Below are 72,089 nucleotides of genomic sequence, written 5' to 3'. Positions count from 1 at the left end.
TCCAGGCCTTGCTTCGAGAAATGCTGCATTCTGCTTTTGCGTGCGCTGGCAGAGGAGCAATTCCCACTCCCAGAGAAGGATTTGCGGGTACCAATCCAACAGCGCCTGCAAGAAGAGGCCGGTTTGAAGATGTGTTGGTGACTTCGGATATGAGGTCATTCTTTCAGCCGACCCATCGACAGGTGTCATCCGGATCCAGCATCAGGGAACGCCTAGACCGTCAGGTGTCCGACTACATTGGGTTAACGGCCGATGTGGACGCTCTGAGGAGTGATGAACCCCTAGACTACTGGGTGGGCAGGCTTGACCTCTGGCCAGAGCTTGCCCAATTTGCAATCGAACTGTTGGCTTGCCCCTCATCCAGTGTCCTGTCCGAAAGGACGTTCAGCGCAGCAGGGGGGATTGTGACCGATAAGCGTACTCGCCTAGCTCACCACAGTGTTAACTACCTCACATTTCTAAAAATGAATGAGGCATGGATCTCGGAGGAATTCAACACATGTGACCAGTAGACCATGTATATGTCTATAAACTATTTTTTTAATCAAGCACACAGACCTTCTTAATTCATTTGGCTCACTTCCTTGACCCAAAAAAGCACACCGTACTATATGCCCCTACCCTCCTCTTTGAAGAGGTTGAGCGGTGTCATATTTCTACTGGGGCTGCTTATGATATCCCTGTGCTGTGCTGACTTCCTCCTGGGGGTTCTTATTATGAAGGGATCACACTATCCCTGTGCTGTGCTGACTTCCTCCTGGGGGTTCTTATTATGAGGGGATCACACCATCCCTGTGCTGTGCTGACTTCCTCCTGGGGCTGCTTACGGTGCTGCTGTCAGTGCTGTATGTCACGGTGCTGCTGTCAGCGCTGTATGTCACGGTGCTGCTGTCAGCGCTGTATGTCACGGTGCTGCTGTCAGCGCTGTATGTCACGGTGCTGCTGTCAGTGCTGTATGTCACGGTGCTGCTGTCAGCGCTGTATGTCACGGTGCTGCTGTCAGCGCTGTATGTCACGGTGCTGCTGTCAGCGCTGTATGTCACGGTGCTGCTGTCAGCGCTGTATGTCACGGTGCTGCTGTCAGCGCTGTATGTCACGGTGCTGCTGTCAGCGCTGTATGTCACGGTGCTGCTGTCAGCGCTGTATGTCACGGTGCTGCTGTCAGCGCTGTATGTCACGGTGCTGCTGTCAGCGCTGTATGTCACGGTGCTGCTGTCAGCGCTGTATGTCACGGTGCTGCTGTCAGTGCTCTGTATTACGGTGCTGCTGTCAGATGCCTCTATCACGGTGCATGTGTCATTCCGGTATGTCACGCTGCTGGTGATCATCTCCTGCACCCTCTTCTTTGCCTACCCTGGTCCCTGACCTTCCCTCTCCTCCATTGCCTTCATTAGCTCCATAGTCCTGAATTGTTAGAACAATTTCCCAAATAAAATAAAAATGCTTGTAGTTATCGATCCCAAATTCACCTCATACATGTATTATGTCATTGTCCAGATGGTGGGACTACGTTTTACCCCCTAATAATTACCACGTGGCCGCAAATTCGACATGAAGGTTTGCAAAGTTCGCCTCCCATTGAAGTCAATGGGGCCCGCGGCGAACGTTCGGTTTCGCGAACGTTTGGGTCCGTTCGCATTTCGCGTTCGCGAAACGTCCCGTCGGAAGTTCGTCCATCACTACTAGTGATGTCACGTGGGTGCCCACAAGAGAGGAAGGGAGTTCAGAGGGAGATATGGACCAGCAGATAGGGGAGAAGCAGGCAGAACTTAGATTGCACAGGAGGGACAAAGCAGACTGCTAATGTATCAGGAGCGAGGCATCAACCATGTACGGTCACATCTGGCACTCCCAGGATGCCGGCACATGGCTCCGCAGTGTGGGCTTTTTTTAACGTGTCCGCTGCTGACAATAGTGTTGCCATCTTCAGCCTTTGCAGTCAACGCATAAGTCGCGGTAAGCCCAACACTCACCTAGGGACGACCTCCTTAAGAAGACACATGAGCTGCCATCACCGAGCCCAGTGGGAGCAACGGAACACACAAAGCCACACTCTATGCTCTCACCGTCCAGCCTCGTCTTCTACTTCTGCTTCTCCTCTCTCCTCACAATTGTCCTCTACTCCACCTTCCATCATGCCATCCTCACGTTTTTCTGGAAAAAGGCAGGCTTCCGTGGGCCAAATGTTCGAGCGTAAAAAAATGATGACGCCAGATAACCCTCTTGCCCAACGGTTGACGGCTGGCTTGTCAGAACTGATAGCCCGCCAACTACTGCCATATAAACTGGTGGACTCTGAGGCCTTTTGAAAATTTGTGGCCATTGGAACACCACAATGGAAGGTCCCAGGAAGGAAGTATTTCTCACAGAAAGGCATCCCAGAGCTATATGTCCATGTTCAGCGGCAAGTGAATGTATCTCTGGCACACAGTGTCGGTGCCAAGATACATCTGACCACAGACACATGGTCTAGCAAACACGGGCAGGGAAGGTATATCACTTTTACTGCCCACTGGGTGAACCTTCTGACGGCCGTCAAGCATGTAACCCGTGGCACCCGTGTAGATTTGGTTTTACCGCCACGGATTGCATGCAGGCCTGGCCCTTCTTCTCCTCCTCCTCCTACTCCATCCTCCTCCCTCTCCTCCTCGGCTGACTCCTCCTATTTTCGCTGCTAGCGTCTCTTCCGCCCAAGCTCCCCAGAACCTATTCGACATGCCAGGTGAGACGTTGCCATGCTGTGCTGCGTCTGTTGTGCCTGGAAGCCAAGAGCCACACTGGCCCTGCACTCCTTTCAGCTTTGCGTTCACAGGCAGATCAGTGGCTAACACCGCTCAATTTGACAGTTGGTAAAGTGGTGTGTGACAATGGTGCCAATCTGCTTAGCGCACTGAAACAGGGCAAAATTACGCACATGCCATGCATGGCACACGTCTTAAACTTGGTCGTGCAACGATTCGTTGGCCAATACCCTGGGGTCCAGGACATCTTGCGGCAGGCAAGGAAAATCTCAGCCCATTTCAGAAGATCTTACACGGCCATGGCTCACCTTGCTGAAATTCAGCGGCGACACAATCTGCCGGTCAGAGGTCTTATTTGCGATTGCCCGAAACTCTCCAGCAGAAACGTGCAGTTAACAACTACCTGTACGAATTCTGCGGCAGAACAGGTTCTGGGGAGCTTGGTTTTTTTCACCACGTCAGTGGCTGCTCATGCGCGGTGCATGCAGACTTCTGCGGCCATTTGAGGAGATCACCAAACTGGTCAGTCACCTTATGCCTTCTTTATGGAGCATGCATTGTGTCGTGTCATTGATCAAGCCATGGAGGAGCAGGAAGATGAGGAAGTCGCGATGCTGGATGAATTCCCAGGGGGGGCTACTCTATCTGAGACAAGTCAACAACAGGAATCTGAAGAGGAGTCAGAGGAGGATGGTGCCGGGGCGGATGAGGTGGAGCTCTCTATCTCGGTGCTGGTGTCAGTGCTCTCTATCTCGGTGTTGGTGTCAGTGCTCTCTATCGCGGTGCTGGTGTGGTGTCAGTGCTCTATATCGGTGCTGGTGTCAGTGCTCTCTATCACGGTGCTGGTGTGGTGTCAGTGCCCTCTATCTCGGTGCTGGTGTCAGTGCTCTCTATCACTGTGCTGGTGTCAGTGCTCAGTTTCTATCGCGGTGCTGGTTTCAGCAGGCAGTGCCAGCACCATGGCTGAGGATCAGCACTGGACTGGCACCTCCGGACCACCGCAGTGGAGCCCTGCATAGGTGGGGGTAAGGGCCGGGCAGAGGGAGGGGCTCAAGCACAGGTTGGCACACTGGGACACTGGCACAGGACTGTGCTGCCCTGACTGCGGCACTGATCATCTCCTGCACCCCCTTCATAGCCTGCCCTGACCTTGCCTCTCCTCCATGGCCTTCATGCGCTCCTGAATTGTCAAAATTTCACAGATTAAAAAAAAATGCTTGTCGTTGTCAATCCCAGATTCACTTAATACTTTTGTTATGTCAGTGTCCATGTTGTGGGACTATGTGTGCACAGCTAGTAAGTATTTTGTGGCTGAAAATATGACCTGGAGGTTTTTAAGGTTCGCCTGCCATTAAAGTCAATGGGGTCCGCCACAAACTTTGCGGTTGGCGAACTTTTGGCCGCGTTCGCGGTTCTCGTTTGCGAAACATCCCGTCTGAAGTTTGTCCATCACTAATTATGGTAAGTATAAGTTGATACATCAAGGGAAAACGAAGAGGGGGGGGATAAGATATCAGGGATATTTTATGCCGCGTACACACGATCAAACAATCGGGTGGAAAAGTCTGGCAAACTCAAGTCCGCCGGACAATCCCCCCGTGTGTAGCCTCCGGCATACTTTTTTGACCCGAAAGTACGGCGGACTTAGAAAGTTTTGCACTCCAATCTTCCCGCCGGACTCGCATTTCGGCGGACAATCCGGCCGTGCGTATGCCAGTCCGCCGTACTTTTGAAATGAATGGACTTTTCCCGCCCGGAGAGAAGTCCGCTCATTTCGAGCGGATCTCCAGGTAGGCGGGGGCCCGTGAGGGAGACGTCGCTGGCCCCGCCACCTGGTATGGACTTAAAGGGGAACCCCTACGCCGAAAAAATCGGCGTGGAGGTTCCCCCCAGGTCCATATCAGACCCTTGTCCGAGCACGCTACCCGGCCGACCAGGAAAGGGGGGGACGAGCGAGCGGCATCCCCTCCTGAGCCGTACCAGGCCGCATGCCCTCAACATGGGGGGTGCCTTGGGAAAGGGGGGGCCGCGTGGCCCCCCCACCCCAAAGCACCTTGTCCCCATGTTGATGAGGACAAGGGCCTCTTCCCGACAACCCTGGCCGTTGGTTGTCGGGGTCTGCGGGCGGGGGGCTTATCGGAATCCGGGAGCCCCCTTTAATACCCCCACCCTATGTGAATGAGTATGTACCCCTACCCATTCACCTGTGAAAAAAAGTACAAAAAAAAACACAACACAGGGTAAAAATTGTTTATTGCACAGCTCCGGGGGTCTTCCATCTTCAGGGGTCTTCTCGCCGGACTCCTCCGCTATCTTCTGCTAGCTCTTTTGCTAGCGGAGGAGCCCGGCTTATTAAAGGGGGCTCCCAGATTCCGATAAGCCCCCCGCCCGCAGACCCCGACAACCAACGGCCAGGGTTGTCGGGAAGAGGCCCTTGTCCTCATCAACATGGGGACAAGGTGCTTTGGGGTGCGGGGGGGCGCGCGGCCCCCTTTCCCCAAGGCACCCCCCATGTAGAGGGCATGCGGCCTGGTACGGCTCAGGAGGGGGTGCCGCTCACTCGTCCCCCCCTTTCCTGGCCGGCCGATTAGCGTGCTCGGACAGGGGTCTGATGTGGACCTAGGGGGAATGCCCACGCTGATTTTTTCGGCGTTGGGGTTCCCCTTTAAGTCTATACCAGGTGGCGGGGCCAGCGACGTCTCCTTCGCGGGCCCCGCCTACCTGGAGACCCACTCGAAATGAGCGGACTTTCCTCCACGTGTGTGGGCGAGTCCGTTCATTTCAAAAGTAGGGCGGATAGTACGGTGGACTTAGTACGCCGTATTAGTCCGCTGAAAAAGTGCCGTGTGTGGGCAAGTAGCCCGTTCGGAAAGTCAGACGGACAGTCTGGCGGGAAGTCCGCCAGACTAAGTCCGTCGGATAGTCGGCTACGTGTGTACGCGGCATTAGAAGTATTGTGCCTCCATAGTATTGCTATGTGAATAAGGGCAATAAAGGGCAATAAAAAAGGTTTTATGCAATCCTTGTGTAGAGTTCGCATCTATTGATTACCTTGGTGATCTGTGGGAAATAATATAGACAAGAAGCCCATACTTTGTAACACTTACCATTATCATCCTGGTTTGGTGACTATCCATCTGTCTGTTTCTATTATATTCTCTACTTCGGCTTTCTATTCTAGTAGAGTAGGGCATAATTCTTGTTTCAGCAGGTGAGAAATGAGACTTTTGTCATGAAATTGGAGCTGCAGTGAGTCTTGGGTAATGGGTAATGGCAGTATTTTCACTATCCAGGGTGTATCTGGGTACCTGTTTTTGTGCAGCCATGCCAGCAGTTGCCAGCCAGCACTTTTATTATTTAATCTTTTCATGATAGAGGGTGACAAATCTTAACATCTGAACCCAGTTTTGCAACTTTGGTATGTGTTAGTAAAACTGTACTGTGACAGACCCAACCAGGACAGGGGCTTTTGGAGGAGATTGCAGGGTAGCTTCTTGCCTACTGACTATGGGCCCTGGCTTTTGAGGGGGATTTATTCTTGGGAGGTGTGTGCCTCTTGCTTCTAATTCAGGCCCATGTCTCCCTGAAAAAACACATAAACTCTGGGAATCTAAGACCTGAATCTAGATTTAGGGCCTTTGTGCCCAAATGTCAGAAACCATGAATCAGACTGAGACAGAAGTACAGTTAAATCACACTTGTTTAATAATAATAAAAAAAGGTAAACAGAGTAAACGTAGTCAAAACATAGCTAAAGTTCAGGAACCGGAACGGATAGTCAGACAAGTCAAAATGTCAGGGAGCCTTAGATGAGCGGATCTGAAACCAGAAGGAATGTCAGCCAAGCAAGTCTTTAACAGGAACACAAGAGAGCATCTCTAGAGATGTGACCAAGGTGAAAGCAGAGATCATCTGGACTGGATGGTTTAAGTAGGCAGGACTGTTGAGCAGGATAACATCAACATGTGAGTCACTGTGGAGAGATAAGAGCTGGCAATTAGCCGACAGCTGAGCGGCTAGCTTTGAGAAGGAAGGGATGAGCCCAGCCCTGACACCAAACCAGCAATGACTGCTTTAGACTGTGAGACTCAGAGCAGATGTTAATATAATCAGCTCAAAACAACCTGTTTCCGGGGTCTTTGTCCCATTGTGTGTCTCCTAGGTGTGGATTGCCATTGTTAATTGAGTCACCTATTGTTTGTGTCTGTCTGCTCATCTCTTGAAGATGTGATTTATTGTGCCCACTTTATCTGATTACCAAACCATTGTGGGATGTTTATGCGTTTATGTTTACGATAATGTGCAATGTACTTTGTGTATCCAGGGTTGTGGGCTTGTTGCCGGATCACCTGGGCACTCCCTGACTAATCAGTGCTAGCTGTTAATTAACGTACTGTGTATGTTTATGTTGGCTGTTCCTTAGATGTGCTAATTGTCTAAGATAATGTAATCAGTCTCTGGGTGATCTTGTGTGCTATATATTCTGTGTGATTTTACAGTAAAGTCAGTTCCAGTTTGCACCTAGGCTAGTGTTGTCTAGTTCCTGGGTGCTCATTGGTAATACCTGGTTCCTGGTTCCAGAATGGAGGAAGCTGTATCTTGATGGAGGCACTCAAGCTGGGTGCTGGACGTTCTGTCACATTTACATATCATTGCAACTACTTAGTGTATCCAGATAAATTATACCTTGTATTTTCAGGACAATTTGGGCTTGTGTTTGGTGTTAATGGATATCCCCTGATTGTTTTTTTATATTATCAAAGAAAAAGTTTCCCAAAATCGTAAAAAATATATATATTTCTTGTTATAACCATGTCCTACCACCAAACGTAAAAGAAATTCTACTTTACCTGACTATCACAGCAATACCACAAATGCGTATGTTATTTGTTGTATGTACCCATAGTAGGGCTCAGAAGCATTTTTTTTATCCTACCTAAAACACCTGGATACTGATACTAACTGACACAGATAATAAATGAAAAAATATGTTTTAAATCTTACCAAAAACACCCTGACTATTGACCCTGGCTTTTGTCTCTTACCTTGACCTTTGACACTAATCTCTGACACTGACCTAGATCAAATTATGATCTAGCTATTTCATCTTTGTTTTTTGTTTTTTTTTGTACATATTGTATTTTGTTTGAAGCATTCTACTCTAGCAAGAAGAAAAACATAAATGGTATCTTTTTCTCTATGCAAGAGGATAAACAACACAGGGGTGAGCTATATAGTGACTGATCAATGTGATAACCAATCACAACGAGCATGTGATCAGGAACTGGTCCTCCTGGTTCCCCAATATTAGTATGAGACAGAGAGCTGTGGGTGAAAGCTTGGTCTCTGTGCTGGGAGCGTTCTGTGCAGCACTCTCCCAGAACAAACACAATAGCGCATATATGCGGCCCCACAGAAGAAGTTTCAATTTTATTATTACAGTATTTTTTTAAATCGATTTAAATGTTTATATGTTTTTAATGGGAGACCTCTACAGTATGCCTATGTGACTGTTTATAAATGTATTAAAAATCACTTAGTAAAGTGAAGTCAGAAACAAGGGCTAATAACTTCTAGGCCCTGACTTGCCAAAATTTAAAAAAAGTTGGTGGCGCCTGGGGTATTCTTCTCTTAAACTGAGGATCATAGGAAGAGAAAGCTGAATACAAGAGAGATCATCAGTGTGCTTTCAGTATTCAGTCACAGGGCAGAGGTTGGGAGGCACCTGTAAGTAAAAGTAAAATTGCAGTAGAGAATATCAGATTCCCTGCCAGGGAGCCAGGGCTCAAGTCTTGCGGGAACGCATGGGAACGGAGTTCCTGTACTTTTTCCACAGCAGGAACTCAGTTCCCATTAGCAGCCGCATCCTGCAAGACTTTGAAGTATGCGAGCTTTGTGGCAGGTGCTACACCAGCAGCCGCCGACACAGCTCGCAATAGTAAGTACCTCACACCAGTGGTGAACTGACCATTCAGGCATTCCAAGTAGGGGGCCCCATGACAGCTTCCGCTTCGATCTACCTGTCAATCACAGCTAGCTGACGGGTAGATCAGGTCCCTGCTGCTAAGAGATTGTATTTAGTCAGACCTCTTGTGATGCGCTCCTCCCCGCCGGTCCCTCCTGATTTTCTGTCTCCTCATCCCCCCCCCCCCCAGTCTCCTGCATACTTGCTCTGTGTGTCCTGCTGAATCCCCCCCTCCTCTATCTTCAGTGCCATATGATGAGAGAACCCAGAGGAGGAGCACAGCTATTCTGCTCACAGGACATGCAGGGAGAGAGGTGAGCTGAGGGAGAAACATCAGTTTGGGGTGGTAAGCTGAGCACAACACCTGGCAAAGTTTAATGCCAGGAGGGAAGTTTATGTGGAAATATGTGAAGGGTTGGAATAGCAGCGAGTGTGTGTTGGAGCCCTGCAGAGTTTGCAGCCCCCCAAGCTAACATACATCTCCTAAGCAGGAACACATCACTATCTCCCCAAGCATTCTGTCCAGATAATGTGCAGGTAATTTATGACCTTTCCTTTTAACCCTGTGTCATCCAAACTCTGTTCAATGAAAAGTGTAAACTCACCACATAAACACTCTATATACAAAATAACATTCCCCAATAAAGATCGGAACATGATGTTCACATTTGCATGGAAGCACAATTGAATGAATGCTGATTATTCAGAGAATTACCGTATTTATGTTTTTTGAGGATTGTTTTTTGTTATGTACTAATAGTTAAGCTTCATACACACAATAAAAATACCACTTTTAAAGTGTTTGTGCATATGAGCGTATCATTTTTTTATTTATTTTTTGGTGGGGGAGTGGATCTTGGGTGGGAGTTCCCACACTTTTTTCCCCAGGACTTGACCCCTGCAGGGAGCACTGTGCTACTGTGGGTGAGTTGTGTACACCTCAGGACTGGATTGACAGAAATACAAAACCTTTAGGCAGGTAAAACAGGTCTCGTATATGTATTTCATCTGTGTATGTATCTGCGTTTGCCTAGAGTTCAGCTTTCATACAGGAAGTACTTATTGCACACATGTCACCCAGCAATATGTTTTCCAAAAAACTGCACAGCATGTTTCTTGCTTTCAGACTGTTGCTAATCATTCATTCCACAATGTGTGTATGTGATTTAAGCTTCAGCTATTGAGCTCTGCAAAAGGCAGGATTTTATTTTTAGCACAGCAGATATGATTAGTCTGTTAATTGTGTAATAAATGCAACATGTATATGCAAAAAGTTATATTTAGGTAAAAAAATTAAATATTTTTAAAATATTATAATTGTTTGAAGTAATGTATATATTCATTATTTGTTTATTTGTTTTTGATTTTTAAAGCTAAACTCCAGAAGAATTTGTATTTTTGTCCATCTAGTTCTGATATTTACACATATCTTCCACACAAGACAACCCTGTCAGAGCAGGAAACCTGATTTTCTCTGCAGCAGCTAAGTAACACTAAAATGTAAAATCCCTCCCCCAGTCTGTGACTGGACAGTGAAAAGAGAAGCAGACTGATGAGCTAATTTCTTTGTCCTTCTCCTATCAGCATGATCCTTGCATAGCAGCACAATTAATTGGCTTAAGCCCCATACACACTATCAGATTTTCTGCTGGTTTTTGTCTTCAGATTTACCAAAACCATGTAGTTCAATGGCCTGTCTGATTGCATACACATGGTACTCCTAAGGTTTGACCTCATATTATATGGTTTTGGTAAATCTGAAGGAAAAAATCTGCAGAAAATTGGATAGTGTGTATGGGGCTTAAGTGTGCTGCTTCTGCCATTTCAAGTCTTAGCTCTGCTGTGTAGGGAATTTAGGATACCAAGCCAAGTTCAGATACAGTAATTAAACTGCTGGCATTAAAAAAAAAAACATTTGATAATATATTAATGAATACAGGGTTGCCCTAATTTGCACCTTTTACATCTGCCTGGGGTTTAGTTTTTATGTTAAGTTGTTTTTTTTTTATTATTAATATTTTATTGGCTTTTTCAATATATTAGAAAAATATACAGGTCATACAAGACAGTAGACCAAACAAGTAAACACAAAATCCCCAGCACCTGGAGTTCAGTTTTAAATAAGGATTTTAATGCCACGGGAAATTTGTTAGTATTTTTTTTTACATACTGTATTTTTGTTAGGTTTCTGCTCCATTGCATGCTATGACTTCTTGAAATATTTTTATAGATTCAAATTTTTATTGGCCATGAATAACATCTTACAGTCAATCCAAATTTCAGAGCTCACAAGATGAAAGGCATTTTTCTAATTTATTTTTTTATTCATATACATTGTGTTCCATATTCTAAACTACCTATTCATTGCCTAAAGAAAAGAAGTATTGAAATTCTGAAAAAAAAAACTGTATAATTATACATATATTATATCCTTCTTAAAACAGGCAGAAAGTTTATTTAGTGCAAGATGTTATTCATCTTTTCCTCCATTTTCTTTTCTAGTCTTTGAAGTTCCAATATTACAAGATTTACTCATATAAAAATTTGGATATCAAACAGCTTTGCATAGCGGGTGTTATACTGTGTGACACCAAATGCTAAACCTACTTTACTGGTACTTAAAACATATCTCTGAAATATAGAGTTCACATTCTTTTGTTAAGGTACAGTAGATGCAGGGCTTATTTTCTCTGAAAATAGGTGTAGGTGTTCCCCTCTTCCAAGTCACCCCTTGCCTCCAATCACTGTCCCTTTGTTCCACTCCTTAATTTGTATGGAATTTATTAATGATAACAAGAAAAACAGTAAAATAGATCCCCTGCAGCCAACAACAATAGCCCCCCAAAACAACAACAGCCCCCCCGAGCAACATCAAATACCCCCAGCAACAAAATACCCGCAGCAACAAAATACCCCCCAAGTAACAACAGATCTACCCCAGGAATAATAACCCCCTACCTACAACAATAGATCTCCCAGCGGCCAGTATTTATAGGCCCTCCTGCAGCCAGCAATAATAGACCCCTCCCTCAACAGTAAATTCCTCTCAACAACAATTTACCCCCCCCCCCCCACTTCTTAGTAATATAAACAATATATCCCAGCCCAATAGTACCCCCAGCAACAATAGATCCCCATGCAGTTAGTATTAATAGACAGTCCAGCAACAATAGACCCCTCCCTCAACAGTAGATCTCTCCCAGAAGCAATTGGATCCCCCAGGCACAATAGACCCATCCCTCAACAATAGATCCCCCCACCCAGCAACATTAGATGCCCCAGCAGCCAGCATCAATGGACCCCTCAGCACACCCCAGCACCCCTTGCCATTAAATACTGTACATGCAGTGCTTTCCTGCAAAAAAAAAAAAGAAGCCCTGAGTAGATGTGAAACCCAATTACCAAAAACTCATACATGTTTTACCAAATTCAAAAGTCAGTGTTTGTAAATGTAGAACTTTGACCAAAAATAATGACAAAATAGTGACAGGTGATCCTACTAGCCCCCCTCTCCTGATTGTTTTCCTGCATTGTCACCTGCCCAGTGACCACATGCTCTCCTTAAAGGGATTACAAGCACATTGAACAGGTATTTCTCATTATTGTCACCATCAGGAAACTTGCCCAGGGAAATGACGTATGGTAGTTGCCGGTGACAGGAATGATTATAAAATGAGTGCAGGAGATTAGTAGAGCTGATATACATCAAAAGACGGGAAATATGATGCTGTTGTTTCCTTCACCTAAAATAGGAACCGTGTCCAATACAGAAGGATGATCAGGATGGCAGTGCTGGATTTGAAAATTATATTGGAGTTGGTCCACAAACACCGTGCTGTGGGCCCCCGGGGGCCTGCAGGAGCGGCGAAATACCGAGGCCGTCATATGACATCCACCCAGGATGGGAGATCCCATCTGTGGCCTTCATATGACTATGGCCCGGTATTGAAGTGGTTAAGGAGTTCTGAGCTACCTCCAAGGCAAGCCTGCTCTTAAAGTGGAACTTCACCCTCTCAATCAACATTGACTATCTTAGTCCTTATGTTGCTAGTATTAGTAAATAGATAGGAAGGTATATTATATTTACTTGTTTTAAACTTGTATTTTACATTTCTTCAATTATATCCTGGTTACATCCTGGTTTCCAGGATTGGGCAAATGATGTCATACATCCCAGTAGTCTTCAGGAGGGGAGGAGGGATTTTCTCCTCACTCCCTTCTGCCTGCATGCCTGAGCTAAGGGCAGGTGGATTCCATGAAGTGAATGCTACATGAATTATCGGTCCTTACTCAAGGTGGTCATGGCCAGAAATGCTAGAGGGTGTGAATTCTCAGCAAAATAAAGCATGAGGATATGGTGGGATGGGTGAGTTTGCTTTGAATATAACATTTTTTATAAATAACATTTTTGGTTTTTGGAGCTCAGATGCAGGTTCAGCTCAGATTCAGGCTGGGCAATCATATAGTTTAGAGTTAAAGTGTCAATGAAAGTCAGTTAGCCTGCTGCAGTGTACAGTCTGATGTGTATCACATTGTATTAAACGAATAAAGAAAAAGTTATTTGAAAGTCAGTTAGCCAATAAGGAGCGTGGGGGAGAGGGGCCAAACTGCGGCTCCATGTCTGAATGGACACACAGAGCTGCGGTTTAGCTGGGGTGCCACCACAGCAAGCTTCTTCGACAGGAGGGAGGGGCCAGGAGCTCTGGAGAGGGACCCTAGAAGAGGATATGGGCTGCTCAGTGCAAAACCACTGCATAGAGCAAGTACAGTAAGTATAACATGTTTGTTATTTGTAAAGAAAAAAAAGACTTTAGAATTTCGAAAAAGGGCTACACATTGCAGAGGTGCCGTCACATGGCAGTGTGGCTTTAAATACAACAATGCATGCAACAAAAAATCCTTTTCATCTAAATGCTGGAACAAGTTTGGATCAATTGCTGAAGATTATTTGCATTGTCAAAGTCAGTGGCGGTGCGTCCATAAGGGCGCACGGGTGCCGCCCCCTCTCTCCAGCCACCCCATCTATGACGAATGGATAGATTCATGCATTGCATGAATCTATCCACGGCTGCTGCTACCATCCCCTATTCATGCGCCTACCACCTTTTGGGCCACCGGGCTCCTAAATTACAGCAGCGGGGGGGGGGGTGTTTTTGAAGTACCTGATTAGAGCCATAGGCTCTAATAGGCATCAAAAAAGGTGATGGGAGGAGGCACATGGAGAACACCGCTCAGCACCATCACCCGCTGCCCCACTGAGACAGGGTAAGTGCTGGGAAAGCAGGTGGCGGGGGGGTCACAGTGGCGGCATTGGATGGCACAGTGGCAGCTTTGGATGGGCACACTGGCAGCATTGGATGGGCAGAGTGGCAGCATTCGATGGGCAGAGTGGCAGCATTTGATGGGCACAGTGGCAGCATTTGATGGCATAGTGGCAGCGTTTCATGGGCATAGGGGCAGCGATTGATGGCACAGTGGCAGCTTTTGATGGGCACAGTGGCTGCAATTGATGGACACAGTGGCGGCAATTGATGGACACAGTGGCATCATTTGATGGCACAGTGGCAGTGTTTGATGGGCACAGTGGCAACGTTTGATGGCACAGTGGCAGTCTTCGATGGGCACCGTGGCTGCAATTGATGGGCACTATGGCAGCATTTGATGGGCACAGTGGCTGCGTTTGATGGCACAGTGGCTGCAATTGATGTTTTCTTTTCAGTTTTTTTTCCGCAACCCCCCCCCCCCCCAAAAAAAAAAATTGAGAACCAGTCACCACTGGTCAAAGTTAAACTTTTTTCTCTCAGTCAACATTAGCTATTTTTATTCTTTATGCTGCTAGCCTTAGTAAATACATAGAAAGATATAATATATTTATTTGTTTTAATCTTTTTTTTTACGTCTTGGGTTGTTTCCTCATTTCCAGCCTAGGCCAAAATGTCATACATCCCAGAAATCCTCTTGGCATTTTTGTTTCTTTCATTGAGAGAAGGGGAGGAGGAGCTTTCTCAAGTAAGCACACCCTCCCGCCTGCCTGCCCTAAAAGTGATTTCTCAATAAAATAATGCATGAAAATGTGGATGAATTGGTGAGTTTGCTTTAAATATTGAAAGTGAATTAAATAAAGTTGTACATTTTTGGTGTTTACAGTTAAGTTAAGTTCTGCTTTAAAGGTTTTGTCCCACCCATGCATTCCTATAGTTGTCCAATATCTTAATGTTGCTGTATAATGAGACATACTGATGTTGCTGCTGATACTGCAGTCCATGTTCATTTCTAAAGCACCATAGGAGTTATAATGCCTTAAATCTGCTGAAAAACAACCTCTGAAACCACTGGTCAGTGAAGGGGCCTAAAGTGGTGACCACCGACTGGTTAATCCCAGACAAAATAGGTTTTCGGGTTGGTTTCACCATAACCATTTTACGATGATTAGAAGAAAATTAATTTATGTAAATGTTAAATTCAAATTCAACCTGTTTTTAAATTGAAGTCTTTCATCTTGATTTTTGTAACACGCTGGCACATTGAACATTTGACTATAAAACATGTTTGCACAAGCTATTCCAAAGAACAAAAAAACCCTTAGTATTCCCTAAACATTAGAAAGTACATTCTTTTCAGGGCACACAATTAATATAATATCATAAAAGCTAAAATGGCCCTTAAACAGTAATCTGTAAAAAAAAAAAAAAAAAAAAAGATTTATTGTCCCAAACAAATGTTCCTTCCCTGGGGATTTATGCTCCTTTGGAAGACTTAATTAAATCAGAAGGTGAATAAAATCTATTGCTAACTCAGCTCATAAAAGTCAATACTTTCCACAAAAGGGAAATTGTATAAGCAAAAGGATAAGCTGAGAAAATAGCTGTCTGTATTAAAGAAACACAAAGGCATTAAATATACGTTTTAGTGCAGCCCACCTGGGATAGCTTTAAAATAGATTTATTCAAGGGCACTCTATTCCTAAAAGTTTTTTTAGGTATCTGGGCTGATTAGCAAACATTAGAACAATTCAACCACCAAGTTACAATTAGAGAACTCTGTTTTAGGTGTAACCCAACTGGGCAGAATAAGTCTTAACTGTACGGCAGAGATTTGTGTGAAGTGTTGGTGGGCACATGAGGAGGAAGACAGTTTTTCATTATTTTAAGTCAAGTAAATATAAAAAAAAAACACAGCGAGTCTGATACTACATGGTTTCAGACAAGGCAGCCATCAGAAATTTTGGGGCCCCTTACACCGCTTTAGACCTGGCCCCCCTCCCTGTGTTCACCAGTATTCCCTAGAGTCTACCCACTGACCATCCCTCTAAATCCACTCACTGGCCATTCCACAGTCCTGCAGGCAGCCCCCAACACCTGTACACACTCAGCAGCCCCCTCACACCTGTACACACTCTGCCCCCCTCACATCTGTACACACTCTGCCCTCTCACATCTGTACACACTCAGCCCCCCTCACATCTGTACACACTCAGCCCCCCTCACATCTGTACACACTCAGCCCCCCTCACACCTGTACACACTCTGCCCCCCTCACATATGTACACACTCTGCCCCCTCACACCTGTACACACTCTGCCCCCCTCACATATGTACACACTCTGCCCCCTCACACCTGTACACACTCTGCCCCATCACATCTGTACACACTCAGCCCCCCTCACATCTGTACACACTCAGCCCCCCTCACACCTGTACACACTCTGCCCCCCTCATATATGTACACACTCTGCCCCCTCACACCTGTACACACTCTGCCCCCCTCACATATGTACACACTCTGCCCCCTCACACCTGTACACACTCTGCCCCATCACATCTGTACACACTCTGCCCCCCTTACATCTGTACACACTCTGCCCCCCTCACATCTGCGCACACTCTGCCCCGTCACATCTGTGAACACTCTGCCCCCTCACATCTGTGCACACTTAGCCCCCTCACATCTGTACACACTCTGCCCCCTCACAACTGTACACACTCAGCCCCCTCGCGCCTGTGCACACTCATCCCCCCTCACATCTGTACACACTCAGTCACCTCTGACATACACAACACACCACACATACACACACAAACAACATGCTGAATTTCAAAAGAGCCAACTTCCCTAAACTGCGAACCTTGGTAGAAGGCATAAATTGGGATAAAATCTTAGGAACAAAGAACACGGGGAAGAGATGGGTTTGCTTTAAGAGCATATTAAATAGGGAATTAGCCAATCCATCCCATTGGCTAATACATTTAAAAGAGCCAACAAAAGTCCTGGATTGCTTAAATCCAATGTAAAAATGCATATAAAACAAATGAGAAGGCCTTCAAAAAATACAAGGTTGAGGGATCATCATCAGCATTCAGACTTTATAAAGAATGCAGCAAGAAATGTAAGGGTGCAATAAGGACGGCTAAAATAGAACATGAAAGACACATAGCAGAGGAGAGTAAAAAAAATTCCAAGAAATTCTTTAAAGCGGGAGTCCACCGGGACTCCGCGTTTTTTTTTTTTTTTTAAAGCCAGCAGCTACAAATACTGCAGCTGCTGACTTTTAAAATAGTGACACTTACCTGTCCAGCGCGCCCGCGATGTCGGCACCTGAAGCCGATCGCTAGGTCGTCTGTCGGGTCCTGCCACCGCCATCTTGGGTATGGGAATCAGGAAATGGAGCCTTTCGGCTTCATTTCCCGGTTCCCTACTGCGCATGTGCGAGCCGCGCGGCGCAATCCGGACGGTCCCCGCTGCCTCCGGGAACTGTGTGTTTCCCAGCAGGCAGCGGGGCACTTGCGCAAAGGGGCGGGCAGTTGCGGAAAGGGGCGTAATCTACGCCCCTTTCCGCAGACAGCTATCCCGGAAGTGGGTGCAGTTACCTGGATTATCCAGGTAACTGCACCCCCCTCCCCCCTGAAAGGTGCCAATTGTGGCGCCGGAGGGGGGGGATTCCGATGAGCGGAGGTCCATTTTAGGGTGGACCTCCGCTTTAAGTATGTAAACAGTAAAAAAGGAGGCAGACCATATTGGCCCCATAAAGAATGAGGAAGGACATCTGGTTACAAAGGATGGGGAGATGGGGAAGGTAGTGAATTTATTCTTCTCCTGAGTCCTCACGAGGGAATCGGGGGGCTTCAGTAACCAAAACTGCAGTGTTTATCCTCATGACACATCACAGAAAGCACCTCCATGGTTAACAGAGGACAGAATTAAAATTAGACTTGAGATACTTAACATTAATAAATCACCGGGACCATATGGCTTGCACCTGAGGGTACTATGGGAACTCAGTCAAGTAATTGCCAGACCATTGTTCCTAATTTTTACTGACAGAGAAGAGGGGGTCCCCTGGGGGTGGACTTTTAAGGCACGTACAAATTATAATAGTATACAAATTATTTTATTACATAAAACCAACAAAAGGTAATTGAATATACAGTATACATTAAAAAGTACACCAACAGGTATATATACAACCAGTATTGATGCTATGTCGTATCATTCATTTGAACAGAAACACCCTAAGCGTTTCGGAGCTTGGAAAAGCGTGTCCTTCTTCAGGGGTGTGTGGATACAATGTTTCTGTAGAATCTGATAAATGGCAAGGAACAGGGTAGCACAGTTATATAGTATCTAAACAGGTGGTGACACACGGGTACAAAAAATAGTTAAACAGACACAATTTCAAAATACTTACAATACTGTTAACATATATGACAATAGCCGCTGGGCACCATTTGATAAAAGAACAAACAATTGTACAGGACCATATGGGTATATTTGACTTCGCCAATGCTCGAGGTATATGCCCCAGTCTATCTCTATTCAATAAAGTGCTGTAGAGATCCTGCAGGAGTGGTGTGAAAACAGGTCTGCAGTCCCCTATTGGGGGAAGAAGATTTTTTTCATATGAACTGGGACTTTTATAGTTGTTTTACCCAGAATAACACCTGGATAGGAAAACATGAGAAATAAAAAGTAATGATAGTAATTTGAATGGGGTAAGAATAAATATATATAAATAAAGACTGAAAGTTAAACATTAAACAATGCTAACAAAAAAAAAAAAGATTTGTTCAAGCTCAAATATGAATGCAATCTATACACTGGGGGGGAGCCTCTGGGGGAATGTAGGATGGAAAGGGACTTGGGGGTCCTAGTAGATGATAGGCTCAGCAATGGCCATGTGCATCTTTATTCTAAAAGTAGACAACAAGTGCAAAGCTGTGAAAATCCAGCATGCATTGCACACACTGAAACATGGAGGCACTCTGCATTAAATCTGTATTTGTAAAATTAGGGTTGTATACAATAATAACAGTAATGATTTCACCTATCAGTCTATAAACATATGTGCATTTAAAAAATATACTATATAAAACATTATAATTTAAAAACTAATATAAAACCAACAAGTACTATAGTTTCCTTTTAATAATTTTCACTACCTGTTCACTTAAGGAGAATCATGGAGAATCAAAACTACTTATAAAGAAACCTCAATATGGTCATACATAATAAACTTGTTTAACCACCTCAATACCAGACACTTTCACCCCCTTGCTGCCCAGGTCAATTTTCAGCTTTCACTGTTGTCACATTTTGAATGACAATTTTTCAGTCATGCAACACTGTAACCAAATGAAATTGTTATAATTTTTTTGGGACACACAGAGCTTTCCTTAGGGGGTATTTAATCGCCACTGAGTTTTATTATATTTTGCTACATACAGTGAATCCCAGAAAGTATTTACTGTGCTTCACTTTTTCCACATTTTGTTATGTTACAGCCTTACTTAAAAAAGTTGATTAATTTAATTTTTTTCCTCAACATTCTACAAACAATACCCCATAATGACAACATGAAAGAAGTTTGTTTGAAATCTTTGCAAATTTATTAAAAAATAATAATGAGAAAAAAAACCATGTACATATAAATATTCACACCCTTGACCATGACACTCAAAATTGAGCTCAAGTGCATCCTGTTTCCACTGATCAACCTGGAGATGTTTCTTTGATTGGAGTCCACCTGTGGTAAATTCAGTTTAATAGACACAATTTGGAAAGGCACTCACCTGTCTACATAAGTTCTCAGAGTTAACATTGCACAAACCAAGTCATGAAGTCCAAGGAATTGTCTTTAAACCCCTGATACAGGATTGTATGGAGACACAGATCTTGGGAAGGGTACAGAAAAATGTCTTCAGCATTAAAGGTCCCTATGAGCACAGTGGCCTCCATCATCCATAAATGGAAGAAGTTTGGAACCCCCAGGACTCTTCCTAGAACGTGTCAAACTGAACGGGGGAGAAGGGCCTTAGTCAGGGAGGTGACCAAGAACCCGATGGTCTCTCTGATAGAGAGAAAAGAATCTTCAAGAACACACATCTCTGCAGAACTCCACTAATCAGGCTTGTATGGTAAAGTGGCCAGACGGAAGTCACTCCTCTGTAAAAGGCACATGACATGACTGGAGTTTGCCAAAAGGCACCTGAAGGACTCTCAGATCATGAGAAACAAAATTCTCTGGTCTGATGAAACAAAGATTGAACTCTTTGGCCTGAATGGCAAGCATCATGTCTGGAGGAAACCAGGTACGGCTCATCATCTGGCCAACACCATCCCTACCATCTCTACAGTGAAGCATGGTGGTGGCAGAATTATGCTGTGGAGATGTTTTTTAGCAGCAGGAACTGGGAGACTAGTCAATTTTTTTTTTTTTTTTAAAGATTCTTTTTATTTATTTCAGAAAGAAAAGGTTACAAAACAGAGCCTCTGGGCATACCCCAGCTCGAGATAAACAAAACATTAGGTAAGGCATAACAACATACAATTACTAGCCTAACCCTAAGAACATTTAACAAAAGTAACCCCGTAGCTTGCTGCTAAGATGAAATGGATAGATATCTTTCTCAGTCATTGACTTAGGTATTTAATATGCTGCAGGCATTTTTCCAGAACAAAAAAAATAAAAATAAAATAAAACTATAAGTGGGTGTCTATTAGTACGCAGGCCACCTAAGTGCACCCCCAATTGGGGCCCTCAGAGGAACCGTCCTCTTATCTACGGATCAGGCTGGACCGATAGTCCCATAGGGTTTTCCCGTTCCACCGTTGTTGTCTCAGACTCTAACCATATATTCCAGACTTTTTGAAAATTTAGGGGACATCCTCTGCTAGAATATACTTCCTTATACAAGGGCACTGCGAGGTTAACTAACGATTTCCATGCATTCAGGGTGAGGGCTGCCATGAGAGCCCTCCACCGGAGCACAACAAGTTTCCTGGCATAGAAGAGTAACAATCCCAGCAATGTATGAACTGCCCTTGAGGGGGCAAGAACGTCTACCAAGCCGAGCAGGCAGATCTCCATAGTTTGGGGTATAGGGACTGTTGTTAGCCTAGTAATGAAGGAAGTAACCATTGACCAATAGTGCTGAACCTCAGGACAGGACCAAATCATGTGTATGTACCCCGCGGAGTCAGCCTGACAGCGCGAACACCGTGACGTGCAGTCAGGGTATATTTTGTGGTGCCTACAGGGGGTATAATAAAATTTATGCAGTATTTTAAACTGAATTAGTTGGTCTCCGGAGGAGACCAAGTGCCTAAAGGGGGAGTCCCAAACATCCTCCCAGTCCTCCCCATCCAACTCCGGCAGCTCCGACACCCAAAAGTTACAAAGTTTTTCCAGATCATGATGCACAGAGGGCTGCAAAGCCTTGTAAATCGTGGACAATGGCTTAAGTAGTGTTTCTTGATGTAGGAGCGACTCCATATTAGTCTGTAATAGGGTTAGGGGAGAGCTCCCAAACTGTGCCCTATAAGCGTGGCAGAGCTGCAGGAACCGGAAGAAGTACACATTGGGTAAGTCAAATTTATATTTAAGCTGGTCAAATGTCAGTAATGCACCGTTCTCACAAATATGATGTAAATATCGAATGCCCCGTGACGCCCACACAATCGGGTCCGGGATGGAGTAGAATTCAGGGAGGAAGGGATTAAGCCATAACGGCGTATTTGGGGAGCGTACCCGAGACTCGGTCGGCCGGAGGCCGACTGCCCCGGACCATGCCCTCAGCACCGTCTTCATTGAAGTAGTGAGAGGATTGCGGAGCCCTAGCACCCCTAAATAGAACATCCCACAGTGCTTCAAACGATCCCACAATTGAGGCTTCCATGGCAGTCGCCGCATTGGTGGCGTCTGAGGTAAGCCAGCCATGGGCCTGGGTAAGCATCGCTGCAATAAAATAAAGGAAAAAATTAGGGCAGGTCAGGCCCCCCTGTGTCCAATACCTTTGGAGCATGGTCAATCGAAACCGGGGAGGTGTGGAGCCCCACAAAAACTGGATATGTGAGAATTTAGTAGTTTAAAAAGAACTTTGGGTATCCATGTTGGAGAATGGCGCATCACATACAGGAGAGGGAGGAGCAATTTCATTTTAATTAAATTGATCTGTCTTATCAGCGTAAAAGGAAGGCTAGCCCACACTTTCAGCCTATTATAAGTAGTTTGTAGGATAGGAAGAAGACTGAGTTTACCAAAGTCTTGTATTCTGGAAGAAATGGTAATACCGAGATATTTAATGTTCTCAGCCTATTGCAGCGGGAGAGATGGGTCAGCCAGCCCCCTGGCACCTGGGTCCACCGGCAGTATCTGGGACTTATCCCAGTTGACCCTAAGACCAGACACGGCAGCAATGCGTGAAAGGAGCTCCAGCACTGCCTGGAGGGAGGGCCCCGGATCCAGGAGGAAAAGAATAATATCATCAGCATAAAGTGCTATCTTCTCCAGGGATCCGACCCGCACCCCCCGAACCGCGTCCGAGGACCTCAGTGCCACCGCCAAGGGTTCGACCATCAGGGAAAAAAGGGCTGGGGATAAGGGGCACCCTTGTCGGGTACCTTGTTCCACCGGGAACGAAGAGACAACACACCTCCCAGTTTAATCTGTGCTGTCGGTTTCCGGTATAAGAGCTAAATCCATTTCCTAAAAATGGGGCCGAATCCATATAACTTGAGTACCTCCTCCATGTAGGACCAGGCCACAGAATCAAATGCCTTTTCAAGGTCCAAGGCCACTAAAACTCTAGTATCCTGGTCTGTAGAAGGAATTTGTAGATGAGTGAACACTCTACGGATATTAACATCAGTTGACTTCCCTGGCATGAAGCCAGTTTGATCTATGCCTACTAAGAAGGGGAGGTTCCCCATCAGTCTGGTGGCTAGTACTTTCGTAAGTATCTTTAAATCAGAGTTGAGAAGGGATATGGGACGATATGCTGAACAATAGGAGGCATCCTTTCCTGGCTTCTGTACTAGTACTATGTGGGCTTGGGACATTGAATCAGGCAGGCATCCTGCTTCTAAGCTAAGGGCATACAGCTTCTTGAGCCGTGGGGCCAAGTCAGCTATGTACATTTTGTACCAGTCACCTGGGAGCCCGTCAGGGCCCAGCGTCTTGTTAGGGGGAAGTGAGCAAATCGCTGTCTCTATTTCGGTCACTGAGATTCCGGCTTCTAGTAAGGCTACGTCCTCCCCTGTCAGAACCATCAGGGACAGTCCTTAGAGAAATGAGAGGTGCTCAGGGGGTACCTGCGTGGTGGGGGATCTATACAATTAGGAATAGAATTCTTTAAACTCATGAAGGATGTCAGACGGGTTGGAAGTGATTCCCCCTGACTCGGTGTGTATTATGGGCACAACTGTTTGAAATTTGGGGTCAGCCACCAGACTGGCTAAAAGCATCCCGTTCTTGTCCCCAGACTCAAAAATCCTGGCCCTGAGCAGTTTCTCTGAGGAGGCCATCAAATTAGATAAGTGCACAGAAAGCACCCTTAAGCCTGTGCCAGGGAGGAATATGCCCCAGGTGAAGAATCCAACACAAACTCTTCCTCTGCCGTGCACACACCAGACTCTAGGTCCTTGGATTCAGAGGCATAATCCACCCTGGCAGCTTTGATTGCAGATATGTAGTCCCCCTTTATGGTCGCCTTAAAAGCGTCCCAGGCCACCTGGGCAGTGGTCACATTATTACAATCCCAATACTGGTCAATCTTCCCTCGCATATTCTCTTCCACTTTCTCATCCTGCAGCCAATGTGTCGCCAGTCGCCAGCAACCCCTGCGCTCCCCCTCTACAAACTGCAAAATGACCTCTAGGGGGGAATGATCTGAGATCCCCGCTGGCAAGTATGTTGCCAGGGCTACATACGGAAGCATAGCTGGAGAACAAAAGGCCAGATCTGGAGCCCGAGCGATGGACCGCAGATATGTGGGAATAGTGCCGTGTCTGCGAATTTTTTTATATACAGACCTCCGTGAGCTGCAGGGCCATGGCCCATTGCTCCAGATCAGGGTCCGGAAGTCTGGTTGGATTGGAGGTGTCCAGAGTCCGATCCAGGGTGCCATTAAAGTCTCCCGCTATGAAGAGTCTATTGACCATGTAAGGAGCCAGTCTGTCATACACCGCATGGAGCACAGATGTTATGAAAGGGGGTGGAATATAGATGTTCACAAAACCAAACATCTGAGCCTCTATATTCAGCAGCAATATGACAAACCGTCCCCCCGGGTCAAAAATGACGTGTTCCACCTGGCAATTTAAAGACCTGTTTAGGAGAATGGACACCCCCCTGACATAGTAAAGAATATGTGGCGTGAAAGGACTGCCTCACCCATCTACTGCGGAGGGCCAAATGTCTACTGTTCGTCAGATGGGTCTCTTGTATAAAAAGGATATGCGGCTTATGTGCTTGTAAATACTTAAACATAAGTGCTCTCTTAAAGCGATTATTTAGGCCACGCACATTCCATGACACTAATCTAAGCTCCATCTAACATATAGGCATCTAACAGGGCAGCCCACTAAGGGAGGGGGGAGGAAGCAGCTACTACGCCCCCCACCCCCCGGCCCACCACCCCCACAGCAGGACAATAGGACCAACACCCATATGCAGACCATACTATATTCACATGTGTAAATAGGTAGTATCAATGCATAAAACTTTAGCAGCAAGCAAACAACCCCTGCCAACCCGCCAAAACCATTGGGACAGGTCAGCTTCATCCCTAAACAAAAACTAGAAAAGTCTGTTACCAAAAACTAATCGCAGGGGCAAAAAGAACTATGCAGTTCAATTTCCCCTATTCTTTTGTGGTGCGATGACAGTACTTGGAGTGGAGACAGACTCGTAACAAAGGGGGGGGGTAGCGTCCACAAGTATACCAGTCTTCCATTTGCATTGCTCCGTTTATTCCAGGATGAATGGGATAGTAACAGGAGTAGGTAGGAAAAAAAAAATCCAATCATGTAGCAAAATGTGAGGACCAGTCAGGGCATGGCACTGCACCAGTCAAGCGCTATGGGTATTTCAAACAAGAAAAAAAAACAAAAAAGGAAGAAAAAAAACCCCAGCTTACCGAAGGGTGGAGAACCAGGAGTCCGCCTCCTCTGGGGAGTCAAAGAATTTCGTGCTGCCAGCATGTACAACCCTCAGCTGGCTCGGGTATAACATACTGTAAGGCAGTCCTTTTTCTCTGAGGCGCCGGCAGATGTCTTGGAAGGTCTTTCTCTTCTTCTGTAGGTCAGCCGAGAAGTCAGGGTATTTCAGCATTTTCAAACTTGAGGTTGGGATGTTTCCTGGCTTCACTTAGGATGCGGTCACGGTCTCAGTAATTAAGGAACCTTACCAGGAATGGACGAGGTGGTGCCCCAGGGGGACATCAACCAGTGGGCACCCGATGTGCACATTCGACCACATAGGTTGTCGGGACAGGTGCTAACGCCAGGATGTCTTTAACCACTTAACAACCACCCATTGCCAATTAACGGCTTCAGGGCGGTTGTTTAACTCTGAGAGGCCGTTAATTAACGGCCTCCCAGAATTCTGCTCTCGCGCGCCCCCTGGGGCGCGCACACGAGAGCATCCCTGACCGCTGGGTCCAGTGGACCCGGCGCATCACGAATCACGGTAAACGGCCGCTCATCGCGGCCGTTTACCACGTGATCGCTCCGTCAAATGACGGAGTGATCACTTGTAAACAAGCCGGCGTCATGTTATGACGCCGGTTCCTCCCTCCCCCTCTCTGTGCCGATCGGTACAGCGGAGGGGGAAGAGATCGGTGTCAGCAGCGATGTGGGCTGCATCTGCAGTGCCCACATCGCTGCTCACCGAAAATTAACCCCTCAATTCCCTGCATTACTCTGCAATACCCTGCCATTACTCTGCATTACTCTGCAATACCCTGCCATTACTCTGCATTACTCTGCAATACCCTGCCATTACTCTGCATTACTCTGCAATGCCCTGCAACACTCTGCAATGCCCTGCAACACTCCGCAATGCCCTGCAACACTCCGCAATGCCCTGCAACACTCCACAATGCCTTGCAACACTCCGCAACACCCCGCAACACCCTGCAACACCCTGCAACACTCTGCAACACTCTGCAACACTCCGCAATACCCTGCAATACTCTGCAACACCCTGCAACACCCTGCAACACCCTGCAATACTCTGCAACACCCTGCAACACCCTGCAACACCCTGCAACACTCTGCAACACCCTGCAACACTCTGCAACACTCCGCAACACTCCGCAACACTCTGCAACACCCGCCAATACCCTGCAACACTCTGCAATGCTCTGCAACACCCGCCAATACCCTGCAACACTCTGCAATGCTCTGCAACACCCGCCAATACCCTGCAATGCTCTGCAACGCAGTACTCTGCAACGCCATACTCTGAGATACCCAGCCATACTCTGAGATACCCAGCCATAGTCGGTGATACCCTGCAATACCCAGCCATAGACATCCCCCCCCTCCCGCCGCCCTCTGCCCTCCGGTGCTTCTACCGAATCGCTAATACGATCAAAGCCAGAATCTTTTTTTTTTTTTCAGGCTTCCCAGCTTAGAGGTGAGATGCGGGGTCTTATTGACCCCACATCTCACTGTAAAGAGGACCTGTCATGCCATATTCCTATTACAAGGGATGTTTACATTCCTTGTAATAGGAATAAAAGTGATCAAAAAAATTATTTTTGGGGAAAAAAATGTCAAACTAAAATAAATAAAGTAAAATGAACAATAAAAAAAAATGTTTTTTTTTAAAGCGCCCCTGTCCCCATGTGCTCGCATGCAGAAGCGAACGCATACGTAAGTCCCGCCCACATATGAAAACGGTGTTCAAACCACACATGTGAGGTATCGCTGCGAACGTTAGAGCGAGAGCAATAATTCTAGCCCTAGACCTCCTCTGTAACTCAAAACATATAACCAGTAAAAAAAATTTAAATCGTCGCCTATGGGGATTTTTAAGTAGCGACGTTTGGCGCCATTCCACGAGCGTGTGCAATTTTGAAGAGTGACATATTAGGTATCTATTTACTCAGCGTAACTTCATCTTTCACATTATGCAAAAATTGGGCTAACTTTACTGTGTTTTTTTTTTTTAAGCACAAAACTGTTTTTTTTCCAAAAAAAAGCATTCGAAAAATTACTGCGCAAATACCGTGCGAGATAAAAAGTTGCAAAGACCACCATTGTATTCTCCAGAGTGTTTGCTAAAAAAACATATATAATGTTTTGGAGTTCTATGTAATTTTCTAGCAAATAAATGATGATTTTTACATGTAGGAGAGAAATGTCAGAATTGTCCTGGGTGCTCCAGAACACCTGATGGCGCTCCATGCATGTTGGGCCTCTGTATGTGGCCACACTGTGTAAAAGTCTCACACATCCGGTATCGCCATACTCGGGAGTAATAGCAGAATGTGTTTTGGGGTGTAATTTGTGGTATGCATATGCTGTGTGTGAGAAATAACCTGATAATATGACAATTTTGTGAAAAAAAAAAAAAGTAAAAAAAATCTTGATTTTGCAAAGAATTGTGGGAAAAAATGACAACTTCAAAAAACTTATCATGCTTCTTACTAAATACCTTGGAATGTCTTCTTTTCAAAAAGGGGTCATTTGGGGGGTATTTGTACTTTTCTGGCATGTTAGGGTCTCAAGAATTGAAATAGGCCGTCAGTACTTCAGGTGTGATCAATTTTCAGATATTGGCACCATAGCTTGTGGACTCTATAACTTTCACAAAGACCAAATAACATCCACCAATTTGTACTTATTTTTACCAAAGATATGTAGTGGTATAAATTTTGGCCAAAATTTATGAAGAAAAAATTACTAATCTGCTAAATTTTCTAACAGAAACAAAGAAAAATTCATTTTTTTACAGAATTTTCGGTATTTTTTCTTTTATAGCACAAAAAATATAAAAACCAGCGGTGATTAAATACCACCAAAAGAAAGCTCTATTTGTGTGAAAAAAAGGACAAAAATTTCATATAGGTCCAGTGTTGCATGACTGAGTAATTGTCATTCAAAATGCGAGAGCACCGAAAGCTGAAAATTGGTCTGGTTATTAAGGGTGTTTAAGTGCCCAGTGGTCAAGTGGTTAAAGAAGGCTTCGGCGAATTCTGCAGGTCGTTCGCCCTCGGAGCCCCAGGGTAGGCCAAGCACTCTCACATTATTCCTCCTGAGGCGATTCTCGGCATCATCGGATTTAGCTACCAGTAATTTAACCGTATTCTCCAACATTTCAATTCGATGGTCATGACTGGTGGTTAGGTCCTCAGTGGCTGATATGCGTGATTCAGATTCTGTGAGGCGACCTCTGATCTTATCTAGGTCAGCACGTATGCAATTACACTTCCATGAGCTTTTCGATACGGGTCAGCAGTGAGGATCTACTGTTTTCAATTGCTAGTAGGATCACCGCCGTGTCTCCAGAAGCTGAGGTCTCCGGGACAGATGGGCCCCCTTGACTAACTGCCATATTGAGCTCAGCCAGCAGTGCGTACAGCCTGTCTGCTAGAATGGTGTCTGAGTGCTCGGCCTGCAGCGGCGGTTGCTTTTTGCTGGAGTGTGGGGTAGCGGTTTTATTCTTTGCCGGCATGGATGATGGAACCGGGGCCAACAAGGTCCGTTCCTTTTATTGGGGGTCGTTGGGCCAGGTCCCGCTGGGGCTGTGAGGGTTTTTTATGTCCAAGGGTAGCTAGGCGCCCAGTTATTCAATGTGCAATGGCAGCCTCCCCCCTTCAGCAATTAAGCCAGCAGTATCAACAGGTACAGTACATATGGCCAAAGGTCTCAGGCAACAACAGGGTTTTTTTCAGGCAGTGGGGCCCCAGTAATGACCCTAACAGGGTACCACGTGGAGATGACTAGGGAGATACGCCAGTCTGCCAGGCACCCCAGCCCCCGATAATTGCCCTCCAAGTAAATAGCAGTCCTGCACCTCTAAGCCAAGGCCAGGCAGGCCACGATGGTCCTCCGCGGGCGGCCGCCGCAGGAAACACCGGGGATCCACAGGCCTCACTAGGCCGCACTAGGCTGGACTAGGCCACGGATGTCCCCGGAGCCCAGCCGGACCACTGGAGCCAGCAGAGAGGATGATATTGCTGGGTATTAGGGCGGATGAGGGACCCCTACCTCCTAGTTCGTCCGGATTTCTCACAATGCTGCTAGGCCTCGGATCGGCAAGATGGCGGCCACGAGTATCCAGGGAAGACGTCCCTCGGGCTGATTAAATAAGGATCTCCGAGCAATAATGGCTTTTAGCACCTCAGGGCTCCTGGATGAGCAGCTGGGCAAGGTTTCTGGCTCGCTATAGGTCTGTATGTGCACGGATGGCTGCAGATTAGGCTCAGGATGATCAGAGCTCACTCAGAAGACATCCGCCGCTGCTCACATCTGGACACGCCCCCTAGACTAGACAAGTTTAGGGGAAAGATGAATGCAGCAATGTACAGAGACATCTTTGATGAAAACCTGCTCCAGAGTGCTCTGGACCAGAGTTCATCTTTCAACAGGACAACAACCCTTAACACAGCCAAGATAACAAAGGATTGGCTACAGGACAACTCTGTGAATGTCCTTGAGTGGCCCAGCCAGAGCTTAGACTTGAACCCCATTGGACATCTCTGGAGAGATCTGAAAATGGCTGTGCATCGACACTCCCCATCCAACTTGATGGAGCTTGAGCGGTCCTGCAAAGAAGAATAGGATAAACTAGCCAAAAATAGGTGTGCCAAGCTTTTAGCATCATACTCAATAAGACTTGAGGCTGTAATTAGTGTCAAAGATGCTTCAGCAAAGTATTGCGCAAAGGCTGTGAATACTTATGGGCATGTGATTTTTTTTGTTTATTATTTTTGCTAAATTTGCAAAGATTTCAAACAAACTTCTTTCATGTTGTTATTATGGGGTATTGTTTTTAGAATTTTGAGGAAAATAATGAATTGAATCCATTTTGTAATAACGCTGTAACGTAACAAAATGTGGAAAAAGTGAAGCGTTGTTATTACTTTCCGGATGCGCTTGTAAGTGAAAAAATGCCTAAAATTTTGAAAACAAAAACAGTTTCTGTTATAAAATTTTGCAAATAAATAGTCTTTCTTCATAAATTTAGGCCAAAATGTATTCTGCTACATTTCTTAGGTAGAAGTAACCCAAATAAATGTTCTGTATATTATTTAGTCTGTGTGAAAATTATAGTCTGCAAACTAAGGTGTATATATTTGTAAATTGACCAGTCCTGATATACTTAGTTACTGTATTTTTATTACAGGTACTTACAGTATGTAGCACCGTCACATATATATTGTAGACTCAAATCAATCCCTGCCCTCGAGCTTACAATCCAAGGTCCCTAGCTCACATTCACACACATACTGTGATAGGGCCAATTTAGACAGAAGCCAATTAACCTACCAGCTTATCTTTGGCATGTAGGAGGAAAGCCACACAAGCACAGGGAGAGCATTCAAACTCCAGGCAGGTAGTGTCATTATTACTAATCGAACTGACAACCCTAGTGGTGTTAGGTGGAAGTGCTAACCTCTTAGCCACTGTGTCACTCATAACTGCTTAGCCACTGTGCTGCTAACTCATTTCTTGAGGCCCTAAAATGTCAGAACAGCACAAATGCCCCCAAAATGAAAAGTAGACAGTCCAAGGTGTTTAGTAAGAGGCATGGTGAGTTTTTTTGTAGTTGTAATTGATTGGCCCTGTGCCATGTTATCACTGTGACCAATCACAGAGGTCATGTGTATAACTGACAGCCATTGTTTACTACTGGAAATTTGATCACTGTGATGGATCACAGCGATCACATGGTATGAGGGTGGAGAACAGCCACCCTGTACTCAGATCGATGCCCTGTTTCTGGTGGATGCAGCAGTCACAGGATTGCACCACTCCCTGCACACGCTGTCACATATACAGCCATATCATTCATTTAAAGTGATCTGTGAATAAACGAATAGTCCGGTCTGCCACTATGGCAGATGACTTGTAGTCCTCAATGAACTCAGCTGAGTAACTGTCTGCACATATGGCGGTATGGGCAGACTTTTCAGGAGTAAAACAATAATAATGTGGCGCTCCAAATTGGGACAAAATATAAAACCTGTGAAATAAAAAGTGAATATGATGAAAAGAAACAAACAATAACATATGAATGAATATAACAATATATGATGTATATAAACAAATAAAAGTTCAAAGTGAATGTTCAAAAGATGAATGAATCAAAAAATTTGAAAGCATTCTTGAATAAACAAAATGCGCAGCATAAAAATAAATCCTATGCATGGAAAAGTCTCTCACACTTCTCCTGGTAATATCAAACTTTATTGTGTGTGTGAACAAAAGATAAAGTTGGCACACTTACCAGACTTGGTAGACTCAAATATTGTACAGCATAGGAGTCAAATAGGCATTCGTGAGTGGAAACCTCAACGGGGTTCAACATATGAAGTTGATAATCTGAGAGTAAGTCACCGCTATCAGAAGAGAGGTTCCAACAATAGACGATGAACTCCATGGTGTCTAGTGATGCACATCAAAAGTAAAAATGATCATCCATGGGGGGGTGGCCTGGACTGGCATGTGAGTATCAGCTTCCTCACAGAGCTCCCGCAGGTTACCCTGCACAATTTCCCGGCTATCGGATGACTCCTGCACCTAGTGAGACCCTGCTATGTCACCCGGCCCAGCTCAAATAAATCCATGATGGTTCTGAGGGGAAAAGGCAAGGAGGATGTACAAACGGAGCTCCAAAATGGTGCTGTCATGGGTCTCCAGCAGCGGGGGCCGCGTGGCACTGATAAACTTAAAGAAACTGTGAGTAAACCCCCCAAGACCACTAAGAATACCAGTCACGACCCCCCACTAAAGATATTCGTTATTATGCCCAGAAGCTGGCAGGATCCCTGAATATTACTGACTCAGCTGAGGAGGGGGTTGAGCCTGAGGGGGAAGCTATGGAACAAGTGCATGTGGAGGAAGGTGAAACAGGGTGCACAGATGCAAATCTAAATGGAAGCACAGTCAGAGGAGCTGGATGATGACAGTGGGGATGAGGACACTGTAAAGCCTACACTAGCTGAGATCCTGAGAGCAGTTAATAAATGTACTGCCTCCGTTTATACACTGCAAGAACACTTTAGTGGTGTAAAGGAGGAAGTGTTCCTGATAAGACAAGATCTGCAAAAGATCTGAAAAAGAACCACTGCTGCTGAAAGTTGGATCAGTGACATGGAAGATAAGCTTCCCCCTCTGATCAGAGACTCACAATATACTACTAGGATGGTTGCAGCTGTTCATCAACATGCTGATGACCTTGAAAACAGAATGAGACAAAATAATGTAGGTATTGTGGGTCTCCCTGAGGAACTGGAGGGTAGAGACCCCACTGATTTAAGAGAGATGGCTACTGGCGGTGTTTCCAGGGGAGGCATTTACACCACTATATGCTGCAGAAAGAGCCCACAGAATACCCCTGAGGCGCCTACCTCCGGGACACCCTCCTGGTCCTATACTGGCACGAATGCTACAGGGATAGAGGCATTATCCTGCACTTGGCCCGGTAGAGGCAAAACATCCAGTTTAACGGGGCTCGTATCTCATTCTATCCTGATTTTTCCTCTGATGAACAGAAAAGCAGGGCCTGTTTCACTGAGGTCAAGAAAAGGCTGCAGAAATTACAGGCACCTTATGCTATGCTATATACGGCGAGACTCTGCATCACTGCAAGAGGCCAGACCCACGTCTTTGAAAAGGCAGCTGATGCCTCTGCATGGTTGGATACAAATGAGAATGCTTCAGCCTAGGAGACGAGCGGCTGAAGAGGATTGACCTGCTCAAAGCCTTGTAGTGTTCTTTGCATCCATAAACCCAGGAATTACCCTGTTTGAATGATGCCTTATTCTTCTACACTGTTTTGCAGCTGTTGTATGCTGTTCTGGGAACAAGAGTTGATTTATTGTTCTTTTTCTCCCTACAGAGAGCATGTGCGAAGCAAAAGTCTACGCCATGATTAATGTGTCACGACTTAACTGCTGTGGCTCCCCTGCTGGTGGCTGTGAGGCCAGTGGGAGTCAAGACCTGTTGTCCTATTGACCTTTTTGCTGGCCAATCCTTTTTTGCAAGACTTCTCCTGTTTGCCTTAGGGATCTTGGTGGAGACCAGGGCATTGCAAAATCTGCTTTTGGCCCTATCTACTGCTGCAATTAAACGATTGTACACATTAGGTTTAGAGTGCAGTTGCACTAAGTGGTTCCGCTTGATTGGAACAATTTATATAGTGCAGTACAGAGAATACAATGCATAAGTACTCAAACATCATGGATTTGTTACCGCATACTCGGGCACGTGTTAGCTCACTGCGTTAGGAAATGGAGAGGGGCCATATTTACCATGGCCGGGGGACTGTGGTGTCATGGAACGTTAGGGAGCGTACTATGCTTTCTACATCTATGCGTAAATACCTCCCTGCTATCTGTGCTTTACAGGATACTCACCTCACCCCTGACTTGCTGTCTTGCCTAAAGTTCTGTTGGGCGGGCTGGACCTATCATTCCACTCACACCTCCTTTTCTAGAGGGGTGAGTGTATTGATACATGGCTCACTGGACTACCAGGAACTTGCTAGTGTGGTGGACACTGAGGGAAGACATGTAATTATATACTGTCGCCTGTTATCTTTGAAGTGTATACTTGCCTTTGTTTATATCCCACCTCCATATAGTCATCAGGTGTTGCGGGAGGTGTTGGAATTTCAGTTGGGTCATCCGGATGTCCCGTTATATATTCTGCGTGACTTTAATTGTTACATGGACCCCCAATTACACAGACACCCCCCGGTGACACTAGGTAGAGGCGTATGTCACACAGCCCTGAGAAAAATGGTTGAGAAAGTGGGTTGGACTGATCTGTGGAGAAGTAGAAACCCTGGGGACAGGCAATTCACATGCTTTTCAAAATCACATATGTTGTTGTCACACATTGATCTTTGCCTCTATCCGGATACAGCTGTCCAATCGGTGGTGGAGATAAAATATGCCATGAGGGGGATATCAGATCACTCTCCACTGGTCCTTAGCCTGGTGGTTTGTCCCCCCTCAACACTATTTAGGGCCCCTTGAATGCTAAATGCCTTCTGGCTGAATCTTCTCCCATCCTAGGCCCAGATAGCACAAAAAATAACTGATTTTTGGTCTGATCAGGAGGGACACCCAGATGAGGGGGTGGTGTGGGAGATTTTTTTAGGGCCTTTCTTCAGGGACTGTTTTTTAGAGAAATCAATGCATTCAAAAGGGGCTTCCAATGCACAAATGGGGTGAAGCGATTAATGCATGATCTGGAGGTCGAGCTTATCTTTAACCCCACGGAGGTGTAAATGGTTGCCTGCTCAGGATACCCTTAGCCGGCTCACCTCCTCAGCAACAGAGCGGAGACACTTTTTCAGCAAACTTGCATTTTATGAGGAGGGTGAACATACTGGTCACCTTTTAGCAAAAATTGCCCATTCACAGCAGATATCAAAATCCATTGGTGCCTTGTGGGTACCTGATGGTACAATAGCCAATTCTCCAGACACTATCATGACAGCTCTTAGTACATATTTCTCTGACTTATACCATTCTCAGCAGAATTATACAGATAGTTCTCTACACACATATCTTGGAGGGGTAGAGTTACCTATTCTGTCAGACACAGCTAGGCAATTACTGGATGCTCCTCTGACATTGGAGGAGCTACAGATGGCGACTGGAATGTTCCCCAACTCAAAAGCGCCAGGAGAGGATGGAATTCTTGCAGAGTTGTATAAGCAGTATGGTGAACACCTATTATCTAAACTGTTAGGGGTATTTAATGTTGCCAAAACAAACAGTGCCTTCCTCCCTCTATGAACAAAGCCATTATAGTCTTACTATTGAAACCTGGAAAGGACCCCTTAGACCCTGGCTCTTATAGGCCAATATCCCTTCTGTAATCTGACTTGAAAATACTGGCTAAGGTGCTGGCTCTAAGATTGAACAAGGTAATATCATCCATAGTTCACTCGGACCCAGCAGGGTCCATGCCTCAGAAATCTACAGCTATAAATTTATGCAGGCTATTTGGTAATTTCAAATCCAAATCTAATAATATGAGGGACAGAGCGCTGCTCTCTCTCGAAGCCCACAAAGCATTTGACAGTATTGAATGGCCCTATCTATGCGCCATTTTGCATAAATTTGGATTTGGAAAATACTTTATAGCCTGGGTCCGACTATTATATAGCTCCCCAAATGCAGCTATTAGAGAGACAGAGAGGGTATCCAAGGACTTTGCAGGCTCCAGGGTAGAAAAATAATAAATGCACATTTTTTACATGTAAAATTAAGTTATTTTTATATTTTTTTTACAAAAGGGGAATTTAGCCTTTAAACGATTGGAAATGCTGATGTATAATTTCAGATGATTTTCTCTTAGCAACAAACTGCCCTGCGATGCTATAGCTGTAAATTTTTTGGGCAGAGTCTAACCTGTCTGCTGAGCATGGAGTCTATAGAAGTATGTCTATGCCACCTGCTGGTAAAAATTGAGAAAGCAGCAAGGGAATATACAAGATGGCCTCCAACATTGTCCAGGTCAGGGGTCTTTCAAACTCAAACTTTTCAGTATGATGGCACACATCATATATTTTACAAATATTTGCAGGAGAAAAAAAAACAGTTTTTACAAAGAATGAATGAAGTTTAAACAAATGAATAAACACACTCCAATAAATAACGTGATATTGGAAGCCAACTGTCAGGTCACCTAGAGGCCAGGTGACAGATGCACCCATAGGGATCAGGAGTGCACCGCAAGGTTGTGGACCCTATGGCTAACTGCTGCAGACGGGAGTCAAGGTGATAAGGAAGGCAGGGCTACCGGAACACCAAGACAGATCGCCGAGTCTAAGAGCCAGCAGGTGTTCACCAGAGCCTCTAGTGGTGAGGATGGACTGGGCTGCAACTGGCTCCAGGTCGCGACCCCCAGGGTCCCCAGCTCACACCCACAGTAGGCAACAGGAGGATAGGGATAGTGAAGGATAAAGCCAAGGTCAGGGCCACAAGCAGGCAGGGATAGTCAGGGACACGCCAAAAGGTCAGGATCACAGGCAAACAGGGATAGTCAGGGACAACAGAAGAGCACACGGCAGGTAACAGGAAGCTAACACACAAAGGTTGGTCAGCAGGGTTGGCATGCAGTGCAAAGGTTAATATAGAGTTCTCTGATAGGAGCTAGGGTGGAGCCATGCCAAGGTCGGACTGGCCTACCGGAATGCCGGGAGATTTCCCGGTAGGCCGCCTGCCCTGGGGCCGATTTTAGTTGCGGCTGCATTGCTGCTCTCTACTGCTGATCACAGCGCTGGCTGGCTCTGTGTTCGGCGGCCTCTCTGTAACACGGGCCCCAGACCTGCTCGTGTGATAGTAGAGAGAATCAATGATCCGCCTATCACACAAGCTGATCTGGGGGGGCGGGGTCATGTTACAGAGCGGCCGCCGAACACAGAGCCAGCCAGCGCTGTGATCAAGAGGAGGAGATGCCGTCCGTACAGCCTGCCCTGTGTGCCACAGTGGCTGGATAGGAGGATCAGCAGGGGGGCTGCATATAGAGGAAATGAGCTTTCTATATTCCTCCATGCAGCCATTGAATGCTTGCAGGAGGGAGAGGAGGAGAATCAAGCATTCAGTGGCTGCATGGAGGCATATAGAAAGCTAATTCCCTCTATATGCCGCCCCCCTGCTGATCCTCCTATCCAACTTCTTTTACTGCCCCCCCCCCCCAGTTCACCTCGTGTTCCCTGCCCCCCCAGTGCTCTCCTCCCCACCACACTCTCCAGCCCCCCCCCCACAGTTCTCTCCATCCTTGTCCTTTCTGCCCCCCCAACCTGCTCTCCAGTTCTCCCCATCCTTCTCTAGCCACCATCCCAGTGCTCTTCAACCCCCCAGTGCTCTCCTCCCCACCACACTTTCCAGCCCCCCCCTACAGTTCTCTCCATCCCTGTTCTTTCTGCCCCCCAACCTGCTCTCCAGTTCTCCCCATCCTTCTCTAGCCACCATCCCAGTGCTCTTCACCCCCCAGTGCTCTTCACTCCCCCCAGTGCTCTTCACCCCCCTGTTCTCCCCCCCCCACAGTTCTCTCCATCCCTGTTCTTTCTGACCCCCCCAACCTGCTCTCCAGTTCTCCCCATCCTTCTCTAGCCACCATCCCAGATCTCTTCACCCCCCCAGTGCTCTCCTACCCCACCACACTCTCCAGCCCCCCCTCTCCCCACAGTTCTCTCCACCCCTGTTCTTTCTGCCCCCCAACCTGCTCTCCAGTTCTCCCCATTCTACTCTAGCCAGCATCCCTGTGCTCTTCACCCCCAGTGCTCTTCACTCCTCCCAGTGCTCTTCACCCCCCTGTTCTCCCCCTCCCCACAGTTCTCTCCATCCCTGTTCTTTCTGACCCCCCCAACCTTCTCTCCAGTTCTCCCCATCCTTCTCTAGCCACCATCCCTGTCCTATCCACTCCCCCCAGTGCTCTTCACCCCCGCTCCCCCCTGTTCTCCCCCCCCCAGTGCTCTCCACCCCAGTGCTCTCCACTTCCCCCTGTTCTCCCCCCCCCCCCAGTGCGCTCTAGTCCCCCCAGTGCTCTCCCCCCTGTTCTTCCCCCCAGTGCGCTCCACTCCCCCCAGTGCTCTCCTCCCCCCCAGCGCTCTCCCCCCTGTTCTTCCCCCCCAGTGCTCTCCAGTCCCCCCAGTGCTCTCTTCCCCCCCCAGTTCTCTCCGCTCTCCTCCCCCTATCCCCCCCCAGTGCTCTCCACTTCCCCCGGTGCTCTCCCACCCAGTGCTCTCCACTCCCACCCCCCCAGTGTTCTCCACTCCTCCCAGTACTCGCCCCCTGTTCTTTCCCCCCCAGTGCACTTCATTCCCCCAGTGCCCTCCCACCTGTTCTACCCCCTCAGTGCTCTCCACTCCCCCGAGTGCCCCCCGCTGTTCTTCCCCCCCTGTTCTTCCCCTTCCCCCCACTGCTCTCCACTCCCCCCAGTGCTCTCCGCCCTTGTTCTCCCCCTTCCCCCTTGTTCTTCCTCCCCCCAGTGTTCTCCCCCCTGCCCCCCAGTGCTCACCCCCCTGTTTCTTTTTCCCTTTTTGTCTCTTTTTTCGCTTGATGGCAACCCCTGCTTCAATTCAAACCCTTTCACAGTTTCCACTTCACTTATTGCTGCTGTTCAGCATCTACTCAGTCTGTTTCCACTCTACACTTGCTTCAGACTCCACATTTTTTTTCCTTCTCTGCACCTTCATTTAGTTTCACCATTTGGGTAGTTTTTCTTTGACAGTGCTTTGGGATTTCATCTTGGGAATTCAGGGACCTGTTGGTGATGCCGTTTGGTGCCCCTCCCCTGTTGGGCCGGCTCCTTTTGTTTTTTGACCCCCTCTCTCCCTTTCTTTCCCTCCTCCCATCTACATTTCTTTCTCCCATGGGGTGGAGGTCTCTGGCCTTGCAGCGTGGTTCGGATCAGTGGACACCAGGCGTGGGCATAAAATCTGGAAGCTATGATGTACAGAAGTCAGTGGTAAATATAAAATCATTTGAAACATAATTTCCTTCTGGAACCAATATATTTTATTGGCTTGTTTTTAATATATTCTTTTAAATATTATAAAACAACTACATGTGGTCAAAACGCATTGGGGCTCCTTGTACATGATGTTCTACAAATACTGTGTTATTTTTTAAGGTTTATTGTACCAATGTAGACATGTGCAGAGTGAAATATTTTGTTTCGGAATTTCGTTTTCGTCCGAAAAATTAATTTATTTAGTTACTCCCAAAATTTGTTTTTATATATTTTGTTTTTCGTTCAAAAATTGCATTCGTCCGAAAATCCACATGAATTACGGTCGAATCTGTCTTTGAAGGCTTATGGTGTCTGTCGAATGTATAAAGAAGATTCGATGGAGCTGCTAAACTCTATATAGCCTATAGGTGGAGCATTTGACTCCGGAAATGTACGATTGCAGCATCATACAGTTTTGATGCTCCATCAAATATTATTATAAACGTGTGTGTTTTTCGTTGCTTTGTCGAATCTCCGTTGTTCATGTTGAATGAGTGTTCTAGGCCTCACAGTGTCAGGTGTCAGATAGTGAGTGACTGATAATAACGAATATGGCGGCAACCCATTGTGAGAGTGACATTGAGGCATTAGAGGATGTTCCTGGGCCATCTACAAGTGTTTCTGTATATATATTATATATTCATTCAAACAGAAACTGGTGGACTGGTGATAGCGATCACTGATCAGACAGGTAACAAGATTCTATAATAATAAATCCCCCCCCCACAACACAGGCAGCAACACTAGTATCATATAAGGTTCTCACACTAACACAATAGTGCTTTAGTTGTGAGCATTGCAACTTGGTAGGATCATGCATCAACGCCCACTACTTACTTAATGACTACATTTAGTTAAATTTAGAATTTTTGTTTTTTAATCAGCAAAAGGGATGGTACTTACATTGAATGAGGAGTGTCCCTTGTGCTGGTGGCTGCTCTCTTAGTTGAAACAATGGTAATGTTCCAATTCTGTAGGGGTTAATACGTGCCACTGGACCTGACATAGTTACTCATTAGGAATGCTAAGTAGATTTTAACCACAACTTCATATGCATTTTTTTGTCCTGTTAAATGCTTTCAACTACATAGTAGGCAGATTTTTGTATACAAAATGTTGTTGTGAATCTAAGGATTACAACACTGACCTGGTTTATCAAACGTCTTCTACAGCTTCAGGAATACCAGGTAACATCTATATTAGCATTTGTGCGTTAGCGAGACATTACCACATTTGCAATACCCGTAGTCAGTGGCGGCCACTCCACACAGGGTGCAGGGGCACCACACCCCTAATTCATGGGCCCCTAATCTACATGCAGGGTGCCGGACACATGGATTCCAATGTTTTTTTTTTTTTTGAAGCACAAGATTAGAGCTTGAGCACTGCGCCCGGAGCCCACCTGGTTATGTGACAATAGCGAATTAATATTCACTATTGTCTTCCTGCTTCCCCTCCTGGCCAATCAGGAAGCAGGAGGAGAATGATTGGCCGAGAATAGAAGCGATCGTATTGGCAAGGGGGAGAATATACAGGAAGATCCGGGACTCGGAGATGGCCATCCAGAGCAATCTCTCAGTGCTCTGTATCGGTGCCGATTGAGAGCCAGACTGCATGAGTACCAACTGCGGTGGGGGGGTCCGGGGGTGGATCAGGTGGTCGGGTGGTTTGTTTGCTGCCCCCCACGGCTGGAGCACCATCCACCACTGCCCGTAGTAAACCGCCCTAGAGACTCAGTGCCAACCTACCAAAATAACGGATTCCTAAATATTTTTAAGGGAGTTACATTTAAATAATTCAGATGTTGACTCTGTGATATCCCTTATTCAGAATGCTCAGTTACATAGCTGACACAGTAAAAACCACACTTCATTTGGTATTAGCACTGCATAATTTTAAACTCATAAGAGTTTGTGCCATGATATGTTTTTGAAACATTGCACAATATTTGGCATAAAAACCTGATGAAACAATGATGAATAATGTTTTATGAAAAATGTGACACTTAACTGCAGTATTTAGGGATATTTCACCTTATTCTTTACAATTATAATGATCTCTTCATACAACATTTGTAACGTATACAGCCCTGTAGCTGAAAGTTTAATGGTACCTCAAGGAGCTAAAATGGTGTTCACAGCATATACAGGAACTTGTTCCAAACTTGTTCATGGCCATCAAAGGCAGTGATAGCATCCATTACAGAAGTTGTGCATGTCCTTGCCAACAATTCCCAAAGGACGTTATGGTCATCATGCTAACATGGCACAAAGCCTAGAAAAACACATTAAAATCAATGAGAGTTTTCATGCTTTAGCAGTTCTGCAACATTAAAGACTTTTCAGGGCACACTATGAAGAATTACCTGACTAAAGTCTGGATAACTCTTTGTAGACTTTATGAGGATTTTTATTTGCTAAGGGAACAAGCGAGGTGCTACTAAGTAACGTGTACAAAACAGCGACCTATAAGTTATAAATGTGATGAAAGAAATCTTTAAAGTTATACCTACACCCAACTAAACCTCTTCCCCACTCCATCGATGTCCTTCCCTAATACCTAATAAATACTTCCTATGATACTCCCTTTCCCTCCTTTCTTTTCCCTCTTTGGGTTCCTAAAAATGTAATTAACCACTTGCTGACCACGCTATAGCCGTCCAGTTCTGGGGGGGGGGGGGTTCAGTAGACGTACTCCCAGAACCTTGCCTCCTACGTGCATCCTGTGGCATGCTCTGTGAGGCAGCGCTGTATCCTTTAGACACAGCTGATCACAGATCGGGATAAAGGGCCAATCACATTGGCCCTTTATCATGTGATCAGCTGTGTCCAGGCACCACTGATCACATGCAAACAGACTTGCCGGTTATTGGTGTGTTTGTTGGAGGAAAGGAGAGCCTTTAACTGTCAGCACATCATTTTCACTAATAGTCAGGACACTGATCATCAGTGCCCTATTTATCAGTACAGCCTATCAAAATTTTCAGTCTTTTTTTGTTTGTTTAGTAAAAAATCTAAAATCCCAGTGGTGATTAAATACCACCAAAAGGAATTTCTATTTGTCTCAAAAAAAAATTATAAAGATTTTGTTTGGGTACAGTGTTGCATGACCGCACAATGGTCATTCAAAGTGTGAAAGTGCTGAAAGCTGAAAATTGGCCTGGGCAGGAAAGGGGTAAACGTACCTGGTAGGCAAGTGGTTAAATGAAGGAGAGTGATTGTCATTCATTACTATAGGACATGCATTTTAGATCAACTACGCTATTGGTGGTTTCCTTCAAACTATAAGGTATGGACAAGTATGGGATCTTCTCTAATCCCCCAGTGCGACTTACGTTCTACACTAATTGCGATTAGATTGAGACTACCCTGTATACCATCTCTCTTCCCTACAATTAGTGCATCACTACAGGTCTGGCCAGCACTCCAGAGAATGTCTTTAATCCCGACAGTTGCGCAAAAAATCTTAGTACCCATTGATGTACTATTCCACTTTGTTTGACATCTTGCCTTAATTCAGTGGCAAACAAAATGTCTAGTTTCCCTTTCAGCCCTTTAATGGCCCTACACCTTGAGGACATATCTCCCCATCATGGCCTAGGACCCTTGGATTCTTTCCACTACCTGCAGGTCAACTCTTTACTCCACAAATATCCTTTACTCCTAATGATTGAACAGCACCAATTTACAGATTATTCCACAATTCGCTCTGTAAACTGAGAGGCATTTCATTGTTTTATAACATTTTGAACTGATAGTGCTTTCACCAAGACAAACGCTGTGCTCAAATGGGAAAAAGACCCAAGTGCCCTGATCTCGGATATATCCTGGCATCGGGTCTTCACCTCCAATTATTCCTCCTCCCATTTTACAAATTAATGTGAATTGTTCCAGAAAACAATTCATCATTGGTATCGCACTCCCTTCAAACTTTAAAAAATGTACTCTTCCTATAGTGATTTCTGTTAGAGGAAGTGCGGAGAGTCTGGTCCCCAGTACCATGTGCTGAGGCTGAGCAAAGCTCTTAGATCCTATTAGAATAAGATTTTCACCCTGATTTCGGAGCTGGTGGGCTACAATTGCTCTCCTGATCCTTCTTTGGCTATCCTTCATGTAGGCATTGACGCTTTCCCATCTAGCATCAGAGTAGTACTTTTCCCCCTCTTATCAGCTGCTAAATTATTAACTAGGCTCTGGAAAACCCCTACAATCTCAGCCTTTTACAGACACGTTAGCCACTTTCAACCAACAATGTGAAATGTAAAAACTGTTGCCTATTAAAAATCTTTCCTATATGAAATTTCACATGTCTTGGTTGGTTTGGCTCAATATTACCATATGTACTGTTACGACATAAGTACATTCTTGATAGGACTGTGTTTATTATACCTGATTATGTTTTATTGTTCTCTGGTATACATATTGCATATTCTGCCTGGCTCTAACTAGTAGCAGCTCTCCTTTTCCTTTTTTACCCGGCCAGCTGTTCCTTTTGCTCCATTTCCCTCCTTTCTCTACCTCTCCTACCTCCTACCCCTCCCTTCCTTCCCACCTTACCTTTACCTTCCTTCTTTCTTTTCCTTTTTTCTTCTAACCTTTTGGAGGTATGATTCAATTGGCATGTACTATAATTCTATGTCTTTTTTTTGGTCTACACTCTAATGAGTGTATCTATGAACCCTTACCTCTATTTCTCTGTATTGGTCTGTTAAAATCTTAATAAAGAAATATAAAAAACAAAAAACAAGATTAAGGCCCTATGTAATGACACTAAATAAATAGCCCAAAACATAGCAAATAAAACAGAAAAGTTGTATTTATTCTTAGCTTTCACCAAATGGACTTGTTCTCCCGCAGGCTTAAAAATACCTCCCAACCTTCTGAGATGAGAAAAAAGAGATTCTTTCTAGCACAATACATTTAGGCAATGGACACCCCCCCCCCCCCCCCCCCAGTTATGCAGAGCATTAGTAATTAATATGCAAACATTATTGGGTAAACCCAGAACATTTTTTTGAAACATAACTTTTCCTTTATACTGGCTTTTTAAAATACCAAACAAAATAATTAAGACAGAGATAGGCAAGGTTTAAGAGTGAACATTTTAGTGTAGAATAACACTTTTGATAGTTAAATAGTACATTTTCATATGTACACCAGACCAAAAAGAGGGACAACTAAGGAGGGAAGAGGGAAAGAAGGATTTGGACAAAAAAAAAAAAAAAGAGGGGCGGTCCTTTTAAATAGGGGAGAGAGTTGGAAGGTATGGTCTTTAATCCTCCATAGAATTCACCTACTGTTTACTTTGTTTAAAATCTGTATTTTTCATACACCATGACGTGCTCTGAGCTTCCAACCTCCTAGTTCCATTGTGAGATCCCACTAGCATAATCAGCACGGACCCTTCTAAAAATAGGTGAAACTGACCCCTGCCATTCTGATGCCTCTATGACTTGCTGCACCTTTGCCCATTTGGCCCTCTGTAAGCAGAAGTAAAACATCATAAATGGAAGTATTCTTCTTTATGCTTCCATATGTGACAGCTTCCCACTGTCAGCAGTTGCTAAGGAAGCAGCAGGTGTCATTGGTAATCCCTGCCATGTACGTAAAGGGATGGGGACAGCAGTGGCATCACTGTCACCACTATCCAAGCCAGTTCCCTTATATAGCTGATGACAGTTTGGGGAGCTGCCATTTAGCTAGAAGAGTTGCTGGGTTTTTTTTTTTTGTTCTGGTGAGTCAGCAGGCATTGTCATTGATGATGAATTTACAACAAGGGTGTCACGTACCTGGTGTTGGAGCCCAGAATGCTGGGAGCAGCCTCTCGTAAGCCTCTGGCTCGAGAACCCCTGGTAGAGGAGACAGGGACTCAAGAGTTCAGAGGGCACAAGTGCCTGATAGATGGCAGGTGTGGGACTGGTCCGGACCTCTGAAGTAGCAGTAGAAAGGCAGGCAGGAACAGCAATCTGAAACTGGTGACCCGAACACCGCAGATCGCTGGGAGGAGTTCCGTAGTGCAGCAGGAGCGCAGGATCTGCAGGCTGCGAGGTGGTGGTGCACAGAAACTTGTCAGGAACACTGGAACAGCAGAAGTATGGAGATGTCTGAGCTTGGCAGGAACTCTGAAACAGTTGACAGCAAGGAGGTGTCCTGTAGTACGGCAGGAGGCTGGAACAGTAGGTAGCACAGGCAGAGTCAGACAGGCCGGATCAATACTAGCGGGCAGAGCAGGTACCACACAGAGGCAGAAGGGTAGTCGAGGTACAGGCCGGGTCGGTAACAGGCGGGCAGCGATCAATCCAAAGGAAGAGGCAGAAGCGTAGTCAGGCAGGCCGGGGTCGGAGGCAGGCAGCAAACAGACGTCGTCAGGAGCAGGCCGGGTAGACAGGAATCAAGTAAACTGGTAACAGGTAGCAGGATCACAGGAAACGCTGTAGACTGGACAGCAAGGAGGCACAGTGACAGATTCCCTTAAATAGCCTTCTGGGCGCCAAAAACAGTCACACGGCACGTCTGCGCGCACCCGCACGCGTCCGCGCCATCGCGCACCCGCGTGCGCCAATTTGCGGCATCGCGCACCCGTGTGCGGCCGTTCGTGCTAACGAGCACCTTTGTGTACCGGTTAGCTCTTAGGATAGGGATTCTGCGGGCAGGTCTTCCATCTACCGCTGGATTACCGGGACGTCCTTGACAGATGGACATTTTTTGGGTATTATTTTTTTTTTTTTAAATAAAGGTATTGTCAAACCTTTGGGTGTCTTTATTTCTAAGTTACATCTTTTTTTGTGAATGAGTAAGGTTATTTATCTACCCCTTACTCATTATGTGTATAGGTAAAGAACAAAAAAGAACACGCAATCAGTCCCAGCTTTCAATAACCACTGCCTTATGATCCAGGCTGATCCACCAAAGCTTAAAAGACAAGAAAAAAGGAGCATGGGATCCCAATTAAAATTTGCAGTAGTATTTATTACACAACAAAAAAAAAAAAGCACACTTACATCTGGGTAACTGTATATCATCAGAGAATGTAGAGACTGGGATGTCTCATCGACGAGGCTATAAGCAGCAGCAGCAGCTTGGAATCCCAAAGCCGGCTCAAAGGGTCCTGCTCAGTGTAATCAGATGTCTGCCAAATGACAGCGTCCACCACCACTTTACTGCGTTGTGGCAATGCACTACATCAGTCCAAAGAGCTGATAACAAGTTTCAAAGAAATACCCTTCTTTTTCAAATCTCTCATTAATTGGGGGGGGGGGGGGAGGCAGCATGGGGGCTTCTGAGTTTTTAAAGGCGGCTTCCAGATTCTGATAAGCTCCTCGCCCACAGACCCCAACAACCAGCAGCAATTGTTTTGGGGAAGAGTATTTTGTCCTCATCAAAATGAGGGCAAGGTGTTATTCCAGGGTATCCAAACCATGTTGAGGGCATGTTGTCTGGTATGGTTTAGGGGGAAGGTGCACACTAGTTCCCCCTCTTTCCTGGCCAGCCAAGCTGCATGCTTGTATTAAGTGTCTGCTATGGACTACATACACTTTTTTTTTCATTCTTGATGTAGGATGTGCTACAGCAAAAGTGACAGATGCAAAGAAAAATTATAAAGTTTAAATTGCTGGCAAATAAAACTTGCTTAAAAAAAACCCTCCAAAGTTCCCCCAAAATACATAGCAACTCTTATGCCCCGTACACACGAGAGGGATTAAGTCTGACAGACCTCCAAAGGAGTTCCGCCGGAGTTCCGCCGGAGTTCCGACGGAGTTCTGGCGGACTTTTCGACCGAACGGACTTGACCACACACCATCACACCAAACTCCGACGGAGTCGAACGTGATGACGTACGACTGGATTCGACGTAGGAAGTTCCTAGACAGTAGCCAATAGCTGCCCTAGCGTCGGTTTTAGTCCGTCGGAGTAGCACACACACGAGCGGATTTTTCAAAGGGGACCGGGTCCGGCGGAGTTCCGTCGGGAAAATTTAAAGCATGCTTCATTTCTAAAGTCCGTCAGACTTTAGCTTCGCTAAAGTCCGTTGCAGCCCACACACGATCGGATAGTCCGCCGGACTCAGTCCGTCGGAGTTTGGATGTCGAAAAGTCCGCTCGTGTGTACGGGGCATTAGAGCAGTCTGTGTGCTGTTTTAAAAAAAAAGCTGGCAATGAAATTAATTTTTTTTTCAGTTCTTTAATAAAAATATATTGTATTCAACTGAATGGAATTTTTTTACACTGGTACATGTTCCCCAGGGCAGTGCCCACCCCATGCTATCTTTTTGACAAATTCTTGTCTATTAGGCCGCGTACACACGCGGGGACTGTTCGCTCAACTTTGTCCGCTGAACAGTGGTTCGGCGGACAGTCCGCTCGTGTGTGGGCTTTCAGCGGACAGTTTCAGCGGACAGTCTGCTGAACAAAGTTTTTCGGAAATTCCGAAAAACTGTCCGCTGAAACTTTGTTTCAGCGAACAGTCCCCTCGTGTGTAGGCTTGTTCGTCAAACTAAGTTCCGCGCATGCTCAGAAAGGATTTACACGCCGAAGTTTGCATTGCAGTGTATAGGACGTCGTTTTCTAGTCCTGTCGTACGTGCCGTTCACGTCATCGCGCACGGTTTCAGCGGACTGTTCGTTCGTCGTGTGTGGCCAAGTCCGTCCATGCTAATTTTGAGCGGACTGTCCGCTGAAACTGTTTGACGGACAAAGTTGAGCGAACAGTCCCCGCGTGTGTACGCGGCCTGAGCCAGACAATGGGCATTTTTAATTTGACAGATTCAGCTTCCATTGATTTCAGTGGGGTTTTGGTTCAGCCCCTGAACTTCTCTGAAGTCTACCAAACAATGTTCGAACAAAACCCAGGGTAGTTCAGTTTATCCCTTTTACTGACTTACCATGGCCTGTTCTGCATAGCATGTGTGTGTGGAGGCTGCGTTTTTGGTAGAAGCAGGGTTTTGCTTTAGAGTCAGAGTCTCCAGCAAGAATTAAAGGCATACCCCACTTTTAAGTACACAATGGGGTTTATTTACTAAAGCTGGAAAGTGCGAAATCAGGCTCACTTCTGCATAGAAACCAATGAGCTTCTAACCTCAGCTTGTTCAATTAAGCTTTGGTAATAAAACCTGGAAGCTCATTGGTTTCTATGCAGAAGTGAGCCTGATTTTTCACTTTCCAACTTTAGTGAATAAACCACATTGTGTACTTAAATGTGGGGTATACCTGTACAGTGAGCAACACAATAGTGACATCCCCGTATCACTCCAAATCTCATTAGACTTCTAGTCAGAGGCAGCAGTACCTTAGAGTTACACTGCAGATATACAGCTATGGACTGTAGGCACAGGAGTGCCTGGGCTCCCTCAAATACCAGAAAAAAACGCACCGCTATTTTTCAGGAGGAATTGTAGACCAAAGGTATTGCATAGCCACAATTAACATTTTTCAATTTTGAGTTAAGTTCTACTTTAAAGTGTTACTGAACCAAGGACCCTGCATTCACTATATCTGATCTCCCACAGTACACATAGCATGGAAATGCAATCATTTTAGTAAATATAAACTGCTAAATACTTTTCAGCAGTTAGAGCAGTTTTGTGACTTCTATAGCCCCGTACACACGAGAGGACTTATGTCCGACAGACTTCCGAAGGAGTTCCGTCGGAGTTCTGCCGGAGTTCCGACGGAGTTCTGACGGACTTTTCGGCTGAGCGGACTTGGCCACACACAATCACACTAAACTCCGACGGATTCGAACGTGATGAAGTACGACTGGATTCGAATAAGGAAGTTCATAGCCAGTAGCCAATAGCTGCCCTAGCGTCGGTTTTAGTCCGTCGGAATAGCATACACACGAGCGAATTTTTCGAAGGGACCGGGTCCGGCGGAGTTCCTTCGGAAAAATTTGAAGCATGTTCCATATTCTAAAGTCCTTCGGACTTTGGCGAGTCAAAAGTCCGTTGCAGCCCACACACGATCGAATAGTCTGACGGACTCAGTCCGTCGGACTTTGGATGTTGAAAAGTCCGCTCGTGTGTACGGGGCTTAAGAGTTCCTAGTTAAAGCTTGTAGGCGGAGTTTTCATACTGTACTGAGCTGTCCTATCATGTTCCAGACTCCTGACTCTCTGTCTGAACAGCGCTGATTGGCCCTGTGCTGATCACATGCACTCTCCCAAGAAAAAAAAAACCTCTCTGGCGATACACACTAAACTGAGAATGTGCAGCCTGACTCCAGTGATTCTGTCTTATCTAGGGTGACCACAATTCCAAACTGCAATTGAGGGACACCCCCCTTCCTAAAAATCAGCTTGTGCTGTAACGAATCACAGCACAGCTGGGGAGGTGGGTGCACGCTTTCCCCGGAAGCACTGATCACGCCCCTCAACAAAGGCCGCCGCATCGCCACTTTACTCACTGACGGTACTTGTCCTGGCCAGCCAAGACCCATTTTACCTTGTTCCACCGCTGGCTCTACAGTGATTACACGCAAGAGGCGGTATTCATGATTTCTCCAATCTCAAGCAGGGGGTGGGGATTATGCCTCTTCTAGATTCCCGGCCAGGACAAGTACTGTCGGTGAGTAAAGCGGCGATGTGACGGCCTTTTTTGGGGGCATCAGATCAGCCCTGGAGGTGGGTGGCAGTGTCAGTTCCATCCCGGGACACTGTACTGTCCTGGAATGAAGGTGCCCGGGACAGACCTGCAAAATACGGGACTGTCCTGAGCAATCCAGGACACGTGGTCACCTTAGTCTTATCCGGACATGTTTTGGAGACAATGCAAGAAGGGTAGGATCTGTGCATACAGGATCAAACAGCCTTTTTACACAATGTGGAGGATTAACCCCTTAGGCTCCGCAGTGAGTATAACAAGCGTGCTTTACTGCATATACAGACTGATTTTAAGGTTGTGGGTTTAATAACACTTTAAATTGTCCCACACTATATGTTTTGCCTTTACTAGGTGCTCTTTAGACTTGCACTGGTACTCATTATAATGTAAAATAACAATATAAAATGAAGTAATCATCTTGTCATAAGACCTTTGAAACCAAGAAATACTCCACACAGATGCATCCGAAAAAGAATTTTGGACCAGGGAGAGAATTACACTTAGATCATGCAGAGAATTGGTGCAGCTGGCATTTATAAAATCAGGAAAGCAAAGACTTGCTGGGGTTGACCTGTAAAAGTGGCACTGCGCCGACAAAGGAAAGTTAAGCGAAGCTTTGAAAGTTTGTTTTATTTCACTGTTGAAATGACCACTCGTTTCCAAATAGTCCCAAAGCTCGTGTCTTTAATGGCCATTACTCCACTGTACTGGCATGCCGCTTGTGTGTTTCTTAGCTGACAGGGCAGAGCTGCTGGAATTCATTATAGATGTTTAACAATAACTAAAGCACCTTAAAATCCATGACTTAATGGTAATCTCAATGACTTCAAATTCAGATTAGGAATGTGGTACAGCACCTCTACCAATATCCCTGTAAACTTCAGATGTGCGGACAGCAGGATATTGTGTGCTTTCCGAACAACTGAAATATAGTTGGCATGCACAAGGTAAATCTGTAATACTAAGCGCTGTCTTTTAGTAGGTTCAGTTTTAAAGAACTGTGCGTGGCCAACAACAGTACACTGCTGAAAAATACTGTTTAACTTGGCTTACTTCGTCACACATTGCGCATTGCATGGCTGCGCCGTGACACATGGCAACCAGTCAGGAACCAACTTTCTTTCATCTTCCCAGTTCCAGCTGCTAAATGTAAAGTTCTTAGTGGTATCTATGGATTACTTTACAAATCAGATTACAGATTTGTGGTTTTGTTTTACTGATCTATATCAATGCCTTGAACGGAATTTAAATATATACATCAATGTACAGATATGTACAAAGCGCTGCGTAAATTGCTGGCGCTATATAAATCCTGAATAATAATAATAATATGTTACGTTCATATTCACTTCCTGTACATTAGATTTTGTTCTAATAATACTGTATAATCCTGTGAATAAAGTGTAAATATTTAACCGCATACCGACCCGCCGCATGGTTCGGCTGCGCAAATCGCCGTTATGTTACGTCGGTAACATAAACGGCCACTAGGGGGCCCCCCCGCTGGCTCCCCGAGCATACCGACTCACCGCATAGTTCGGCTGCGCAAATCGCCGTTATGTTACGTCGGTAACATAAACGGCCAGTAGGGGGCCCCCCCGCTGGCTCCCCGAGCATACCGACTCACCTCATAGTTCGGCTGCGCAAATCGCCGTTATGTTACGTCGGTAACATAAACAACCACTAGGGCCCCCCGCTGGCTCCCCTAGCATACCGACCCGCCACATGGTTTGGCTGCGAAAATCGCCGTTATGTTACATCGGTAACATAAATGGCCACTAGGGGGCCCCCCGCTGGCTCCCCAAGCATATCGATTTGCCGCATGGTTCGGCTGCGCAAATCGCCGTTATGTTACGTCGGTAACATAAACGGCCACTAGGGGGCCCCAGCTCGCTCCCCGAGCCAATGCGAGTGCCTGGTGGTCTCGACGGTCGCCGGGCTCCCGTGATCGCTTGGAGCACACGGAGAACTGGCAGCTGTGTGTGTAAACACACAGTTTCCGGTTCTCTGAGCAAGGTACTGTCAGATCGTCTGTCCATACAGAGTATGGGCAGCTATCTATTCGTTTCTCTGCACAGTCCCATCCCCCCTCCAGTTAGAACACAAAATAGGATACACATTAACCCCTCCCCTGCCCCCTAGTGTTAACCCCTTCACTGCCAGTGACGTTTTTATTGTAATCAATGCAATTTTAATCTAACTGATCGCTGTATTAATGTCAATGGTCCCAAAAATGTGTCAAAATTGTCAGACATGTCCGCCATAATGTCGCAGTCAGGATAAAAATCGCTGATCGCTGCCATTACTAGTAAAAAAAAAAAAAAAATATTAATAAAAATGCCATAAATCTATCCCCTATTTTGTAGACGCTATAACTTTTGCGCAAGCCAATCAATAATCGCTTTTTGCCTTTTTTTTTTTTTTTACCAAAAATATGTAGAAGAATACGTAGGAAAAAAATGTTTTTTTTATATATATTTTTGGGGGATAATTATTAAAATAATGCGTTTTTTTCATAATTGACGCTCTTTTTTTGTTTATAGTGCAAAAAAAAAAAAAAAGCAGGGGTGATCAAATAGCACCAAAAGAAAGATAAATTTTGTTTGCAAGCCACATCACACGACCGCGCAATTGTCAATTAAAGCGATGCAATGCCGAATCGCAAAAAGTGGTCTAGTCTTTGGCCAGCCAAATGGTCCCGGGGCTTAAGTGGTTAACCACTTGCCCTGCAGAAGATTTACCCCCCTTCATAACCAGGCCATTTTTTGTGATACAGCCCAGTCAGTTACTTTAACTGACAAATGCGCGGTCATGCAATGCTGGACCCAAATAAAATTTTGTAATTTTTCCCCACAAAATAGAGCTTTCTTTTGGTGGTATTTAACTACGTTTTTTTTATTTTTTGCTTTATAAACAAAAAAAGACAGACAAATGTATAAGGAAAAAAACAATATTTTTTACTTTCTGCTATAATACATATCCAATAAAAGCATTTTAAAAATGTAATTTCTTGATAAATTTAGGCCAATATGTATTCTGCTACATATTTTTGGTAAAAAAAAATCCCAATAAGCGTATATTGATTGGTTTGTGCAGAAGTTATATCATCTACGAACTAAGGGATATATACTGCACTTTTTATTTATTTACAGTAAAACCTTGGTTTGAGAGCGTTTAGCAAGACAAGCAAAAATGTTTAATAAATTTTGACTTATTTAAGTGATGTTTTGCTATACAAGAAGCGTCACGCCACAACTGAGTATAAAAGAGAAGAGAGGCGCCTCTAAGTGTAGCAATACAGTTACATTTAATGAAGTTACAATGTTTAGCAAATCACATGGGTGTTGATTAAAACAGTCACATCTAAGTATGCAGGCATCTGGGGTAAAGCTGTCTACAGACTGTCCTCCGCTCTGCCGACTCTCTCCGCTGTCAGTCTGCAATCGTCACAGGGAAGACTACGCTGCAGTAGAGCGATCTGAAAGCGAGGCTTGAAGCTCCTGGGGAGCGCAGCGTGGAAGGGATGACGGCGATGGCGGTGCGGAGGATGGTCTTTGTGGACTGCTTTACCCCCAATGCCTGCATACTTAGATGTGCCTGTTTTAAATCATCAACCATTTCAGTTGCTAAGTGTTGTACCTTCATTAAATGTAACCATATTACTACAGTTAGAGGCGCCTCTCTTCTCTTTTATACTCTGTAGCTCCTGCTGGATTTTGCTTCTAATCCCTTTGTGGAGGCTGCCATTTGTGGATGGACATTTTATCGTTACACAACCTATCACATTGCTATAATCTTTTTATATGGACTATAAACGGAAGGACTTATGAATAAATGGTTGTGGAACGAATCATCTGAATTTCCATTATTTCTGATGGGGAAATTTGCTTTGATATAAAAGTTCTTTGGATTTCAAGCATGTTTCCAGAACACATTATGCTCACAATCAAAGGTTTTACTGTATTTATTTATACTAGTAATGGTGGTGATGATGGCTTATAGTGGGACTGCAATATTGCGGCGGACAATCAGACACTGAAACTTCTGACACTTCTTGGGAACCAGTGACACTAATACAGTGATCAATGCAAAAAATATGCACTGTCACTGTACTAATGACACTGAATGGAAAGGGGTTAAACATCTAGGGTGAGGAAATGGTTAACTGTGTGGCTAGCTAGTGTTTTGTGTATTGTGTTAGGTGCTTTTACTGAGGGAAGTGATAGATTTTATTCCCTGCTTAGCAGGGACACAAAATCCATTACTTCCCTCCTGTCAGAAGCAAGCTCTGCCTTGTTTACATAGGCAGAGTTCCGTTCTGTGCCTCTGGCCGAGTGCCCGGCACCCTCAATCACAGCAGAAGTGAGACACCACTAGTGTGCACACACAAGCCCTAGACAGAAGTGCAGAATCACATATGTATACGTGACTCTGCACAAGAGGGCCACCCTGCAGCAGTATATCTGCTATGGGGTCCTTAAGTGGTTAAAAAGAGAGATTGCAGCTTCTTGTTTTCTTTAAAGGATTCTGTCACATTGTCACTATGGGGGGGGGGGGGATTTAATAAAAGGGGAGAGTGCAAAATCAGGTGCAGCTGTGCATAGAAACCAATCTGCTTCCAGGTTTTAGCCTAGGTTTACATTGATGCAATTTGGAATGCAATTTCACATGTCAAATTGCATGCCAAATCAGTGTCTATTTCCGGCAATGGCACCATCCAAATCGGTGCGACTCTGACTTTGCGTCGCCACACAATCGCTACCGAAGTTGGACTGACATGCGGCTATGTAATCGTGCGAGTTCAGCTGAACTCACGTGATTTCAAGCCCGCTATCAATGTGAACCTAGGCTTATTGTCACAGCTTAATTGAACAAGCTGACGCTAGGAGCTGTTTGGCTCCCATACACAGCTGCACCAGATTCTGAATGTTCCATCCTTAATAAATCTCCTCCACATATCCTGTATGGATTATATTACCAGAAGGCAATCCCATCCATGCTGGCGCGCTCCCGATTCCTGCTGCTGCATCCATTGACACAGGCAGCATGACTCGGCGCCGCCCCCGGCTCCCGTGCCACTGGATTTGATTGACAGCAGCGGGAGCCAATGGCTCCTGCTGTTATCAATCTATCCAATGATGATGGAGACAGCGGCTGGAGTCGCTAGGCTTGTGCACATCGCTGGAAGGATCTGGTTCAGATAGGAAAAATGGGCTCTTTGAGGGCTGCAGCACAGAAGGCTTTTTACCTTAATACATAGAATGCATTAAGGTGAAAAACCTCGAGACTTTACAACTCCTTTAATTATCCGGGAGCTCAACATCCCCAGGACAGCACTGGAGAGTGGCTCCACCCACCCAAAAAATAAAACTCATCATCAATTATAAAAAGCCAGAACAGACTTGCTGTTCTAGTAATTAGCAAGAGCTGAAGGCAATTAAAAACAGGCAACCTTCTCTGTATTTACATGAGAACTTAGAAGGCTGCTGAGGCACTGCTGGGAGAGGGCAGCGGGCACTCTTCTATTCTGCCTTGGGAAAAACCTTTGATAAAACCTAACCATGCTTTTCAAGTCCTGTGAGTTCACATTTACCCGTGATATGATACCTCTAGCAACCAGTCAGTCAGTAAATGGCCATCCCATTCACTAAGCTCAGCTGCTGCAAAAAATGACTTGGAAGACTCCAAATCAAACATCATCCCGGATAACCAGGATAGAACCCCAAGAAATGTTTAGTATAGTTTGAGAGAAAGAGGAGAGGGGACCTTCCAGAAGTGAGTGGACCTAACGCACTCAGCCCTGCTATCAAATCCACAAGGCCTATGATATTGTGGTTGAATAGACAGTGAAGCCCCTGCAGCTAGCACAAAGTCCTAGGAAAATAAAAAATGAAATATCAGAGCAAACATTTTTGTTGTTCCCTGCTAAGTCTGAGAAAACACAGTAAACTGGGGGTGGTGAGTCTGTTCTGGCGTTTTTTAATTGTGAATGATGTGTTTGCTATTTCGGGTGGGAAGAGACACTCTTCTATGGTGTCTATGATGACTTGGGTAAAAACTACCCTTAACAAATCCCTTCCACTATGCTTTACAGGCAGCTAAGTGATTAGCACTTCCACCTAGCAGCAGCAGGGTTGTTGGTTCACATCCTAACCATGGCACAACCTCCCAGGAGTTTGTATGTTCTCCTCCTGCCTGCATGGGTTTCCTCCCACACTCCAAAGACATGTTGGTGGGTTCATTGGCTCCTGCCTAAACTGGCCCTGGTATGTGTATGTATGAATGTGAGTTTATGGACCTTAGATTGTAAGCTCCCTGAGGGCAGGGACTGATGTGAATGTAAAGTGCTTCATAAATGTTGGCATTATACAAGTACCTGTAATAAATAAATAAGTCCTAAGAGTCCCCCTTTACCCATGATACCTTTAGCAACCAGTCAGTAAATGGCCATCCCACTTCAGTTATAATTCAGGCATCCTGCATTCTTGCCGCAGAAAACAGATTTTTGGCAGCTTGATGTGTTTTTGCCATACCTATTGTCTTGATGGGGTTTTGCCATACCTATTGTCTGGATGTGTTTTTGCCATGCCTATTGTCTTGATGGGGTTTTTCCATACCTATTGTCTTGATGTGTTTTTGCCATGCCTATTGTCTTGAAGTCTTTTTGCCATAACTATTGTCTTGATGTGTTTTTGCCATACCTATTGTCTTGATGTGTTTTTGCCATACCTATTGTCTTGAAGTGTTTTTGCCATGCCTATTGTCTTTATGTGTTTTTGCCATGCCGGTTGTCTTGAAGTGTTTTTGCCATGCCTATTGTCTTGATTTGTTTTTGCCATACCTATTGTCTTGAAGTGTTTTTGCCATGCCTATTGTCTTGAAGTGTTTTTGCCATACCTATTGTGTGGAAGTGTTTTTGCCATACCTATTGTCTTGATGTGTTTTTGCCATGCCTATTGTCTTGAAGTGTTTTTGCCATGCCTATTGTCTTGAAGTGTTTTTGCCATGCCTATTGTCTTGAAGTGTTTTTGCCATACCTATTGTGTGGAAGTGTTTTTGCCATACCTATTGTCTTGATGTGTTTTTGCCATACCTATTGTCTTGAAGTGTTTTTGCCATACCTATTGTCTTGATGTGTTTTTGCCATGGCTGTTGTCTTGAAGTGTTTTTGCCATGCCTATTGTCTTGATTTGTTTTTGCCATACCTATTGTCTTGATGTGTTTTTGCCATGCCTATTGTCTTGAAGTGTTTTTGCCATGCCTATTGTCTTGAAGTGTTTTTGCCATACCTATTGTCTTGATGTGTTTTTGCCATGCCTATTGTCTTGATGTGTTTTTGCCATGCCTATTGTCTTGAAGTGTTTTTGCCATGCCTATTGTCTTGATGTGTTTTTGCCATACCTATTGTCTTGATGTGTTTTTGCCATGCCTGTTGTCTTGATGTGTTTTTGGCAGGCCAATATGTCTGTAGCACCTCCTTATCCATGGGTGGTTTAGGAGGACCCTTGCAGTCGCTGCATAGCAGGGGAGCCAATGCGCGGGTCTGGTGGCCAACCGTGATTGCTCCTCAGAGAGGCAGAACGGGGATCTGCCAAAGTAAACAAAGCAGATCTCTAGCGGATCTCTGTCTGTTCCTATTGATCAAGAACAACGATCTCTCTGTACTCCCAGTCAGTCCACTCCCCCCACAGTTAGAAACATCTCCCTAGAACACAATTAACCGCTTGATCGCCCCCTAGTGTTAACCCCTTCACTGCCAGTGAAATTTATACATTGATCAGTGGATATTTTTAGCTCTGATCACTGTAAAAATTTCACTGGTCCCAAAAAAGTGTCAAAAGTGTCCGATCTGTCCGCCGCAATGTCGCAGTCCTGCTAAAAATCGCTGATAACCGCCATTACTAGTGAAATAAAAATAATAAGAAAAATGCCATAAATCTACCCCCTATTTTATAGAGGCTATAACTTTTGCGCAAACCAATCAATAAACGCTTATTGCAATTTTTTTACCAAAAATATGTAGCAAAATACATATTGGCCTAAACTCATGAATACATGTCATTTTTCTTTTGGATATGTATTATAGCAGAAAGTAAAAAATATTGTTTTTTTTTTCAAAATTGACACTCTTTTTTGGTTTATAGCACAGGTTTACTGCAGAGGTGGTCAAATACCACCAAAAGAAAGCTCTATTTGTGGGAAAAAAAGGACATCAATTTTATTTGTGTTCAGCATCACACGTCCTTGCAATTGTCGGTTAAAATAACGCAGTGCCGTATTGCAAAAAATGGCCTGGTCATTAAGGGGGTAAAACCTTTCAGTCCTTAAGTAGTTAAATAAGAACAGATTTAATGTTTGTTTTTTTTACTTTTTTTTTAACGTTTCAACGAACATCATATACAGATTGAAGCTCACTGCCACAGATGAACAGAACAGAGTAAATTACTTTTAAGTAAGTAAGTAACCAACCAGCTTCCAGTATTTTTCGTCAAAGCTTAATAAAACAAGCTGAAGTAAGGGCCCTTTCACATAAGCTTTCCAATCAGGTCCGCCTGTCAGTTTTTCAGACCTGATCAGACACTCCATTCAGCCCTATGGAGCGGCAGATGTCAGCAGTGACTTCTGCCGATATCCGATCTGATCCTGTCCGTGAAATCCAGAAGGATGGAAACCCTATTTTCCATCCATCTGGAGAATCGGATGGGACCGTTTTCATCCGATAGCCATAAAGAACAGCGGGGCTTTAGCAGGACCATCTCCGCACAGTGAGCTCCGAGGGACCTGTCATCCGCCTGCTCAGTGGGGATCAGCAGATCGATTCCCCCGCTGAGCAAAGCAGAGTTCGTACATGGACAAGCCTGTGTGAAAGGACCCCTAGAAGCTGATTGGCTACCATACACAGCTGTTCCCGATTTTGCACTCTGAAGTTTTAGTAAATCAACCCCAATGTGTCAAAAGGTCTGTTTTTTTTTTTTTACAGCAACTGAATTGAGATGAAAACGATCCAAAGTGAGAAAAATTTCCTCTAGATAGCCATCACTGAGAAAAATGTATACAATGGACGATTACACCTTTTTTCCAGTGTCAGTTCAAAATATTAAATCTTCCATCGTTTTCAGGCATGTGACACTGGTTATAAGGACAAATACCGAGAATGACTCTGCCCAATGGTAATACAGGCAGCAGTAAGAACCTTACAGAGGCTACACTGCTGTCAATCAAAGTCAATTAACCAATCAGGAGAGAGGGGGCAGGGCCAAACCTCAGCTCCGTGTCTGAGTGGACGCACACGGAGCTGTAGCTCGGCTTGGGTGCCCCTATAGCAAGCTGCTTGCTGTGAGGTCACTCAACAGGAGGGAGGGGCAAGAAGCACAAAAGAGACATCCAAGAAGAGGAGGATTGGGGCTTCTCTGTGCAAATCCACTGCAACAATGCAGGTAAGTAGAACATATTTGTTATTTTTTATAGAAAAAAATCACTTTAAAAATTATTGCTATAATACACTGGCAAGAGTTTTTCCATATAGTAACTGTCATTCCAATAGTCAGTAATGGGCATGGAAGCAATGCTTATGCTCAGATTTTCAATTCTACATCTAAATCTCACTAAAGTTGTCATTGGAATATTATGGTACTCCTATAGTTAAGTAAATACAGCATTGGTTTCAGCTGCCCCACATGACATGTGATAATGCTGTAACACCAGCAGAGCAAAGGTTAAGCTTATTGTGTTCAACTCTTTGACCTAACCCAAAAAAATTCCAAAGCACAAATTCATCAGAAATATGTACAAATACACAAATTCATTATATATATATATATATATATACTGTGTAAATACAGTATCTCACAAAAGTGAGTACACCTCTCACATTTTTGTAAATATTTTATTATATCTTTTCATGTGACAACACTGAAGAAATGACACTTTGCTACAATGTAAAGTAGTGAGTGTACAGATTGTATAACTGTGCAAATTTGCTGTCCCCTAAAAAATAACTCAACACACAGCCATTAATTACTAAACCACTAGCAACAAAAGTGAGTACACCCCTAAGTGAAAATGTTCAAATTGGGTCCAATTAGCCATTTTCCCTCTCCGGTGTCATGTGACTCGGTAGTGTTACAAGGTGTCAGGTGTGACTGGGGAGCAGGTGTGTTAAATTTGGTGTTATTGCTCTTACTCTCTCATACTGGTCACTGGAAGTTCAACATGGCCCCTCATGGCAAAGAACTCTCTGAGGATCTAAAAAAAAGAATTGTTGCTCTACATAAAGATGGCCTAGGCTATAAGAAGATTGCCAAGAACTTGAAACTGAGCTGCAGCGCGGTGGCCAGGACCATACAGCGGTTTAACAGGATAGGTTCCACTCAGAACAGGCCTCAACACTGAAGAAATGGCTGCACTCCAAGGTCCATCAAAATTCTTATTTAATAACGAACATCCCAAGTGTTACAGACAGTACAAATGGTAAGAACAGGCCTCGCCATGGTCGACCAAAGAAGTTGAGTGGACATGCTCAGCATCATATCCAGAGATTGTCTTTGGGAAATAGACGTTTAAGTGCTGCCAGCATTGCTGCAGAGGTTGAAAGGGTGGGGGGTCAGCCCGTCAGTGCTCAGACCATACGCCGCACACTGTATTAAATTGTCATCCCAGAAGGAAGCCTCTTCTAAAGCTGATGCCAACGAAAGCCTGCAAACAGTTTGCTGAAGACAAGCAGACTAAGAACATTGCTGAAACCATGTCCTGAGGTCTGATGAGACCAAGATTATTTGGTTCAGATGGTGTCAAGCGTGTGTGGTGGCAACCAGGTGAAGAGTACAAAGACAAGTGTGTCTTGCCTACAGTCAAGCATGGTGGTGGGAGTGTCATGGTCCGGGGATGCATGAGTGCTGCCAACACTGGCGAGCTACAGTTCATTGAGGGAACCATGAATGTCAACATGTACTGTGACATACTGAAGCAGAGCATGATCCCCTACCTTTGAAGACTGGGACACCGGCCAGTATTCCAACATGATAACCCCAAACACACCTCCAAGACGACCACTGCCTTGCTAAAGAAGCTGAGGGTAAAGGTGATGAACTGGCCAAGCATGTCTCCAGACCTAAACCCTATTGAGCATCTGTGGCGCATCCTCAAATGGAAGGTGGAGGAGCACAAGGTCTCTAACATCCACAAACTCTGTGATGTCATCATGGAGGAGTGGAAGAGGACTTCAGTGGCAACTTGTGAAGCTCTGGTGAACTCCATGCCCAAGAGGGTTAAGGCAGTGCTGGAAAATAATGGTGGCCACACAAAATATTGACATGTTGGGCCCAATTTGGACATTTTCCCTTGGGGGTGTACTCACTTTTGTGGCCAGCGGTTTAGACATTGCCTGTGTGTTGAGTTATTTTTAGGGGACAGCAAATTATATAAGCTGTACACTCACTACTTTACATTGTAGCAAAATGTCATTTCTTCAGTGTTGTCACATAAGAAGATATAATAAAATATTTACAAAAATGTGAGGGGTGTACTCACTTTTGTGAGATACTGTATATACTGTGTTTATCGGCGTATAACACGCTCATTTTTCCCCCTAAAATCAGGGAAAAATTGCAGGTGCGTGTTATACGCCGTTCCCCATAATCTCCGCTCTGCTGATTATGAGCGGAACGAGCGCTGCCGACATACACAATGCCGAGTCTACTCGGCTCCTCTCAGCTCCACTCACAGTCATGCCCAGTCCATCATAGGGGCGGGACTGGACGGGACTGCGAGAGGAGCCGAGCCTAGTCGGGTACATTTGGCTTTGTGTATGTCGTCGGCGCTCCTCCTCTCCACTCAGCGGAGTAGGGATCGGCGCCAATTCTAAATAATCAGCATGCCTGGGCAAGGCTACAATGATACAAGCCTGCAGTGGCACAAGGCTGCAATGACACAAGGCTGCAATGACTCAAGGCTGCAAAGACACAGGGCATGGCTGCAATGATAGACAAGGCTGCATATGGACACTGATAAGGCTGCATTGATGGACATTTAAATGTAATTTTTTTATCCCTAAACTTCCCTCCTAAACTTGGGGTGCGTGTTATACGCCAGCACGTGTTATACACCAATAAATACGAGATATATATATATATATATATATATATACAGTGGTGTGAAAAAGTGTTTGCCCCCTTCCTCATTTCCTGTTCCTTTGCATGTTTGTCACACTTAAGTGTTTCGGAACATCAAACCAATTTAAACAATAGTCAAGGACAACACAAGTAAACACAAAATGCAATTTGTAAATGAAGGTGTTTATTATTAAAGGTGAAAAAAAATCCAAACCATCATGGCCCTGTGTGAAAAAGTGATTGCCCCCCTTGTTAAAACATACTATAACTGTGGTTGTCCACACCTGAGTTCAATTTCTCTAGCCACACCCAGGCCTGATTATTGCCACACCTGTTCACAATCAAGGCATCACTTAAATAGGAGCTGCTTGACACAGTAAGGTCCACCAGAAGATCCTTAAAAGCTACACATCATGCCGAGACCCAAAGAAATTCAGGAACAATTGAGAAAGAAAGTAATTGAGATCTATCAGTCTGGAAAGGGTTATAAAGCCATTTACAAAGCTTTGGGAATCCAGCGAACCACAGTGAGAGCCATTATCCACAAATGGCGAAGACATGGAACAGTGGTGAACCTTCCCAGGAGTGGCCGGCCGTCCAAAATTACCCCAAGAGCGCAGCGACGACTCATCCAAGAGGTCACAAAAGACCCCACAACAACGTCCAAGGAACTGCAGGCCTCACTTGCCTCAGTTAAGGTCAGCGTTCATGCCTCCACCATCAGGAAAAGACTGGGCAAAAATGGCCTGCATGGCAGAGTTCCAAGGAGAAAACCACTGCTGAGCAAAAAGAACATCAAAGCTCGTCTCAATTTCTCCACAACACATCTTGATGATCCCCAAGACTTTTGGGACAACATTCTGTGAAGCGATGAGACAAAAGTGGAACTCTTTGGAAGGTGTGTGTCCAAGTATATCTGGCGTAGAAGGAACACTGCATTTCATAAAAAGAACATTATACCAACAGTAAAATATGGTGGTGGTAGTGTGATGGTCTGGGGCTGTTTTGCTGCTTCAGGACCTGGAAGACTTGCCGTGATAAAAGGAACTATGAATTCTGCTGTCTACCAAGAGATCCTGAAGGAGAATGTCCGACCATCTGTTTGTGTACTCAAGCTGAAACCAACTTGGGTTCTGCAGCAGGACAATGATCCTAAACACACCAGCAAGTCCACCACCCAATGGCTGAAGAAAAACAAAATGAAGACTTTGGAGTGGCCTAGCCAAAGTCCTGACCTGAATCCTATTGAGATGTTGTGGTATGACCTTAAAAAGGCCGTTCATGCTCGAAAACCCTCTAATGTAACTGAATTAGGACAATTCTGCAAAGATGAGTGGGCCAAAATTCCTCCAGGACGCTGTAAAAGCCTCATTGCACGTTATCGCAAACGCTTGGTTGCAGTTGTTGCTGCTAAGGGTGGCCCAACCAGTTATTAGGTTTAGGGGGCAATCACTTTTTCACACAGGGCCATGATGGTTTGGATTTTTTTTCACCTTTAATAATAAACACCTTCATTTACAAATTGCATTTTGTGTTTACTTGTGTTGTCCTTGACTATTGTTTAAATTGGTTTGATGTTCCGAAACACTTAAGTGTGACAAACATGCAAAGGAACAGGAAATGAGGAAGGGGGGCAAACACTTTTTCACACCACTGTATATATATATATACAGTAATACATTTTGATTTGATATACATGCCTTGATATACAAGTAGCGTCACGTCACAACTGAGTATAATAGAGAAGGGAGGCACCTCTAAGTGTAGCAATATGGCTACATTTAATGAAGGTACAACATTTAGCAACTCGCATGGTTAATGATTAAAAGAGGCACATCTAAGTATGCAGGCATCTGGGGTAAAGTTGTCCACATAGACCGTCCTCCTCACTGCTATCAACGTCATTCCTTTCATGCTATGCTCAACGGGTGGTTCAAGCCTTGTTCTCAGATTGCTCTACTGCAGTGTAGCCTTCCCAGTCACGATTGCAGACTGACAGCGGTGAAAGCCGGTGGTGCGGGGGATGGTCTATGTGGACAGCTTTACCCCGGATGCCTCCATACATAGATGTGCCTCTTTTAACCATCAACCATGTGAGTTGCTAAATGATGTACCTTCATTAAAGCGGGAGTAAACCCAGTTTCAAAAAACATTTACATTTCCGGCATGCTGGAAATGCTAACTGTCACATTGGTTGGGCTCTCAACCAAACTTTCAAACCATCCAATGGCTGGTTTCATAACTGATCACATGTGTAGCATTATGGCAGTTGAAGAATCATTAGAGGCCAAGATGGCAGCTTCCTTGACTGAAAACGATAGAAGGGTTTACTTCCACTTTAAATGTAACCATATTGCTACACTTGGAGGTGCCTCTCTTCTCTTTTATACACTGTAGTACTCAGTAGATTTTGCTTCTAATCCCCTTGTGGAGGCTTTCATTCATGAATGGATATTTTATGGTTACACAACCATTGCTATAATAATTTTATGTGGACTATAAACTGAAGGACTTATGAATAAATGGTTGTGAAACAAATCATTTGAGTTTCCATTAATTCCTATGGGGAAATTCTCTTTGAAATACAATTGCTTTGGATTACAAACATGTTTCTGGAATGAATTATGCTTGCAATCCAAGATTTGACTATATATATATATATATATATATATATATATATATATATATATACATGTATATATACATATACACACACCTACATATACATCCAGTCTGCGTGGTGGCACAATGTCGCAGCCGCCGCATGGTAAGACATACTGCCAAGAAGTGAGGAGTAATGTGACTGACCATCATGGAGCACGTTCAGGGTTTCCACGGTGCAGGGTCTCCTTAGTTGTCGATCACATTACTCCTCACTCCTCGGCAGCATGTCTTACCATGCCAGCATGGTGGAGGACTTGTTGGATTGCTCTCCATGCCCGCCATTCTATCTTGTCCTGTTTGCAATGCTGGGACCTTTGAATCCCACACCCACAGTTCCTGGGTCAGACAGTTCCAGGCGAGTATCATTAGTTCATTAGCATTTAATCTCTTGCAGATTTACAAATGTGTGTGCATCAACCACTGAGGATGTGACACTATGTCACGAAACACGTCGGGTTACATAGATGCAAGTTCACACCTATTATGGATTGATCTTTGAAACACAGTACCTGGCTACGGAATTTATATGTATATATTGACCAATTTGCTTGACTATAAGGCATTATGACTATATGGCATTATGATCTGTTGGAAATTGTATTTACCAATAAATCTTTACCTTATTGATTTTATAATTGAGTGTGTTGAGCCCCATGTATCACAAGAATGACCAGCTAAAATTACAGACCATTTGGCAGGTAAGAACAAAAAGACCATCATCAACAATTAGAAAATTGCCTCGCTTTGATAGAAGACAGGATGACCACTAACTCCCTCAAACTCAACGAATCAAAAACAGAGCTTCTCATCCTCCACGCAAACCATAAGTCCCCAACCAAGATCCCCTGGACACCACCCACTATTTTTGGGCAGACCATCAGCCCAAGGGCCACGGCAAAGAGTCTCGGGGTCATCTTTGACTCGCAAATGTCAATGGGTGCCCAAATAGGAGCAGTAGTCAGTGGCTCTCACCATCTGCTCCGCCTGCTACGCAGACTAATCCCGTTCATCCCACAGAAGAACAAAGCAGTGGTTGTTGGAACAATCATTAATTTACGACTTGATTACGCAAACTCCCCTTACTTAGGATTACCCCAATATCAACTTGCGCGCTTACAACTTATCCAAAACACGGCGGCAAAGCTGATAACAGGGAAAAAACCCTGGGAATCAATCTCCCCTACCCTGAGGAGCCTACACTGGCTAACCGTAAAGAATCGAATCATATTCAAGACCCTCTGCCTCACCCACAAATGCATGCATGGAGACGCTCCTCAATACCTATTCAAGAAAATAAAACACTACACGCCCAACCGCAGTCTTCGGTCCTCTAACCAAAACCTCCTCCTCGTTCACAAATCTCAGTACAAATCAAAGGGGGAATGGAGATTCGCTGTCCAAGGACCACGGCTATGGAACGCTTTACCAACCAACATGCGCTTGGAAGAAAACCTCCAGGTCTTCGGGAAAAAACTCAAGACCTTCCTCTTCTAGAAGCTGGACAACAAAGCTCCGCACAGCGCCTTGATGTGATTCAGTTCACTTTGTGCACTATACAAATTATTCATTCATTCATTCATTCTTTAGATGTTCACATTGCATTTAACTTTAGTAGATTTCTTCGACTATCCAGATATGTTGTTGCTAAAATGAGCTGTCCTACTTTTGATGCACCACTCCCTGTAAAAACAGCAGGGAGTATAAAAAAAAACATTATATTTGCACCACATGTAAAACTATAGCAGTGAAATCTTAGTAATTGAATTCCCGAGATACACTAGAATGCACCTACTGTATAATATACTCTACCTAACTTTCTAAGATGAGAAAGGGGATCCCTGTTAGCCCAAAGTAAGTAGAGAACGCACCTCTACCACCAGTCCACACATGCTTTGAAGAAATAATAATCAAATAAATTGTAATTAAACCCCCAAGTGCTTTTTTTCACCACTACTTTTCTTTTTATTGGTACCCCAAATATTAAATGCAATAATTTAGAGGTTATAGGAGAGTTTTAGTTTGGTATAATGGTTTTGGTAGTAAAATAGTTAATTTCATAAAAGTTAATTTATGAGAACTAAAAGCAGGGCCAACTGAGGAAGAAAGAAGGACAGTCTGTCCAAATGAGGGGCAGTTGGAAGATATTTCTGTAATCTGCCTATTGTAGTCAGCGCATGTATCTTTTTATATCTATGTATTATTTTATTCCTTCTTCACATTCCATAAAGGTTTTGTAAGTAGAAGCATGTGGGGAAAACACTGTGTTATTTTAAGAGGTGTAAGTGGTGGTTCACTAAGTAGATGATGACTTTTTCCTTAAATAAAAGGGCAAGTTGAAGTTTGATCTGTCAACTGTGAAAACTATACTTGGTGTGACTTTCCGTCATCGGCTAATCATTCTACTCAATGACATATTTTAACTTCACTCTGATTCCAGATTATGGCGCTTCCTTTGTAGTGTCAAGATTTGTCATCTGAGGTCTAATTACTTCACTTCACGTGGATAAGCATGTCATGGGAGCCAGTATTGTTTTATAAAATGTATATGACGTTTGAATGATCAAATTTCCTACCCAAATGGCCATAGCCATTTCTTCATTTGAGGCTTGAGCAACTTTGGTTCTTGATCGCTTTTTTTTTTAATTTAGATCATTTGTTAACCTGAAAATGTATGACAGGGGGCAGAGTTTAGGAAAGTTACGTGAAAAAAAAAATTCTCGGGGACCCAAATGACCCCTAGCTGTTTCTACGACTGATTGGTAAGCCTTCTGGAATAAAGGAATGGAGGCGTGTAGAAGCTACATGTGAGCATAGTTCACTTCATTAGATGCTGACTCGCATTTTAAGTCACTGTGCACTTTTCTGATGTTTGCACAAGAAAACTTGATTCCATTAAAAGTAACTTTATTATTGTAATATTAACATATTTAGGGAAAATATATAAGTTTGAGGTCCAGTTTAGGTAATTTCTTTAAAGGCTATACATTGTTAAACCAACGTTCTTTATGTTTTACTATTTAAAGAAATTGTACTAATTAACCGCATGCCGACCAGCCGCAGCAGTTTTACTGCGGCAGCATGGCTCGGCTGCGCAAATCGCCGTTATGCTACCTCGGTACCATAAACAACCACGCGCGTGCCCCCCCCCCCCCCCCCGCTCACTCCCTGAGCCGATGCGAGTGCCCAGCGGTCTCGATCGCCGCCAGGCTCCCACGATCGCTCGGGGCACACGGAGAACCAGGAGCTGTGTGTGTAAACACACAGCTTCCAGTTCTCTGTGCAGTGAACTGACAGATCGTCTGTTCATACAGAGTATGAACAGTAATCTGTTAAGGCCCGTACACACGATCTGAATTTTTGACAACAAACATGCAAATTAGCTGTTTTGGAGCAACATCCGACCGTGTTTACGCTCCACCGGACAAACTTTTTCAGTTTTCATCTGACTTTTGTTGGCTGTGCGTACGGACAAACTTTTTGACAACATAAGTCCGATGGAGCAAAGTCTGATCGTGTGTACGCAAAACCATCAGACTTTTGTACAAGGTACAAACACGCATGCTCAGAACCAATGCAAAAGATCAGACAACAATACAGAAGTTGACCAAAGGTGGCGCTGGAGTAATTGAATGTCCTCTTTTGAAGTGTCGTCAGTACGTTGAAACGTCACTACGTTCGTGTATGTTGCCTAAAAAGTCCGATCGTGTGTATGCAATACAAACTTGTGGACTACGCCCTTGTACAAAAGTCTGCGGGAAAGTTTGTACAAAGTCCGATCGTGTGTATGAGGCTTTAGTTTCCCTGCACAGTCCCATCCCCACTTCAGTTAGAACACTCCCTAGGATACATATTAACCCCTCCCCGCCCCCTAGTGTTAACCCCTTCACTGCCAGTGACATTTTTACAGTAATCAATGCTTTTTTATTCGCCGTGATCACTGTATTAATGCCAGTGGTCCCAAAAATGTATCAAAATTGTCCGACATAATGTCGCAGTCATGATAAAAATCGCTGATCGCCGCCATTACAAGTAAAAAATAAAAAATATTAATAAAAATGCCATAAAACTATTCTCTATTTTGTAGACGCTATAACTTTTGTGCAAACCAATCAATATACGCTTATTGTGATTTTTTTTTACCAAAAATATGTAGAAGAATATGTATCGGCCTAAACTGAGGGAAAAAAAATATTTTTTATATATTTTTTGGGGATATTTATTATAGCAAAACGTTAAAAATCGTTGCTCTTTTTTTGTTTATAGCGCAAAAAATAAAGACCGCAGGGGTGATCAAATACCACCCAAAGAAAGCTCTATTTGTGGGGAAAAAAGGACGTCAATTTTGTTTGGGAGCCATGTCGCACGACCACACAATTGTCAGTTAAAACGACGCAGTGCCGAATCGCAAAAAGTGCTCTGGTCTTTGGCCAGCCAAATGGTCCGGAGCGTAAAGCGGTTGTATACCCGCTGAATTTTTTTATTTTTTTTACTCACCTGCAAAGGAAAAGGCATAATGAGCTAGTATGCACCAATCAATATGGGTGGCTGGAGCCACGATATCATCACTCCCGCGCATGTGCGCGGGAGATTTCTTCCCAGCAGGGTCCGGCGTCTGCCGGACTTTCAGCCGAGAATCCCCTGTGTGCATGCACCACTGCAGTCAACGGCTCATTGCGAGGGGAATATCTCCTAAGCCGTACAGGTTTAGGAGATATTTTTTTTACCTACAGGTAAGCCTTATTATAGGCTTTCTTGTAGGTAAAAGTCAAAAACTTTACTAAACAACCACTTTAAGTGGTTAAATCAAATCTTTATTTTAAAAATAAATATTTTATAAGATATGCACCAATGGAGTGGGTATTACAGAGTATGTTGAATTTTCAATGCAGAGGGTGTTTTTGCCTTCAGTCTTTTTCCCTCTAAGTGGAACATTTGGACGGAGCAAATGGAGTGAAGACAATAGGTCATTTGGAGCTTCAAATAAGCCAGGATTCACTTACATACTCCCTATGGAGGTTATAATCATTGCCATGAAATCTGACACACCTAATTTTATTGATTTGGTAAATGTATGGATTGTACTTATTTTTTTCATGTGAGAAATCTGCATTTTTATTATTCAGATTATGAGAATTAATACATTGGGGGTTATTTGTGAAAAGGCAAATCCACTTTGCACGCAAGTGCACTTGAAAGTGCCATGAAAGTACACTTGGAAGTGCAGTCGCTCTGAATCTAAGGGGTAGATCTGAAATGAGGTGATTTTATCTCTGTATGATGAGCCGTTGACTGCAGTGGTGCATGCACACAGGGGATTCTTGGCTGAAAGTCCGGCAGACGCCGGACCCTGCCGGGAAGAAATCTCCCGAGCACATGCTCGGGAGTGATGATATTTTAGCTCTGCTGATTTTATCATCCAATCATGTGTAAGCTAAAATGCTGTTTTTTATTTTCCTTGCATGTCCCCCTCGGATCTACAGCGACTTTATTTCCAAATGTGCTTTTAGAGCACTTTCAAGTGCATGTAGTGCAAAGTGGATTTCCTTTAGTAAATAACCCCCATTGTGTCAATGTTATGTATCATATGCTTAAGTCTAGGTTTACAGTGCTGAAATCTGATTTTGATCCAAGTGCCATTATGTAGTGCAACTTAGATGCTACTTTGAAGTCGTGTACATCTTCTATGGGGCCAAAACCATACTGGAATCACACCATGTAGTAGAGGAAACTTTTCCAAAACTTCACCATGCTGAGTTGCATTGATGTGAACAGGCACCATTAAAAACAATGTCATTTCCACTCAAGTCACATCTGAAATCACACTAGTGTGAATGGAGCCTAAATGTATCACCTTTATCTGCAAGCACCATTTAAATGATGAACAATAATTCAGCATGTAAAAAGTTGAGCTGCCATGACCGTGCACCTCCACCAATCTAGACACTCATTAGATAGCAAACATCAATGGGCATTGATCAATTGCTATGAAGCAAGTGGCCTCCTGCCCTAGTGTAGCGATCAGGTGGTGATATTCAAAGGGATCATGCACTGTACAAAAAAAGCTCGCCAGCGGTGGCCCAAACATTGCTCACATAGTGTAGTATTTGATTGATATAATGAATAAAAACCAATTACAATTGCTGCAGCATATGAAACCATATAAACTGGCCAGAAAAGACTTAATGAATAGCCGCCATCCAAATCGGCAATGATGTCAGCATGTAGGCCCCTGCTGACGCGTTTCTTGCACGTGCACGTTCTCAAGGGATCCGCCTATCTATAATGGTAACAGCTGGAGGGTAGAGGTTTGCCCAACCCCCTCCACTGTTGTCATGATCAGGAAATCTTCCCCAAGATAAGTCAGATAGCTGTTGCTGCAGTGCTTATACGTAGATATGAAGTGGCTGCAAACAGCATATAAGAAATCAACTCAGAATTTAAAAAAAGAAACAATATTTTATTACAAAAAAAGTTTACATTTGCTTTAAACTGAATTATAAACTATGAAACTATTATCTTCTTTTTCCTACCATTGAAGACTTTATTTAGCTTTTCATCAAGGCATTTTTAGCTGGCACCTGTACATACACAAAGGTACCGATACACCAAATGCCCCAAGTTTATTGTTGCCTTTGGCTGCTTACATGGTGACGTATTACATTTATATGTCATCAGACCAATGTCCTCCCCTCTACTTCGGAAACCTCACCTTAGCCCTATGGTATGATACTGATTCAGGATTTCATATGGGATACATTTCTGCTTCGTCCCTTCCTTCCTCTGGTCTTGCTTATGAGAGGAGATTAATGTTTTATTACTTTCGTCTTCTATTACCTTCCATGTCAGATAAATGGGGTTCCCCTTCAGGTTTAATATTTCCCATTGAGCTTTAGCCGTATATGTCACAATATGTACCTTGACACTGTGACCTTTGATGTTCTTTTTATTTGGCTTGGCTGGCCACACCACCTCGGCCCTGTTTATAGCCTTGCAAACCTGTAAGAATGCCCTGCCAGTTAAAATAATGGATTTTACAAGGTCAAAGCAAAGTATTATATATTCACGGAATATATGAGGCACTAAAATCTTTAATGCTTTGTTCTGTTTTAATATACCTCTAATGAAAATAATGACGAGAACAATGATTCATCTCTAAGCACCAAGTTAAATCATTGACCTTTTTTTGCATTTGTTTTCTTTTTTTTAAGGTATATTTGGATATTAATCGTGTTATGATTATTTAATTTATTTCATATGTCCTACTGGAGGTAAAAACCACACGAACTGTGGCAGTAAGATCAGTAGCTATAGCGGTAGAGAGGCTCCCATCGACCAGCAGGAAAGGTATACAAGCAGGTCAGATAACACAGGCTCATCCGAGTTATGGGTTCTAAGCACTGACCAGTCTTCACCGGAGCTCCTGATGGTGGAGATGGGTTTTGCTGTATGTAAGTACCAGGTTATGGTCCTCGGGATCGCCCCACCAGGAAATGATCAAGCCATGATCCTGTAGCAGATATATCAAGTAGGGAAAAAGCAAAAGCGTTGTCATTCAACATCTTAAAGGTCGATAACAAGTGGTTGCAGGTTGGGATCAAGCAGCATAGTCGAGGAACAAGTCAAAAGTCGGTAAGAAGTAGTAGCAAAGATACAGATATCAGCATAAGTCACTAGAGCAAGATATTGGCTGGAGACAGCACAATAATCTGGCAAACAGGAAGTTCAAAGGAATAGCTTAAAGAGGAAGTTCATGAAGGAGCAAGGGTTCAAGGTTCATGAGAAACAAGGCACAAGGCAAGGTTGTATAAGGAATCAGGCAGGGTGCTATCCAACATCTCAGGTGGCTCAGCAAGAAGAGATGCTGCCAGACAAAGCAGAGGTTGCAGGTTCAGATTTGGGTCCTGAAAGACAGCAGGTATTCACTTTCAGATTTAGAGCTGTCTACCTCAGTACCTGTTTTCCACCACAAGATGCCCTCGGTTCTCCAGGTTGAATAATGCCCAGAAGACAGAAGACAGGCTTAAGCCTT

The sequence above is a fragment of the Lithobates pipiens genome, unplaced genomic scaffold (assembly GCF_037356315.1).
Source record: "Lithobates pipiens isolate NorthernLeopardFrog02 unplaced genomic scaffold, aLitPip1_a1.2 Scaffold_19, whole genome shotgun sequence".
Taxonomy (NCBI): Eukaryota; Metazoa; Chordata; class Amphibia; order Anura; family Ranidae; genus Lithobates; species Lithobates pipiens.
This window is presented reverse-complemented; position numbering follows the sequence as displayed.